We start from the raw sequence: 59,035 nt of genomic DNA on the forward strand, positions 1-59,035 counted from the left end.
TAACAGTTAGCTTGGTTGCCGTCACCGGCAGTTGTCCAAAGTAATTTAACGTTAATATTATACCATTATACCATTCACAGCATTATTCATAGCTTTCTCGTCTTTTTTTAGACCTTTTCACTGACGTAATGACGCAATGACGTGCACTTGCTAGTCTGTTCCATTTACGTGTTCTCCGAATGCTAAAGAGGAGCCTCGCCTAGCCTCTGAAGGAAGTGACTTGAAAGGACCAGTCCTGCCAAGGAAGTATCCTTGACATTGAGAAACGCCTCGGGTCACTGTTTAGAATGGGAATTTTCTCATGATTTACAAGTAGTTGAAAACATTAGAGATACTGTTAGTAATCAGCTGGACAAAATATATAACACTAGCCTAGTGGTTTTTGGATATTTTACTGCAAAAATTTTACATATTGTACCTTTAACATCTGTATTTTAAAATCAACTCGGCCTTGATGTTTCGTAGAAGCAGGGAGGCTGCACATTCAAGCAACTCTTTCTGAATTTCTGCACTAGTTGGGCGTTTTTGGGTAACTCCTGGAGACGATTTTGTACGTTTGGGTCATGCTTTGGGCCATGCAATTAAGCTAAACAGTTCCAAAAAAGTGCCCTTATTTAAGGCCTCTTCATTCACTCTGTGGCCACATAAAGCAATGCCTTGTTTTGCACAAAACATAACAATGTCAATGACCACTTTCATGTGTTCACGGTTTTTCTCCACAAATGTTTGGTCACCCCGAAAGAGCTGCTTTAAAACAGTCCCTTGGGTACGGGTCGCTTTACAGGCCTCATATTTACAAAGAGAAAGGGAATGTGATTTGCTGGCTTGGTGTCTGATACATGACCTGCGGAGGTGTTTCCAGTCTTTGAACCCATTGCAGATGAATGATTTGTCTGCACACGGGTTGGGATAATGGCGACATGCTTTGCAAAACACAGCATTATTTGTTGAACTTTATTCAAGCCGTGTGAATTCATTGTACCATTTTTGGGAAAAGCAACGATTCTTTACGGCAAATTTAGTGTAAGGAAATGCGGTCATCTCATGTTGTGAGGGTGGTTCATCAATTGCAGACAAGTCTTTTGGCATTGTGCTGATTTGTGTTGTGGAAGTCTCACCGCTACACTCCTGTGATGAAATATTTGTGTCGGTGTCCTGGAAAAGGGAAGCCTCTTGAAGTGAAGTTGCCGCTTCACTCGCTGTCTCCTTGTGGAAAGCTGAAGCAGGCTCAGATGTAGCTGGTTGGGGCAAAGATGTGATGCTGGGGCAGAATATTTTATGTTGTTGTTTGGTATATTGTACTGCACAGTGCATTAAGGAATAAAAATGTGCAAATGTATACACGTGTTCATCATGTGAAAAGTTCCTTGAGGGGGAGAACCACAACACAACTTAGGCTATTACTGGTTTTGGTTTTGTAGCAATATTTTGAATTTATCTCACCAGTGTGTAAGATGTTGTAGTGTGTGTGTGTTTTTGAGGGCTTTTGTGTGATGTCTGAGGGCAAAGTTTGGTTTTTCAGCAAGAGTGAATGGTTTTGAGTGGAGCTGGGATATTGGGTGAGAGACGTTATTTGTGTTTACGAGGCATAGTTTCAAGAAACTAATCTCTTATTTGCCTGTATAGCTTGAGCCATGGAACAAAGAAAACACGCCCTGATAATAGAACTCGTATTACACTTAATATTTAATCTTATTAGATGTTTAGTTAATTGCATTTAATAGATTTTAGTTTCAATAAAACTTTTGCAATAGATTTGTAAAGGGTGTTTTTATGCATGTTTGGCCTGAGTTTTGTTGCATTTACACTGTTCTGGCCACTAGGGGTCACAGTGGAGACGGGTCAGATTGTTACGAAGCCTCGACACATTAAGGCACATTTGCTTTTAACTGTTTCAGTGTTTAGCAAAGCCTCAATCTGTCCATCACTTGCAAAACATAGGAATTTTTGTTTGTCATAGGATTCTTATATAGAAAACCTCTCCCTGTCCTCCAGCCGCATTTCGCGCTGCAGCAGTGACGCCATGTGTTTCTGCTCATTCGCTTTTTTTGCTCATCTTCATCATTTTGATCATCATCATCATCATCAATCATCATCATCATCATCATCAATCATCATCAATCATCATCATTCTTAATAAGCTTATCTAAATGTGTTAAAATGTGTAAACCTTTATCCTACAGTGTCCAGTCCTGATGATGCAGTTCCTATGTGTTTTATAATGTTTTAAATGAAATCCAAATGAAATTGTTGCTTAATTCATAAACTAGGCTTGTTTTAAATGGTTAAAATGGTGCTTTGCAGGTTGCTAGCACATCTAAGAGTGCCCACCTGTGCATATTATATATATATATATATATATATATATATATATATATATATATATATATATATATATATATATATATATAAAATCTCTATCTATCATATCAATCACCATAAGGATGACATTTTGTGTGGAATTCCCCAGGGCTACTCGCCATGCAGTTGTCCTTTGAGCCTTACAGCGTTTTTATTGCCCGTGCAATTAGGCGCAAAGTGAATGCGATCATTTAATTTTAAAATTTCTAAATTCATGTAGGCCTAGCCTATAGAAAATCAAGTCTCCTAGTGTGTCAGGAACTGGGTGAAGGCAAGAACTGACGGCTCTACATTATATTCTCCATAAAACGATTAGTAAGTTCATTGCATTAAATATCAGAATATCAATCCAATCCTACAATCAGTTTGTTTTAAACAGTACAACTCTACGATGCTGGTGAAAAAGATAAACTGGATCACTTGTAAATACCTCCAACATCACATGCAATTCAGTATTTTCAATTCAATGATTTCATTTTCTCTTTGTTTCTTTTTACAGTGCTGCTGTTGCTGTGTCAACATGGTAATTTGTGCCATTATAAAAGTACAATGTCATTTTAAAAAAAAACAACTTGAAGTAGCCTACAGGTCAAAGTCATTTCAAATAATTTTTCTGTATCTTCTCACCTACACAGCATACTTCATCTCTGCAAGTGCAATAACAACAGTGGCCTGTGAAGAAGGATCTGCAGATCTCAGCTGTGGTGAGTAATCCAGATTCATTCACAGTGTGTTTGAACTTGTTACTCAATCTCTTTCCTTTGTCAGACTGGGGATACATAACTGTCATTGAAGCCAACTATGGACGGACTGATGGCACAACATGCTCTACTGGAAGACCAGCTAATCAGATCTCAAATGTTCAATGCTCCCAAGAAACAACTCTCACTACTATGTCTGCTCAGTAGGATTAACAGAACTTGTTTGTTTGGTTGTTTGTTTGTTTTTTGTGCACTTCTGTGCAAGAAAAAAAATGCTTTTTGTAGGTTTCATTCTTAAGCACTTGTCTCTTATGTATCAGGTGTGATGGAAGAAAGAGCTGTTCCTGCAACTAATGACGTTTTCTCTGACCCTTGTGTTGGGACTTTTAAATACCTGGCTGTCTCTTATTATTGTAGCCCATTGAGTCAGTGACTTGATGCGCTTCGTTTACATCCTAAATTTGATCATAACATTCTTTGTAAATCCTGTTAATATTGACTCATTCCTATTCTGCAACATGACTGTAGTGAGAACCATAACCTGTCAAGTCAACAAATGTGTCATTGACTGTAAGAATTATTATTTTTTTATTTATTTATTTATTGCTGGCTAACCATCACTTATGAAATGATCATGAATGCCTGTTTGTGTTTCAGAGGATGATATTATTGCTGTTCAATATGCAAGTTATGGACGGCAGGATCGTGTCTGCCTTGATAACTCAGCAGCCACACCAGACTGTTACTTCCTTCAGACTAGTGGCCTGCGTTCCAGGTATAGCGCACATCTATAGAATGGTGTCATTTAAGAATCATTATGTGTGATATATAATGTGAGAATTTTTTTTTCTTTTCTTTTTAAAGGTGTAATGGAAAATCATCTTGTCATATAAATGATTCGTATTTGTCCTTCACTGATCATAGTCACATCGCTAATAAGTACATAGAAGTGACATTTTTCCCCCCTTTAATTACAAATGAGAGAAATGGGAATTGTAAAATGGATCTAGTGTTCTCTCTGATCTCAATGGAAAATTTTATAATGCAATACATTCTGTCCTCATGTCAGAGCACACGTTGTCAGTTGGTGAGGAAACATCTTTTGTAGAACACCTCAAAACGGCCTGGAAGAGCAGAAGGGGCGCATCCTCTTTAGCATTTCTATTTTCTTGTTTATTGTAAATGCACTACACAAATTGCAGTTGACTTAATCTGCCTCCCTTTCACAATCACTGATGGCTAATTTATTATTACAATATCTGCAGAATGTTCTCCATTTGATTAGACATGGATATCTGGAGGGGGGAGTTTAAATGCAGTATTACAGTATACAGATACCAATTAAACGCGCAGGTCTCCTCTCGCGCGTCCTCCAACTGTGTCGCGGTAGAGGCAATAACTTTAGTTTCGCATTTAGATATCTTTTATAGATGCCATCAATGCTTTTAACTTTCTAGATGTAATTACCGAAATCAAAACAGTCCATAAACTACAAATTCTCACGAAAACTAACCTAAGCTGAAAGATATATTGTGACTGATTTGAAGCAGCCCTTATCAAAAGTGTGGGGGTCCTGACATGCATAGGAGGGGAACGTCATCGGCGACAGGTGAAATAATTCTATGACATGGTTAAAAATAATGATTTTTTTTTTTTTTTTTGGTTTGTTTAGCATATGTTGTCGCCGATTATGACCCCCTCCAATGCATATAATATGAACCGTTGTGCTCTGTCTCACTGCCTGTATCCACTTTTGTGTCCTTAAACATTCGGGGTTTTTTTTTTTTTGGGATCGACAGCTTATAAAAACTTATTTCTGGGTTTTTTTAGCTTGTTAGCTGTACACCTTGTCACACAGCAGCTTTTAGGCATTGTTCTGTTTTTGTAATGAATCAGAAAAGACAAGAAGGCAGCCTCACGCAATACAAAGTCAATGGAGATGGTTGGATTGTTTTTCCCCCGGTGGGCGTGGTTTTCAGATTATAAGAAATGTGCTCCGTATCTATGCTTGATCTGTTCTGTTGCTATCTGCGTCTCCTGCCGATGACGTGTTTCGCAGGGGCGTGCCCCCGTTTATTGACTCCACCCCCACGTCAAACCAGTGCCATAAAGAGAACCGCACAGAACAGTGCAGCGCAAAGGAAAACCGGTATCGTGAGCGCACGCTTGACTGAAACGCAGAATAAAATGAGCGTTGCAAATGATTTAGTAGGTTTGAGCATGAAAAATGTGGCAAAGATAAAATAGGATTACAGCTGTCTTTGATTTTTGTAATTGATTATATTTTTATTTTTGCACTACGTTTTTATTTTGCAATTTATTATTTTCGTTTGCAAAACCATTTTTTTTTTTTTTGCAAAACTTTATTTTTTGTGCAAAACTTTAAGGCATTAATTTGACTCCATAGTTTCAACCATAATAGTTAATGTTTTAACTTAAGGCAACCAGATAATAGTTCATTGAAATTACAAATTTGAGTTAATACATTTTGATGGAGATTTATTTAATAAACTCAAAATACTACTACCTGAACCACATTGTTTATTTGACTAAAGAAAATTATCATGAATTTTTTTACAGTGTGCGTCTGTCTTCACAACAATTTGAATTGCTTTACTGGTAAATATGGATCCTAGGTTGTGGCTGCATCTGAATGCCTGGGATTGTTGCCTTGCTTGGGTAAGCTTGTTGCCTTGCTGTCCTATCAGACAATGACTTTATGGTTAATGTGCATGCAAATGATGCCTGCAAACTTGATTTTGGACAGACTTCTGAGGTAGCGTAAATTTTTAATGTACTGAAATACTTGAGTTTGATAAGCAGGTGTTTAATTACTGCACTGACTAATGACATCAAAAGAGGGACAAGTTGGCCAAAAACGTACATTTACACAAACTGACCACCACATGCAAATTTCAGATATTTTTATTGTTTTAGCCCAACTGTCACTGAATGAATTCACAGGATAGTGGGATATCATAGGCAGCTAAGGATACATTATTACAGCAAACTGAAAAAGCATATGAAATAGTGTTGCACGATATACCGGTACTAGAAAGGTATCGCGATACCCTGCTTTTAGAAACGGTACGGTTCTTCATTTTATTAGTACCGGTACTTTGAATGCCAGCTGTATTTCCTAATGTGCGACAGCAGGGAGCAGTGTGTGTGCAGCGCGCTGCTTCTGAGGCACATTGAGTGCGTGTTTATTCCTGTCAACTGCGCAACCGCAGATTCACAAAGCAAAATATGGCATTATTTTGCTTACATTGCCGACAGTCAGGGCAAGCCCACGGACACCACAAAGCCCGTCTGCAAAATACGTTACAAAATAACGCAAGCGAAGGGAGCATCCAACTTGCCAAACATCCCGATTTGTACAGAGAATTTAAAGAGCGACAGGTTAGTGAATGTGATACCAGCGTTATGTTTATGCTCTCAAAAATTAAATGAGTGTTATTTATATTACTCATGCAAGCAGACATCCGCAAAGAGGTGTATTATTGAGTCTAATAAGTGATATCTGGTTGCTAAAATAAAATTAATTTTAAAAAACAAATATGTGAAGGGACTATACAATTATATTAAACCAATTTATGCTTTAATAACATTGCTCTAATTATTTACAGTAATCAATATTCTCACTGTCAAAACACTTACATGCAGGGCTTGATGACAGCCACTCCCACTAGCCACTTTGGCGAGTTGAATATAATTTAAGTTTACAGCCAAATGGTCGTCGAAGATCGTCGTAGCACAAAATTACAATCCAATCACACAATTCGTTATTTACATGCAGTTAGTGAAGGAGGGATAGGCGGAATTGCGCTGAATGACACACAACAGAAGCGCTCTCGCTCTCTCTCTCTCTCTCTCTCTCTCTGTCTCTCGCGCGCGCGCGATCAGTTTTCCACGCGTCTGAATAGTCAAATACACGTGCACACAGATGTCTAAATGTCCATCATGTGGAGTATCTCGCGTGAATACAGTCGGTTATGGCTTAAGTGGACGTAAACAGGTGGGTAATAACTGGATATTTGTCAGTTACGTCCATGCATTCAGCAGCCCAATTAAATAGGCCTGTCCATCATTAATGTTAATCAAACAACAAAAGCTGTTAAATATGTTAAATAAACCTAGTGTATCTGAAAAAAGATTATTTTTAATTTACTACTGTTTTTGTAATTTGCTTCTTTGTTCTTTTATATAGCATAACACAAATAACTTGTTCTCATACTAGCTCATGCTCATACATTGTCCACCTCTTGCCCACCTGTACATACCAGCTGATATAAAATGTAATCTTGATTTGGGTGGTCAGTCTGCATTTAAAAGTTTGAAAGTGTTTTAAATCTTCTAAATCAAGTAAAATGACTCAAAGTAATTTAAGCATAAAAAAGTCAGCTTTAATCATATAAAATGTAATTTACCAACATCAAAATTGTGGCCAATAAAAATGCTGAGTGGCTAGTTACTTTGGGAAACCACTAGCCACAGTTCTGTCATATGTTATTTATTTACTTTTCCTACTGTTTTAGGTTTTTGCCATAGTATCGTTTAAGTATCGGTATCGTGATACTGAAGTTGGGTATCGTATCGAAGTCAAAATTTTGGTATCGTGACAACACTAATATGAAAAAGACTTCAGCTAATCCAAGAATTGGCACCGATGGGAAATTATCACTCCGGGTGTGATTAGGAAATGGATCAAAGCAATCAAGAGTACAGTATGAGGAATTGCTTAAAGGTGACCTATTATGACCCTTTTTACAAGATGTAATATACGTCTCAGGGGTCCCCAGACTGTTTAAGTTTCAGCTTAAAATGTCCCATGGATCTTTATTTATTTTTTTATTATACCTTGTTTTAACTGCTGTTGTTTTTTTTTATTCTGCCTTTAAATGCAACTGAGCTTGTGCTCCCCATCAGTGTAAAACAAGGTTATTCCCTAATGTGTGTTGTCTCAAGGACAGGCCCACAGGAGGATATCATGTAGCCGCTTTTCCACCGTCAGGCCGAGCCGAACGGTTGTCATTGAAGTGTCACCCAGTGGAACAATCTTTCAGGATTTTCACGTTTGCCGAGAAAGGCTAAAAAAAAGTTACTGGGTTGTCATCAAGACTGTACTTTAGGCCTGATTTCCCCTTACCTATGGGAATGACTGCAAATAAAGTCTTTGATATAATCCCTTTAAACAGGGAAACCGTGAAATGTTTCACAACAGCGACCCCGGTTTTGCCATTATAAAATTATATTGTTTCCATGGATACATAATTTGTTAATACAGACAGGGTATGCTACATATATAATTTGATCAGTGAGTAAATTTTTAAATTAAAATGTTTATCATATAAAGTGGCCAATCATGTCACATTAGACCTGGGGCCTGTACCGTGAAGCCGGATTAGCTGGCTAGCCAGGTAAGTTTCAGATTAGTTTGCGCCAATCCTGGGTTTTAGGTACCATGACAGTGACTTGGCTTTTAGCAGTGTTCATCACCATAGTAACTTACGCTCCACAGCTAACCTGCTCCGGGGCAGGTTATGTTCTGGATAAGAGATCTCAAACTGAAATTAGACCAATCTGATGAGAGCAAAGTGATAGTGACACATCCAACACAGTAAAGTCACTCTCCCAGTTTCACTTCCTCCAAATTAAAGGTCACTGTATAGTAAAAACAAATATTTAAAAGATGAAATTGTCTGGCTTTAATGATAATTAGAATTATTTTATGATAATTATGATCTATATTATTATTATTATTAATCCATTAGACACAAGCAATTTTAGTTTAACAGTTAAGCATTTAGTTTCAATTAATATTAATATGTACAAATAATATGTAATATAAATCAGCTGTATATAAACTTTAAATGTGACTATGTGACCTTACATGTCTCTATCACTATATATTATCTAAATAAACTAACTTTACGAGTTTCACTTGCACTGATAGAGTAAGATAATTTCTTTTATTTTCTTTAGTGTGAATTATTATAAATTCTTCATTTTCTTCAATCTCTTTATCTTCTTCAAAAGAGTTTTGAATAGCGCTGGCTCTCTCGCGAGAAGTGAATCATTGTTTATCTCTGTTGCAAGGCATGTGATTGGCTGTTTGCCACTGATGTCACACAATAATGTGCACATGCTCCACAGACTCAGGATCAAAGCCTGAGTTGACAGAGAAAGTTGATGATCAGCATCATGGTACCAACAAAGCTGGATTGGAGTGGTTTGGTTTTGTCAACTCGAAACTAATCCTATAACCCTGAGTTTGTTCAACTACCATCATGGTACAGGCCCCTGCTCTCTCCGTGTAACAGTTAAGGTGAAGTTTTTTCAAAACATGTTATAGCCTACTAATGAAAATTACACTTAAAGGGTTAGTTCACCCAAAAATGAAAATAATGTATTTTATTACTCACCCTGTCGTTCTCCACCCCTAAGGCCTTCATTCATCTTCGGAACACAAATTAAGATATTTTTTGATGAAATCCGATGGCTGAGTGAGGTCTGCATTCACAGCGATGGTAATTCCTCTCTCAAGATCCATTAATGTACTAAAAACATATTTAAAACAGTTCATGTGAGTACAGTGGTTCTACCTTAATATTATAAAGTGACGAGAATACTTTTTGTGTGCCAAAAAACAAAATAATGACTTTTCAACAATATAGTTATGGGCTGATTTCAAAACACTGCTTCAGAGCTTTAAAGACCAGAACACATCAAGCCAACGCCGATGAACTAGTGGTGACGAAAGTAGACTGCGGGGTTGGCTCACGTCGGCAGCGTCTGTGTCCAAAGTTGGCCTGACACACCAAACCAACGCTAAACAGCCGACGGCCAAGTAGCACATCCGTTCTTCGCCTGCGTGAGATGAAATTACTTTCTGTACCAGCAGGTGGCAGTATCTGAACAGCCAATCGGAACAATCAGATGGCCCGACAGACCGACGAGCTCCGACGCTGATTCAACATTTCGAATCGGCCGAAAACAAGCCGGCGAGGACCAACTTCAGCCGACGTTGTGGAACACACTGAGAAAACTTAGGCGGCCGACGAACAAAAACTGCCCGACGGCCGACCATTGGCTTGGTGTGTTACTGCCTTAAGAATCGAATCAGTGGTACTATATTGTTCAACAGTCTCATGAAAGTCTCTTTTTTTTTTTTTTTTTGGCGCACAAAAAGTATTCGTCACTTTATAATATTAAGGTGCAACCACTGAACTCACATGAACTGTTTTAATTGTTTTAGTACCTTTATGGATCTTGAGAGTGGAATTGTCATTGCTGTGAATGCAGACCTTGCTGAGCCATCAGATTTAATCGAAAATATCTTAATTTGTGTTCTGAAGATGAATGAAGGTCTTACGGGTGTAGAACGACATGGGTTAACTAAAGCCGAGTTCAGACTGCACGATTTTATCCCCGATTTGGCTCGCCGACAGGTTTTGAGAAATCGCCGACAAATGCCCGAAATCCACAGGCAAATCGGTGCTCGTTCACGCGAGTGACAATCACGCAGTGTGCATGAGCAAAGACGCGATATGAGAGAATCTCCGACGAGTCGCCGACACCCGTGAGATATTTGGCATGCTAAATATCTGGACCTGTCTGCGATTCAAAATCCTGCTGTGTGAAAAGTGTTCTGACTGAAAACTACATCGGCAATGACTGACAGCCAATGAGAGAGCAAGATACAGAGCAGCGGGGAGTTCGGGGAGGAGTTATAGACCACAATATCAGCAAGCATGGCTTCATTCACATAAACATTACAATTATATCAAACAAAAACAAAGCACAAACATTTGCTTGACCATCCGCAACAGCAGCACATTGAAAAGTTATTTATTTTCCTTCAACTCTCATTGCAGAACGCACAATCCACAGTCTCCCCAAACATTTCCTCCTCCAATTTTTCTTTTCTTTTTCTTATATTCGCTGCAAATCAGCGCACTGGCAATTTATATTGCAAGCTTCTTGCGGGCTACCGTTTTTAATAATAATAATAATAATAATAATAATAAAAACTCCGGTCTTGCACGCGTGATATCACATTGTTTCCTTGTCACATCTCGCGTGTGTTTGGTTGTGAAACAGTTTGCGTGCCAGACAGAGTTGTCGGCGATTCTTCCTATTGTAAAGTCATGCAGTGTGAAACCTTCTGTCGCCGATCCATCGTGTAGTTTGAACACAGCAGCGGCTGGCCGAGATAGTCATGCAGTATGAAAAGAACAGTGACCCGACTGCTTTGAAAATCGTGCAGTCTGAACTCGGCTTAACCCTTTAAGGTGCTTTATGCAACCGGGCACTGACATCCTTCTACTCCAGAAAACAAATGAAAGCATACAAAACTATGGAGACATACAGCTTTTTGTTAGTGGTTACATATGCAAGTTGTATTAACTTTTGACAAAGTGGTCACTGCACACACAAGCATTATCCAACTCGACTCCTCCTGACCACAGACGTGGTCCTGCGTTTTTCAGTCAATTTCTTGGATTCCCCCTCTCCCGATTAACAACAACTTTTGGTAAACAATAAAAGCTTCAATGAAAATTGGCTCTGGGCTAGCCATTATGTTTCCATATAGGTATGCACGTGACGTCACCGTCGACCGTTAAGACTAGGATAACGCCCACTGAGTGGCAAAAGACTGAGCGGCAGCACTGGTTTTCAGCGTGAATGTTTTGAAAAACGCACAAAACACATCCAAAACGAGAAAGAGCTTTGTGATTGACTGTACAAGTAGCTTGGACACAAAACCTGAGGTATTTATTTAAAAACTGCTGAAAGCTACAGAAAAAAAGTAAATGGATCGGTGCAATTCACAGAAACAGATGGACTCATGGCAGAGAAACATGGGTTTTTCAGTTATCATTTTGTGTCAAATTGTTGGATTTTGAGGTAAAATCATACCGTATTGTATTGTTATATATTATGTTGACAACTCATCAGTTAAATATTTTCCATCTTATATTCTGCATAATTGGGTGTTTTTAAATAAAAAAAACACTGACAAAAACTATGTTTTAAGGCTGGACAATATGACGATATAACATGTCGGTATCCATGGATTAGGTTTATTTGACAAGTTGTAAGGAACACATTCAATTCCAACCTTTAGTATAATTCGTTAGTTTTACTCGCGTTTTCGCAGTTTCCCCTATTAAATCCAGTCCAGCTGAGGGAGCGTGTTCCGGCGGGAAAGAGACGTCGATGCATAGTCTTTTATCATGCTTTGTTCTCTGTATTTGCTGCTTGGTGAGTCTCATGTTCCTGACACTCAGGTTACAGTCATAATAAAATCTACGTCTTTTGTTTATTTTCAGTAAATTGTCCTTGGGTTTAGCCTAACTGTGTTAATCTTTAGTGGGCTAAATGCTATAATATGTAATGCAGTTGTTCAGTGATAATTTGAGAGGGATAAACTTAGTTGTTTTGTCTAGTTTGATTCAGAACTTCTAATTTCTGCATTTGTGAGTCTGTGCTTGTAAATACGACGTGCACATGTGCCTCCTTAATATTCAACAATGTTACTGCTCTGCCTGCACTGACAGCTTTGTATGAGTACTGAACTGAGCTGGACGATGACATCACTGTTTTCTCCAGAGCTGCTGTACAGCCAAAACAAACTTTGTTGCATTATTTCCCTGTTATCACTGTAAATCTGCTTTGAAACACTGTATTGTAAAACGTGCTATATAAATAAAGGTGACTTGACTGGGTTTGATATTTCAAGGTCAAATAAGTGTGACATCCAGAACAGTATATTCATCTCACCACAAGAGGTCTCTCTCACCCGCTTATCGTATTGTCTGAATTTCTGTACATTGTGACATGTGATGTGTCTCCTCCTGTTCTTTATCATTAGTGTATCCTCAACCTTAATATCAGTAGTTACATCTGTGCATTTCCGAATGTATCTGCATTTTATAGGCTGAGTTTCTTTTTGAAAGTTTTTTGTTGAGTTATTTGGAGGTAAAATCTGGATAATGTTTTTTTTTTTTTTTTTTTTTCTGCTTGCCTTCATATTACTGAACTAAACATAATAAAAATTCATTTAAATTTTCTTCATCATAGCTAGACACTCATACAGATATAATACTTGATTAAATATATAATAATTCATTCATATTCTTCAGAATTTGTGTCTGACTGATGTTTGACCCGCTTTCACAAGCAGTGATGATAAAGGAGGAGGTTCCTGCGCTCATGTTGGAGGATGAAAACAGGAGGCTCAGTTTGTGCTCCAGCAGCTCAGGAGAGAGATGTGACGACACGTGCTGTGATTTCAGGTGAGAATGAGCACTGAATGCATGACACAGATATAATACATCAGCCAGATCACTAAACTAGTGTCCTGTTAGCAATTATTGCATGCTGGCTTTTATACCAGGTATTATATTTTAGTTGAATTGGTGCAATGTTAAGGAAACTGACCTGTTCAGATCAAAACTTCCTTTTTTCCATTAGCTGTTTCAAAATCTATTTGATTCAGAAATGTCCATGGCAGATATCTAGGATGGTGTGCATTTCTGTAGTTCTGAATATCAACTATCTGTATCAGAACTAATCTACAAAGCTTCAGGATATATTTTCACTTGATTGAATGATTGAATCACTCTCGACAAAGTGACTTTCCGGTTCATCTGTGAGCGTGAGCTGCTGTTCATAGTGCTGAACGCAGTACACACTCAATTCACTGACTTTAATCTACTGGCATGAATTATAAAAGAACAAACCATGACAGTTTATTTCATCTGTATGCTGCTGCTAAAATATGATATGAAGTGATTCATTCTCATCTTTTTTATGCAGAGAAGCTGTTTTTGGATGATCATGGCTGGACTGGAATGCAACAAATATCTGTGTCTCTTACCAGCAAGATGGAGCTGATTTGAAGTGAAGACATCTGACACCATGAGGATGATGCTGAGAATAAATATCATCATTATTTTGTGTCTTTCAGTCTTATTGTTTTGTACCCGTCCCAACTCATCAGCTGATGTTCATCAGAGGTCAGTGATACCCAGGGCAGTATCCCGCTCGGTGGCAAGGATGGATGGCGATATCATCATCGGCGCTCTGTTTTCTGTCCATCATCAACCGTCGGCTGAGAAGGTCTCGGAGAGAAAGTGCGGCGAGATCAGAGAACAGTACGGGATCCAAAGAGTGGAAGCGATGTTCCACACACTGGATAGAATTAACGCTGATCCCAACCTTCTTCCCAACATCACTCTGGGTTGCGAAATAAGGGACTCCTGCTGGCACTCATCAGTGGCTTTGGAACAGAGCATTGAGTTCATAAGAGATTCTCTCATTTCCATCCGTGATGAAAGAGACGGGCTGAAATGGTGCGTTGAGGGAAATCCTTCCGCTCAGCCACCGGCCACCAAAAAGCCCATCGCTGGTGTGATTGGACCTGGATCCAGCTCAGTGGCCATTCAAGTTCAGAACCTGCTGCAACTGTTCAACATCCCTCAGATTGCGTACTCAGCAACAAGCATTGATCTGAGTGATAAAACCCTCTTTAAGTACTTCCTTAGGGTCGTGCCCTCTGACACTCTTCAGGCCAGAGCTCTCTTGGACATTGTTAAACGCTACAACTGGACGTATGTGTCAGCAGTTCACACTGAGGGTGAGTTATAGCTCTTCTGTAGCTCAGGATGCTGTATGTACTGGAGTTCTGAAGTATCAAGATGCTTCTCCTGAGAAACACAAATTTGGATGTTTGGGTGTACAACAAGAGTTTAGAACTATAAAATGAATGTTGTAAAGTAGCTTAGATCATTTGATTTTGGAGGAATTTCATAAGAAATCTTTAAATTTGATTGCAGAATCAGAGCATGGTTTAACACTTTAAGATCTATTATGAAACTTTATGAGAAGAAATGGAATTTTCTATTTGCTTTCCATTGAGTATCATTGGTGTCCAGGAGAAACATCTAAATTGCATGAAATGAAAGAATCTTCAACCATGCAGGGTCAAAACTGTCAATGTACGAGACATTTTTAATCACCATATCATTATCAAGAGATTGATATTGGTCTCATGTCAAGCACAACACATTATTCCAAATACGACCCAATCTGTGATTAAAAAGTAACCGTAATCTTCTTAACAGCATTTGAAAGCACAATCAGGGTCACAAGCTGAGCTCTCAAATCATTCAATGAAATAAATGTTTGTGTCATCATCTGTAGTCTTCAGTTCATTCATTCATTTGCTTATTTCATTGTCAGTATTTTGTTACTTTGTTCATTCATTCATTTTGTTGTTTTGTTTTTTCTTTTCTTTCAGTTGTTCATTCTTCATTCATTCACTCAAGTCAGTTGTTCATTATTTTGTTCACTATTTGTGTTGTGTGTGTTGGTTCATTCATTCATTTGTTTATTCTTCATTCTTTTAATCATTCATTATTATTTTTTTCACTCACCCAGTTGACATGAAATTGTACATTTTAAGTAACAGTAATGCTTTTTCAATTGAATTGTGAATTGTGAATATAGATGTTGTGTTGTACTAAATTGCTAATCAGAAAATAAACATATTTTGTCTAGAGATGATGCACTGATATATTGGCCAATAATCTGTATTGGCTGGTAAAAGATTAATTGCGCTAGTTTAAAAACGGCCGTTAGTCAGGGCCGATATATCCTGTCAATCAAAAGAGGGCAGGAAAACAAACTGAATTTATAAAGAAAGTGCTAAGAAACCTGTTTGATTTTCAAAATTAATAGTAATTATATGAATTAATGACATTTCAGAAAGTTAAATATTAATTTAATCTTCAGAATTAAGTGAATGCGTGTTTAATATCAATTTGAGTAATGTATTTGTTGGTAACTGATATCAGTTACTCTGAAACAAATTGTTGAAATGGAGAAAATAAAGTTTTTAAATAAAAATGACCCACCTTAAAAAAAAAAAAAAAAAAACTCTCCACCTTCCCCAGCTCCACCTGTATAGACTGCAGCAGCATGTCTTACTTGCTCACAGCAGCATGTTGTGTATGCATTGGCAGTAACAAATCCCGTACTTGCTCTGCAGCAGCGTAACAGATCTATTCCACCAAGACCAAACATATCAACATTGTCATACTCATTACCATGCCAAACACAAGAGTTGTCATGACAGAACTGCATTTCTTTCAAAATATAATAAATAAAAATATAATGATTAGGCATTAATTATAATGAAATTATCATTAATTTAAAAAAAGGTATAAAAGGCAGAACCCCCAAACTATTGGTATGAATAATCCTCTACTGGTATCAGTGGAGAAATTTAGAATTGGTGCATCTCTAATTTTGTCATTCCCAATTCAATATCCTGAACTGAAAAGCCAATTCTTGCATTTTGAAAACTAATAGACAACTCTGCCTATTTAGTTTATAAAATGGGCTAAAATGTCAACAGGTCTGTGTAATATTATTAAGAAAGGACATGACACTTTTAATGTAAGTCAGGTTAAAGTCAGTTTGCAGTGTTCATCTGCTTAGAAGACCTTTGAAGAAGCTGTTAAGCTATCCACCTAATTGCATTTGCACTGCAGTCTCTGGTGAGTTGGATCGAGGTAATGCGAATGCTCTTGTGTTTTAATGTCGTTCCTCAGGAAACTATGGCGAGAGTGGGATGGAGGCCTTCAAGGAACTGGCATCTCAAGAGGGTCTGTGTATCGCACACTCTGACAAGATCTACAGCAATGCTGGGGAGAAACACTTCGACCGGCTGCTGAGGAAACTGCGAGAACGTCTGCCCAAAGCTCGCGTGGTGGTCTGTTTCTGCGAGGGTATGACTGTTCGTGGTCTCCTCATGGCCATGAGACGCCTTGGTGTAGCTGGAGAATTCCTCCTCATTGGCAGGTGACTATAAGCTTAGTTTTCAATTTAATGAAATGTGGCACTTCAGGGACACATTAAAGCATAATCCTTGATAGTTTCATAAAGCACCAGATCTATCAGAGAGATTTTAGAAATTATCATGATATCCTGATGCTGCAGGTTTCTATTAATGAGATATTAAAATGATGTATGACTGTCCCTTGGGAATTTTTTTTTTTTTTACTCGGCACAACCCTCTTGTTGGTGTAAAGTATTTCAAACCTCTATCTTAATGCCAGTGCAGTCTCTATGGAGTGAAAGAGGAACATCAGTTGGCCAAGGCTTCTTTATTCTAGGTCAAGGAGACAGTTTAAAGGAGGCTAATTCAAAGCCATATACTTCAGTAATTAACTGAAAGATATACTAGTCGCACCAGGCTGATTTGACCAGTTAAAATGTTTACACAGAATAAGTTAAAACTATTCTGTTTTAATGTTATGTATTTGAGATGAATGATGAATTTGAGACACTTATTACAAAAACATTTAAATTTAGTAAATTATAATTTGAGACATATGGCATGTAACAAACTAGGTCAAAGGTCAAGCCTCTGCGTTCCACAGGAAAAAGTAGTGGTTTTCAGAAGAGTTGAACTTTGCATCATTTGGCTCTGCAGTGAGCACCACCTGAACCACTTTGGTATCTTTATTTTAATCAGAATATTTTTTATTTTGGGAAAACTTTTTTTTTTACCTCTTTACATTCCAAAGAGAGAAAAAAATAATTTTTTTATTCCACTAGATTTCATTAAAACATGTTATTTCTCAACTGAAAAAATAGATACCCATGTCGACACTATAGCAATGTCTGCTTCGTGAGCAAATGATTCTTTTGAACAGATTCTTACGAAGAACTTATTGAATCGGTTCACAAATCACACAAACGACTCAAGCTTTATTAACACTTTTGTGTTTAACTTTATCATGAACACTTCTTACTTTTTTAACTTGGTTATTTATAAGTAATAAATTATGAATGTAATTTTTAATGTTCCCTCCAAAATTGTTGGTGGTCATTTGTCCTACATGCATTGGGGCTTTTTGTTTGCATAATGTATCCATTCTGCCACGGTGAATGTATGAAGGATAAAGGCTCCTATATGAATGTAGGACAAATAAATGGACCACCAATTCTAATTTAGTAAATTTACAAGGCAGCGAGAACAAGCTTCTCTCCCAATGTTGCCACATACGATCATAATGAAAGTTCATTACGACAGCCCTTTTCAAGACTCAAGTCAACAGCTAACTGATTCAATGAACCACTTAGAGCGAGTCTCAATAACAGTTTGGTCATGTCTGATTCAAATGAGCCAAGAAGTGGGCTAGAGCTTGGGTGCACAGATGATCTGACTGCGGCACATGCATTAAGTTACTAATGATGAATTTTAGTGTTGTTTTTTGGAAATGAATATGCTTGAATGTCGACATGTGTTTATCACCTGTGGGGTTTAGAATACTTAAGATAATTTTACTTTATATAATAATACTTTAGATACTTTAGAAAACTTAAAGGGTTAGTTCACCCAAAAATGAAAATTCTGTCATTAATTACTCACCCTCATGTCGTTCCAAACCCGTAAGACTTTTGTTCATCTTCAGAACACAAATGAAGATCTTTTTGATGAAATCTGAGAGCTTTCTGTCCCTCCATAGACAGCTACTGAACTACCACTTTGACGCTTCAAAAAGTTCACAAAGAGGTTAATTATTTTACTCTACAACGTGTTAAATATGGATATTTTTCTTACACAAAACGCATCTCTTTACTTCAGAAGGCCTTTATTAATGGATTTTGCAGAAGTACATTGTTTTGGTTGTGCTTTGGCTCTGTGCTTGACTGTGCTGATGAATAAGGTTTTCCTGCTGTTCATTAAATATTCACTGCTACTAGGCTTAAGAGATATAACCAATTTAGATTGAAAGGATCTTAAGCTGACTAGCTGAAGACTTTACTGTAGCTATACCCATTAATAGACACGGTACATCCTTGAAAATAAATTACACAACGCTACAACAACCATACCTTTTACAATAGAAAGCTTTACAGTGAACTCTGTTAGAGAGCTACATATGGCAATTTATCTGTTCAATAAAATACCTTACTCACATGTTGAGTAATAAATATGCCATCTTTGTGTCACTTTTACAACATTCCAAATCCCTCAGATCCTGTCATCTCTGAAAAACCAAGCCCATGTTGATTCTCCTTTTATTACAAGCTCTGTAGCGTTCTCTTTTTGCCAGCATCCTCTGTAACGTTGCATGGTGTAGGAACACTCACAACAAGGAGATTTGCAGGAATGCAGACTTTAATGACAAAATACACAGGAGCCAGGAGTTAACCCAGACTCTTGAGCAGACTCGGGGACTGGAGCGGAGTCTGGAGCTGACTCGGGGACTGGAGCAAGCTCAGGGACTGGAGCCATCTCTGGGCTCTCAACGAGGCAGGGAGTCGCATCTGGACTCGGGACGAGGAAGGGATTTGCCTCGGGACAAGGAAGGGAGTTGCCTCTGAGGCCATCATTGGACACTGGTCAGGGGCTGAAGCCATCACTGGATGATGGTCATGGGCTGAAGCCATTATTGGATTCTGGTCACAGGCTGAGGAGACTGGAGCAGGTTCAGGGGCTGGCGAAGACACTGGAGTGAACTCAGGGGCTAGAGAAGACACTGGAGCAGACTCAGGGGCTGAAACCATCTCTGGGCTCCAGGACATCCCCTCATACTCCACTTAAAGGCCTAAAGGCACAAGTGAGGTGGCCAACTTGACTGAGGGTTCAGGCGTGGCGGCAGCCATCTTGACCGAGGACTCAGGCGTGGCGGCGGCCATCTTGACTGAGGGCTCAGGTGTCAAGGTGGCCATCTTGACCAAGGGCTCAGGTCTGGCGGCGGCCATCTTAGGATGAGGCTCGGGAGTGGCGGCCATCTTAGGACGAGGCTCAGGAGTGGCGGCCTTCTTGCGACGAGGCTCTGGAGTGGTGGCCATCTTGCAACAAGGCTCTGGAATGGCGGCCATCTTACGACGAGGCTCTGGAATGGCGGCCATCTTGCAACGAGGCTCTGGAATGGCGGCCATCTTGCAATGAGGCTCTGGAATGGCGGCCATCTTGCAACGAGGCTCAGGAGTGGCGGCCATCTTGTGACAAGGCTCTGGAATGGACTCTGGGGCTGTAGTGAACTCTGGAGTGGCCATGATGGTCCCGATGTTAAAGGACGTGCAGGAATTGGTTGCAGGATTGGGATGAGTTGGAGTGGCCAAACTCTTTCGGAATAGGACTGGATACGTGCTATTGCCCTTTTTAACTTCAACCATGAAATCAGATTTATATAGCCAGAGGACAAAATTAATGAAATTGACTAGAGGCAAATTATAATGACCAGGAAACAAGAACTGATATAATTCACTATCCAGTCTTATCCAAAAGTAGGCCTTGAGTGAGGACTCGCTCCAACTCACCAGATGGGAATAATCCAAAAATTCCTCCACGTACCACTCCAGAGGACGTCCATTCTGCCGTAGGGAGGCCAGGTAATCCTCAGCTGGGATCATCCTTTTGTGGTTGGTTCTTCTGCAACGTTGCATGGTGTAGGAACACTCACAACGAGGAGATTTGCAGGAATGCAGACTTTAATTACGAAATACACAGGAACCAGGAGTTAAACAGGAGACAACCACATTCACAATAAACGAGAACCGACAGAGAGAGAGAGGGAGAACCCAGGGAACAAGGCAAACAAAGGGAACTTAATATATATGAGAGATTTGACTGTACACTCACTTACAAAATGTTTTTATTGGGCACAAAGCCTTTGTCAAGGTATACCTTGAAACAAAATAATGGCGGGAAAAACTGAACAAAGGAGGAGATGTGACAAAAGACAAACAAAACAGAACAGAACAGTCCAAAACAGATGTAACCCTGACACTCTCCTCTGTTCGCCGTTTATTTAAAACAAATGATTACCATGAGTTCGAGGTTCAAGATTTAGCTACTCTATGTCTTTCTCACTTGTTGTGACAACTAACATAAACTGTAAAAAGTGGTTACCTGAAATTGTCACCATAAAGAGTTATTTTGTACTCGATTTAAAACCATACATTGACTTTTGTTAGTATAAACTAATGAATTTAGGTTGATTTCAGCAATATTAAGTCTTATTTTCAACTTGAATAAAATCAGTTAATTTAAATGTTATCATTTTAGGTTACCTTTTTCTTTTTTTCAGTGTATGCCACTCCCACACCACGAGACACGCATGGGCGAGTGATGTATGCAATTTCCCACGAAAACCATCCTGACAGATCTAAAATATAAACACGTATCATAGTGAATCAGGATAAAATCAGTGAATCAGGGTCAAAATTTTGTTAATTTTGAACAAAAAAGTTACATAGTGTACCCTTAAAATAACACAAATGAGTGTCTAATCCATCTTTCATGTCATTTCAAATGATATATAAAATTGAGTTTTTCACACGACATGGCAAAAACTTTCCAAGACGGATTTAATTTAACCTAAAAAAAAAATCTGAAATCTTTTGGTTTTAATTAAAATCAACCCCTGGGAAATAAAAGTGCCTGAAGTTGAAGAACATTTGATAATGGCATTTCTTTGGTAATACAAAGTTGTAATCGCAATGAGAAGACACAACGCTTGTCAGCTGCTCATGGTAAATTGTTGTCATCTGTGAAATATGAAGTGTCAACTAATAATAGTCAGTTTTTGGTGTGCTGCCAGGAAGATGCTGAGAGGCAGATGGTGCTGATGATGCCATGACCACATAAAGATACCTTCATTATGAGCTCAAGGAATGGACTGGGACTAATAAAACCTGGGACCAATGCTGGCCTAATATAGACTACTGCCTGCTATATTATAGTTCATATAAATGTGTTCATGCTATTTTGATATGCCAGCAGTTTATGCATTGCAGAGACAGCCAGTTGCACACTGTTTAACTTTGGATGTTGCAGCTAAAAGCATTGTTTTAGCAAAAGAATTGTTTCAGAAAAGAATATATCAATCTGCTGGCAGTCATAATCTCATCACTTATGCTCTAATGATGAAAGTTGTAACACAGAGTAAGTATTGTGCATGCTGAGTCTGTGCTAAAGTAGGTCAGTGTTTTTTAGGCATTGCAGGTGAGAGATTGATAAGGAAGCTGGTGGTAATTAGGTGACTTATTAGACACTTTGTGACCCGTTTCCTTCAGTGATGGCTGGGCAGACAGGGATGAGGTCGTGGAGGGCTATGAACAGGAAGCTGCTGGTGGCATCACTATGAAGCTACAGTCGGAGGAGGTCACGTCCTTCGATGAGTACTATCTGAAGTTACGGCTCAACACCAACAATAGAAACCCCTGGTTTGCTGAATTCTGGCAGCATCGTTTCCAGTGTCGCCTCCCGGGACACCCACAAGAAAACACGAATTATAAGAAGAACTGCTCAGGTACGAGGAGAGAGAGAGAGGCTGTATATGGGTCATTCCTAGTATGCAGTACATTTTCATGTCCCCATCATACTATATATGATACCCCATCCTAATATATTAGATAAAATGTTAATTCATTAATATGAGTAAGTTTTATTTAAAGTATCACAATTTTAAGGAATATTCACTACTTTGTTTGGGTGAATGTTATGTACTAAAACCCTGCAATTTATATACAAATACTTGAGGTATTTCTTCATATTTTCCTTTCTCTAATTGAACTGTCAAGCTTCTTGGGATTGTTTTAATTTTTATTCAATTAGTGTGTTTTTTTCAATATTACTCTTTATCCTTTATGGACAGAAAATACTACCTCTGGATTTTTAGGCTGAATGGTGATAAACAATATATATTTGAATTAAAAAAAGCTCTCTTTTTCTGTATTTATTTAAAAAAAAATGTTATTTCACATCCTGCCCAGTGTTGTTGAACAAACAATGTTCATATTGAAAGCTATGAAAACAATAATGTGCAAAAAATGTTGACATCGTACTAACATTGTAACAACATAATCTAAAAACAAAAATAATGTGTTTTTTTTTTAAGCACAAGTTAAAACCATTATTTTAAGAATGCAAATAAATGGGGCAAATTAGCGTGAGAGTGCAAGTTTTGCTGACGCGCAAATTAAAGAACACAGATGCAGTCAAATAATTTACATAATGTCCATAATGACCAATCTATGATATGTTCGGATAACGACAACAGCAACAATTTCAGCCATGTCACAAAATGGGTTAAGACATGCTTTTTTGGGCTTTAAATAATGGTGCAAACACCAGTATATTGACTAGCGCCAACATTAGTAAATCGCGTTGCGTGATTCATTTAAATACTGTCCTCCCATAAATTTTACATCTGAAAGGGAAACTCCTACAAATGCATATGCAATAAGGTCAGCCGCAAAAACAACTCAGCCCATGTCTTTTTAGCGCTAATTTTGTACAGCGTGTCTTTAGTAAATCCCGACAGTAGTTTTTTAACACCAAAAGAGGGTTTGCGTTGACGCAAGCTGTTAGTAAATCTGGCCCTACATGTTATCTGCGCTGTAAACCCTAATGCTCAAAATAATTAATTGGTTTGAGTAGGACAAACTAAACTAAACTAAACTTGAACAAATTAGTTCAGATAAATGGTTATAAGTATTTAGAACTTTCTTTTTCTTTTGTGTTCACAGCACTGAGATATTTCAAGTAAACTGAACTATTTCATTGTTTTGAGTTGTATGAACTCATTTCTTTTAATTTAGACGCACTTAAGTTTAACTGAAACTGGGCTGGGATTTCTATTTCCCAGCATGCTTTGCCCATGGCACTCGAAAGGGAGAGTAAATGCTAAAATAAAGTGTTATATAACGCAAGATTAGTGTTAAGTGGGAGATTTAGTAGTGATTAATGTTTTGTTATGCTAATTTAGAAGAGTTTGGTATGGGTTTTTGGAGAGTTACCATAATGGTGACAAGTAGCGCATGTGGCTTGGTATGAGAGCAGGTAAGTTACATGTTTTAAGTTGTTGTTCTCATTTTTTTGTATCTTCTTAAGGTGATGATACACGGGGCAACTTTTTGAGCAATGTTGCTGGGCAATGTTACCGTCAACGGGCAACCTGATGAGACACAGGGCAACTAATTAGGGCAATAGACAGTTGGCAGCAACTAATCAGAGAGGAGCAAATCTATTGCCAACTCAATAAATACTTTATTTTAAACACTTGTTAGGCACTTTATTTCAACTTTTCAAATATTTTCTTCATTTTTATTAAAAATATATGCCTTCTGATCTGATTTGTGACAGGAAAAGGGAGAAGAGTGAGTTCTGCAAAAGGCGGATTCGAACCCGCTTCGATCGCATCAAAAGCTATTTAAATGTCAAACGCCCTACAGCCTACGCTACTACAGACGTTGAAAAATCCCGTCTTTTTAGTATTTAACTGAAATCATTCAATAGCTTCATTACAGCATACACACATTACTTTCGGACAGTTGTTGGTATTTTAAGCATTATATGAGGTAAATTCCCTGTTTTGGGTTGACGCATGACAACTTACTAGCGTAAAAAGATAAAAGTTCACACTCCTTTTCTCTGCTCCACTGCCGCTGAGAGGCCACCATCTTGTTTGAATTTTTTCTGAAATCTCCGAACCGGTCACGTGATCAGCTGCTAACATTCTGATTGGAGGATCTCAAAAAATTGCCCACGAGCGATCTAACGTATCCAGATATATATTTGTTGCTCATTCTCAGTGGGAAAGTGCCCAAGCAACGTTGCTCGGCAACATTGCTCAAAAAGTTGCCCCGTGTATCATCACCTTTAGGGTTTACACTTAAGTAAATATCTCAATTGATTTGCAAGAACTCAAAATAAAAAAGTTAATGAACTAAATATTTTATGTTAATTGCTATCAAAATGTATGAGTTAGCTAATGCAGTACTTCAAGTTAGGAACAATTAACATGCTTGATTACTACAAACTGATAGTTCTGCTTACTTAAAATTGAGAACATCATAACTTAAAAAGTTTGATGTAACTGATTACATTCACTCATATGCGCTTAGTAATTATATTAGCCTATATATTTGATTACCCCCATAGTCACTTTGCAGTTACTTCTAGAATGAAAATACACTTACTTGTAGGTTTAAAAATTGACATGCGGCACATTTGCCCTAAACAGGGCAAATTAGCACGAGAGCACAGCTCCAAAAAAGCGCCGATGGGAGTGGAAAGTTCTGCGCATGATCTACTGACGATGCACACAAACACCAGTAAATTGAGTGCAAACATTAGTAAATCACCTTGCGTGATTCATTTAAATACTCTCCTCCCATAAATTTGGCATCTGAAAGGAAACTCTTACAAATGCATATTCAAAAAGGTCAGCCGCAAAACTGTGCGTGTCTCTAGTAATTCCTGACACCTTTTTTTTTTTTTAAAGCCAAAAGTGGATTTGCACTTGTGTAAGCCGTTAGTAAATCTGGCCCTTAATGTCCAACAACAAATACTTATCAAAATGTATCTTTTACTCAGAATTATTGTGCTATTCTATTGCACTCTGTCTGTTTGGTGCATTCTCTGAAGCCTGTGAAGTTTAGTGGAGTGCTGTCAGGAGTGGAAGTGAGGATTCATCCACTCCTGAATTCATCCACAAAACTGAAATGTTTGCATGACTTTCTAACATTAACAGGGAGAATATACATAACTGTAAAATGTAAGTTATGCACAAGGAAAACATTGCATTAAACAGTGCAAGTATCTGTCAGAGCAGCTGACAAGGACAGGGCATGTCACGTTAAATAGGCTACAAATTAACTATTTACTTACCAGTTATTTTAAAGCTCTTAATAATTTAGCATGTCTCATGTTTAGGACAAATTGGACTATGCACTTTCCCTGCAGCAGCTCACTCTGTGTCCTCCGCTAGGCTATTTACTATTTTTAAGATGCGCTAATAATATTAAACTACTGTATATCGATATCAACAGTATTGCCTTATTCTGTATTCTATCATTTATAAAATGTATCGATATATTGCACAAACTCAATATACCACCCAGACCTAACCCTCTTAAATGGCCTTACTCTTTGCACCCATATTTCTTCAATATCACTATTGTTTTTCTTTTGTAAAATCATTTTTATTACCAAAAGCCATTGAAATCATCCTCCAGGATGGGACATCATTTTAGAGGGAGGAAAACAGACACACATTTGTAAGTGTGAGCAATGGATTTGATTTTTTTTTTTTTGATGTTTTGTGGTGATAGTTGGTTGTCCTGTAAAAACATTTCATCCCGTTTGATGAAATTACAGTAATTACTGTATATAAATAAGTTGACATGCTCACTCATCATCCTTCACTGACCATTAAAGATCTGTTAACATCATCATAGCCATGCTGCTAATATTTTAGTTATAGAAGTGTCTGAGCAGAGTATGTTTTAGACATATAAGAGTACCAGAGTACATATCTTCTTATATCTTACAATTGCAACACAAGCATATAGATTGTAAGGAAAAGTTACAGTGGTACTGCAGAACAGGAATGACCCATTTTGCATGCTATAGCTGTTATTTTCCAAAACAGAAGAAAATGCTGTAAAATACTTTATTATTAGGTTTATACTAATTTAAAGGCATATTTTTGTGTTGTGTTTTTTGCTCTTTTTGTATCTTTGAAACATTCTCTGCTGACTGAAAAAGGTGATCTAGGTAAATTGACTCTTTTTATGCCACATTTCTATCTGGCTGGGTTGATATTTAACATCAGCTGAAGCACTATTTCGAGACAACACTCAATAATCATGCTGTCAAAATAACACCTGACTTTCTTTTCTGCATTTGCAGTGCTACATCTTGTTTCACAGTGCAATCTATTTTATGTTTTAGTGTGATAGATATTTAATTGTTTTAACCCTTATACAATAGACTTATTTAAGTGCAAGTATAAATACAGGGAAGCATGCCACTCACTTTATTATCTGATCTGATTTTATGCAATTTTCATGTTAGTTGTCCATATATTTTTTTTTTAATTTACAGCATTGCTTTGCAACATCATTCTTATTGATTTATTCGTTTTCTTTTTTAGTTGTTTTAGATAAGAGGTGAGCTTTCATTCATATAGGTCAAATGATTTTGATGCTAAATGTTAATTTTAACTCTATATGCAACATGAACATAAAGGCAAAATGAAAACTGTTACAAATAATCAAACAGAGAAATAGTCATAGTGTGCTGTTCTGTTATTATTTCTTTGTCTAGAACTCCAAGATGGTAAGTGAATATTTTTCTGAAGAGCTAACGTGGAGACACTTCACTTCAGAAATATAGATAGAGGTCGACTGATATTGTACAACCATATGAATTTAAAGGAAATTATGTTCTATGATTCTGTGTCTGTCATTTTTGGTAAAGGTTAAGTAGAAAAGACAGTCCTTGACAATAAGGTCACAAAGCAGCACTGTATATCGGTTGACCTCTAATATATGAAGTTATTGGGATGTTTTATCCCCAAAATATTGGCATCTGTAAGGGCACTTTGGTTTGAACTTTATATCCCAATAACATTAACTAGATCTATCATGCCAGTTGGCTATGCTGCATGTTCCTTTGGGGAACTTTTTTAAGCTCCAAACATTTTTAGTTGCTTGTGCTAATATGAATTTAGAGCCTTCAGAGAGAAGAAATAAAGAGGTCACGCTTCTTATTTCTATAGATTTGGCTCCACTTATAACACGCATCTGCTAAACATGCACAACTAAAAATAAAAAATAAAAAAAAAAACACTGTATCGATGTCATACTGTGACTGTGGTGGAAAATGTTTAAGTGCTTGGTGTTTTGTTTTGTTGACACATTATCATCCAGGAAAATTTACACAGAAACATGGTAAATGGGGCCATATATGCTGACTTCTTATTTATTTACTTAATTTAAAAATTAGTTAGAAAGTCAAAATTAAACAGCACATTTTTCCTCCCCTTTTTTGTTCTTAAAAAAAAAAAAAAAACTTAATTTGATTATTGGAATCATTTTGATGTGATTTTTGATAAGATTTAATGATAAATCTTATGTAATGAGATGATATTTAGGTTAAAATATCATAGCACAGTATCATATCTTTACTGAGGCCTTCTGTCGTAAATATTTCTCTTTGCATGTAAACAAACTTTTGATATACCATAGAAAATATGTTGTTTTTGAACAGAAATGATCTAATAAAGAGCCAGAGCATAAGAAACACTGAGAAACCCTTCTCGCAATCTGCCTCTATCATTAATAAAACATGGATTTAATGTTTCAGTTTGTCCTCAAAGTGTCACTGCTTTATTATGGTTTGTGCCCATTAAAAATGATGGCTCAACCAAGACAGCAAAGCATGCCTAGGTTTTAGCTTTGCCGTTGCTTGCTGCAATGCCCTTTTATTTACAGATATGTAATGTGAGAGCCATGTTATGATGAGAGTTTTCTTTGAAAATGTGTTCTTAATCTTTGAATTCATCATATTTATAAGCTACGGTGCCTGTTACTGCTTCCTGCTGGCTTGTTACAGATCACCAGATAATGATCCGATAGGGTGTCCTTTGACATTGCCAGTTCCTTTGAATTAATACAGCGAACATTTTAATTTTTTTATTTATTTTTTTGTCTTCAATTGTCAGCCACATTTATCTGATTCATGAGGGAGACTGGCAAGACTGAGAACACGGATGAATAATTAATTTCCTGGCTCAATTAATAATAATGTCACCATCATGTCCATTAATAATTCAATTCTGAGTTGGGTTACATAAATGTTTGCTTTGCCATGGCGACAACAAGCATTTCCTTTGATCTTCTGTTTTAACGCTGCTGTCTTTTGATTCACTGTCCAATGGAAATAGAAAGAACTTACTGTCATGTCGCCTGTGGCTTTGGAATAATAATGTCTTTGGACACCCTATCGTTCCCTTTCAAGTGCTCAAAAATTACATTTCTATAAAATGGGGTCTGAAAATATGGCTCAACTGTTACAGTGTTTTGGGTTTTTTTGTAACAGTGATTTTCATTTTGATAAAAGTGGAATAATTATTTTGCAGAATTTGCAGGTATTGATAATTGATTTACTGTAGTCAATATGAAATCAAAATCGACCCTATTTACTTTCTTAATGCACGTTTTTGGTTTTACTGTGCACGTTATTCCAAAGAAAAAGCATTTGTCTTCATTATCTGTATAAAAAGTCTTTTCTTTTCAGCTAACATCACTTAGGCAATGTAGGCTGTTGGATAATGTTAACCAGTAGTCAAATAGCTGTTTAGATAAGGAAGTAAATTGGGTTGCAGATGTTGTTTCATGTTGACTAAGACACTCAAGTTGTCGCAGTGGTACTCTAATAATTGCTGTTTGGTTTGCTGATTCTTGCAGGTTATGAAAGCCTTGAGGACAACTATGTCCAGGACAGTAAGATGGGGTTCGTCATTAATGCCATCTATGCCATGGCTCACGGCCTTCATGATATGCATGAGTACTTGTGCCCGGGTCACGTGGGAATTTGTGAGGCGATGGACCCCATTGATGGCAGCAAACTGCTGGACTTTCTCCTCAAGACCTCCTTTACTGGCGTGTCTGGAGAAGATGTGTGGTTTGATGAAAACGGGGACTCGCCAGGCAGGTCAGTCTTACTTACTGGCCTAAATAAAGCTACATTTTATGCACTAAATGAATAACACCACAAAAATAGCTATTAATTAATTTTTAAACCACTGTGGAGTGTGCATCCAATGAGTCCAATGGCCTGGCTTCAGCAAACACTCACAGCAGCTTGAGATACACAATGTCTGTGCCAAAAATGCATTACAAATGTTCTGTTATCGGATGTACCAACGAACATAAGAGTCTCCAGAGACTCTCTGCATCCGAGCCACTGAGGACACTGTGGTTGAATTATAATTATGAAGGAAATGTGCAGAAGAAAGTCGGTAAAGTGATATATATTTGCGCAAATCATTTTACGCTGGACTGTTTCACAAACGAAGGACAGTTCAACTCTGGATTTGCACAAAAGATTAACATGACGGCACATGCTAGTCAATGAGTTGAATCAACTCCACAACAACTACATAAATGTATCCACTAACCATTCAGAAATGTCCAGATGCATTCTAAAAGTTGTATGAGTCTCTCCATCAGTGTCCAAATCCAATTTAAACAATGTAAGGCTGAACACCGTTACTGACGATCCTCATTTTGGATTTTTGTTGTTGTTGAGTAGTATCTGAAGAGCGAGCTGTTAAAGCTCCGCCCTCTTCTGAAAAGGGGCCGGGAGCAGCAGCTCATTTGCATTTAAAGGGACACACACCCAAATAGGGGCAAATATGACAAGCTATAATAAATGATCTGTGGGGGATTTAGAGCTGAAACTTAACAGACACATTCTGGGGACACTAGAGACTTATATTACATCTTGTGAGAAGGGGTATAATTGGTCCCCTTTAATGTTAAAGTAACACTCCACCTTTTTTGAAAATAGGCTCATTTTCCAACTCCCCTAGAGTTAAACAGTTGAGTTTTACCGTTTTCGAATCCATTCAGCTGATCTCCAGGTTTGGCGGTACCACTTTTAGCATAGCATAGCATAGTTCATTGTACTAAGACTGACGGAAAATGAAAAGTTGCGGTTTTCTAGGCCGATATGGCTAGGAACTATAATCTTATTCCGGCGAAATAATCAGGGAACTTTGCTGCCGTACCATGGCTGCAGCAGGCCCAATGATATTATGCAGTGGCTGTGACCCCATGTTTGCACAGGGAGTGTGCCTTGCAATCATTGAGACATTTGTGAGAGGCGCTGCGTAATATCATTGCACTGCTGCAGCCATGGTACGGCAGCAAAGTTCCCTGATTATTACGCCGGAATGAGAGTATATTTCCTAGCCATACCGGCCTAGAAAAATCGCAACTTTTCATTTTCCGTCGGTCTTAGTACACGATGTAACTACAGAAGAGTCAAGTTTTAAATAGAAAAAATATCAAAACTCTTTGGTCATTTTTGAGCGCAATGCTAACGGTCTAATCAGATTCAATGAACTATGCTAAGCTATGCTAAAAGTGGTACCGCTAGACCCGGAGATCGGCTGAATGGATTCGAAAATGGTAAAACTTAACTGTTGGAAAATGAGCCTATTTTCAAAAAAAGTGGAGTGTTCCTTTAAACTTTCTTACTTAAACTTAACTTATATCTTAAATGCAGTGCAATTTCCCGTTTGGATAAAAGCATCTGTCGAGTGCATAAAATGCATAAATGTAACCATGAGCAACAATAATAATTATGCTTGCATTGACTGTAAAAGATCTTCTGTTTTTTTCTTCTGTTCTCACTTTCTTGAAGGTATGACATTATGAACCTGCAGTATGTAGAGCCTGGAGTCTACGACTATATAAACGTCGGCTCGTGGCATGAAGGAATTCTGAGTATTGATGATGATCTGATCCAGATGAACCGCAGTGAGATGGTTCGATCTGTCTGCAGTGAGCCCTGCTCCAAAGGAGAAATCAAGGTAAGTTTGTATATTTATTAGCAAAAACTGTTATGCAAAAGGAATTTGCATTGTTGCCTTTTTTTTATTTTGCATCATCTTGTCCTTAAAATAAAAAAAGACACTGTAGTGCACTGGTAAAATGTGTGAAATGTGCGGTTATGTGTCCTCACAGGTGATCAGGAAAGGGGAGGTGAGCTGTTGTTGGATCTGTACAGCCTGCAAGGACAATGAATATGTCCAGGATGAGTTCACCTGCAAAGCCTGTGAGCTGGGATGGTGGCCAGACGAAGAACTGCAAGGTACTTCCTTTGCAATAGTCGTCATTTTATTGCAATAGTCATTTTGTTGAATGTACTTCTTAGGAGAAGTAAAAAAAAAAAAAAAAAATAGACTAAAATAGAGACTATAGTTGACAAAGTAGAAGGGGTTTGAGGTTGAATTGAAGACTCAGATTACAAGCTTAGGTATCTTGGTTTCTTGTTGAGGTTGAGATCTCTTTTTAAGATGTAGAAGAAACATATTATTTTTCTAAGCAATCAGACTTACTGTGGTGACTTTTGCATGGATAAGCACAATCTGTTTTCTTTAGAAAATGTCAAAATACAGTAATTAGTGATTTACCTGGTGCTTTTGCCCAGAGTTTTGGTAATACACTTTAATTGTTTTTGAGCTTTGAAGTCAAAAGAAAAAGTATGTGTCTGAATCAAAACATCACAATTGCGTCATCAAACATCCATGCAGAAGACCATTCTCCAAGTCTTGCATTATAACTGATTTGGCTCTTTAAAAGTCCTTCACTGTCCTATTTTCAAAAGGTTTCCCATGACACTTGAAGGCCATTTATCATTTTTACAGATTGCTTGCGCCGTACAACTTATCGCCTGTGACAGCCCTACTTCACTGCCTACTTCTCTGGCCTATTTTCATACACTATGATGGTCAATGTCAATGCAGCAGCTTAGAATGTCCTAGCAATGTATTTTTCATTAGTTCACTCTATAGTTCCATTCTATGTTACTGCCGTAATGCACAGATTCACCATATCTCACGAAAAAACTTGTGCGCCAATGGTCAGGAATGCTAAAAAATATGAATTTGATTTTTTTTTTAAGAGGTTATGCGTATCCTGCTAGATGTAAATGGCTGTGTCCTTAAGCTCTCCTTGAGTTTTATCTTATGCAAAAGGGTGTTTCGTAAAACTGGTGTTGGTTATGAGGAAGCATTCATTTCCTCTCTCCTGCTGCAGTCTCTGAAGTCTCCTTTGGCTTGGTTCTTTCTTATGGCCGGTCCCTTAGTGGAGGTGCTGTTTATTTTTAGGTGAGCTGGAAACCTACTTTAGCACTTGGTGCATAAGCGAGCTGGTCACACTCAGATGGCCAGTCCTACAAAGACATGCAGCAATGCGAAGTGTACGCTTTTGCCATTTTTATTTCATATTCAACAATGTATGCTTTGATCTCAAGCCCCTGTTGGCCTCTTAGAGTGTTTGCATATTGGTGGAAGCATAAATCCATAATGTGTCACATCCTATGAATAATAGACATTTGAGTCCACAGTAAAATGGGGAAAAAGCTCTGCAGGTGTGTTGTGATTATGTTATGCACTGTATATTGGCCCAAGTCATAAGAACCCAGCCCCAGCAAAAAGTGGTTGCTAGGTGGTTACTTACTGAACCAAATTAACAGAACCCATCCCAAATTTTGTGTCTGGTTGCCAATGCATTGCTTTGTGTTTGCTTAAAGGATTAGTTCACTTTTAAATAAAATTTTCCTGATAATTTACTCACCCCCATGTCATCAATGATGTTCATGTCTTCCTTTCTTCGGTCGAAAAGAAATTAAGGTTTTTGATGAAAACATTCCAGGATTATTCTCCTTATAGTGGACTTCAATGGAGCCCAAACAGTTGAAGGTCAAAATTACAGTTTCAGTGCAGCTTCAAAGAGCTCTACATGAGAAATAAGGGTCTTATCTAGCGAAACCATTGCTCTTTTTTTCTTTCTTTTTTTAAAATGAAAAATATATACGTTTTAACCATAAATGCTCATCTTGAACTATAGCTCTCTTCTTCTCTATTAAAATTCCGGAAGTGTAAAAACTGCTTAGTGTATTACTGCCCTCCACAGGTCAAAGTTTGAACTAATTGTTATATACTTGCACTAGCATATTGTATTACAATTTAGTTCAAACTTTATGCAGTTGCTAGGGTGTTCAAATTAGTTGCTAGAGCATTGCTGGGTAGTTGCGTACTTGTCCAAATCAACAGAACTCATCCCAAAATTTGGTGGGCAATTGCCAGGATGTTGCTACTGTATGTGTTTGTGTTTTTTTGTGCACTGCCATGTGGTTTCTAGGGTGTTGCTAAGTGATTACTTACTGGCCCAAGTTTTAGGAAAAGCTCCAACTTTTGTGTTTTAGCAAATTAGCAGAACTGATCCCAGAATTCTGTGACTGAATGCCAAGACATTAAGTATTTTTTTGTGTGTTGTTATGCAGTTGCTAAGGTGTTTAAAGTGTTTACTTACTGTACTGTCCTCATTATCTGTGTGGTTTTTGGTGTGTTGTGATACAGTTGCTTTGGTATTCTGAGTAGTTGCCTATGACATTGCTAGGTGGTTACTAACTGGTTCAAATCAACAAAACTCATTCCAAAAATCTGTGGCTGGTTGCCAAAATGTTGTTTTGACGTTGCTAATGTGTTCTGAGTATTTTTGTGTTTTGCTATAGTGTTCAAAGTGGTTGCCAAAGAGGGTTTCCTATGATATTATGTTTTGTATTTTTGGCTCGGCTCGGCTCTGCCCTTCAGTGTAAAACTGTTGGATTTGTCTTTTTCTTTATTACACACCTGACAAAATGGAAAGTCTGATGCTTAAAAAAATAATTGCACACAGTATAGTGTTGTAGTCAAGACCAAGACCAAGACTTGAGTGATTGAGACCAAGACCAGATCAGCACTCCTCAAATTCATCTGAAAGATACACATTTACTGCCTGAGAAATGTCTTATATTTAATCAATAAATACAGTTAAAATAATAAGACACTATATAGAGCATGTTAACAAATAAATCAGACAATGCACGGGCAATTTAGATATTCCTGTAGTTGTGGTCTCTGTAGTTGTGGTCTTTAAATATAATCTCTAGTCTTTTAAGTCAATTACCGAGACAAGACTGAGTACAAATGCAGTCGATACCTCGACAAGACCAAGACCTTCAAAAAGTGGTCTTGAGTACTACGACAGTACAGCAATAATAATAGTGATTCTTGCCTTAGCAAATGCTATTAATAATAATGTCATGCATTGCGTTCATAGTCTCACATTGAAATAATCATTTTGTCTCCTTTCTTCAGTCTGTGAGCCACTTCCCCTTCGCTACCTGGAGTGGAGTCATCCTGAATCCATTGCGGCTGTCGTCTTTTCATGTCTGGGCATCCTAGTGACCAGTTTTGTCACCTTCATCTTCATACTGTACCGAGACACGCCAGTCGTCAAGTCCTCCAGCCGTGAACTTTGCTATATCATCCTGGCTGGCATCTTCCTGGGTTACATTTGCCCATTCACTCTCATCGCCCGTCCCACCCTAGCCTCATGCTACCTGCAGCGCCTCCTCGTTGGCCTCTCTGCCTCCATGTGCTACTCAGCTCTCGTGACCAAGACCAACCGCATTGCTCGCATTCTGGCCGGCAGCAAGAAGAAGATATGCACGCGCAAACCGCGCTTCATGAGTGCCTGGGCGCAAGTAGTGATCGCGTTCATCCTCATCAGTGTGCAACTGACTTTGGAGGTCACATTGATTATCCTGGAGCCTCCGGAGCCAATCAAGTCCTATCCCAGTATTCGAGAAGTGTTTCTAATATGCAATACCAGTAATTTGGGCATGGTGGCACCACTGGGCTACAATGGCCTGCTCATTCTCAGCTGCACCTATTATGCGTTTAAAACTCGCAACGTCCCTGCCAACTTCAACGAGGCCAAGTACATTGCCTTCACCATGTACACTACCTGTATTATCTGGTTGGCCTTTGTGCCGATTTACTTCGGCTCCAACTACAAGATCATCACCACATCCTTCTCCGTGAGTCTCAGTGTGACAGTGGCTCTCGGCTGCATGTTCACGCCAAAAATGTACATAATCATCGCCAAGCCCGAGAGGAACGTACGCAGCGCGTTCACTACCTCCGATGTGGTGCGTATGCACGTGGGCGATGGAAAAATTGCTTGCAGGAGCAACAGCCTGCTAAACATGTTCAAACGTAAGAAGAACACATCTGGAAATGCCAAGTAAGTAACTCAGCGACACTAGCGCAGTCTTTCTAAGTCCTGTTGCATTAGAGCCCATGGGTCCAGTCCTGTAATTCTGGCTTCTCTCCAGACCTCAGGATCAAGCCATTTCCAAGAGCTTCCTCAATTAACGGCTCTCTCAGACTTCTTGTGATTGCAGGTCAACTACAATTAAAACCTGCGCACCCAGGGGCGTCTAAGCAGCAGGGCTGAGAGAGACTGTGTGACTGTAGATTTAGATGTAGCGCAAGAGTGCAAGATTTATTATTCTTCTACAACTAACTATTGAGTTGCTGGCGGTTTGATGGTGTATATCAGTTAATGGAAGGAGTGTTTCAGCCGGAAGAGATTTTACTATAATTTTTATTCCACAGTAGATATATTCATGGTATCTACACATGAAAGTAGTGAGTAAAAAAACAAAAAACAAAAAAAAAACATGAGTAATGAAAAATACTGAGCAGGACGTGTCCCAAACAAGGCAAGATGTGGATGACCTTTGCACCTAGTTGTTTACAGTTGCAAATTGTTGCATTTAATATAGATCATATTATGTATATCTGCTGTTTTGCAACAGATGTGGTCAGAATTTAGAGTTGCAACTAATTGTTTTATATTATTAGTTTTACTGTTTTCAGTATTTTTTCAATTTAAATTTTCCATAATGCGAAGCTGTTTGTGCACTGATGCCAGACTGATTAATTTGTTAGGAATAATCAGGTATTTTGTTCTGAGTCAAGTAAAATGTGAAAATAATAAAATAAGCTGAAGTTCCTTTTATTTGTAATGTATTTTGTGTTATAAAGTGGGGAACAAAAGTCTGAGAGCACTAGTAGAAATGCTGCTATTTAACTATTTTCAATGTAATATTTTCTATTTAAATATTTTATTATATTATATTAAATATTTTAATATTTAGATTAATATATATATATATATATATATATATATATATATATATATATATATATATATATATATATATATATATATATATATATATATATATATATATATATATATATATACCGCGTTCCAAATTATTATGCAAGTGACATATTGGTAAGATTTCAGTAGAATAAACATTCAGATTTTAGTTTTTCTAAGAAAATGTTTGTTTGTTTATTTATCCATGTCTTTTTAGGTATCAATCTCAGACAAAATAATTTGCCAGGTCTATGGAAACCCTACTTAGAGGTTGTTCCACATTATTAAGCAAGTCACAGTTCTCATGAAATATGGGGAGGAAGAAAGATCTTTCTGAAGATGAAAAGAATGAAATGGTGAAAAGGCATGAAAACAACTAATATTGTGTGAAACTGAATGGAGATTATCGAATTATCATAAGATTTGTGAGTGATTAAAAGCACAGCAGAACTAGAAGGTTCAGATAAAGGTATATTAATGAAAGTTCCTGTCAAAAAAATAATTGTATTAAAAGGGCAGCTATAAAAAAGCCAGTGTATTTGAGCCAAACAGGTATTTGAAGCTCCTGGTGTCTCTGGAGTCTCAAGATGCTCTCCATGCAGGCTGGCAGTTGTGTGTAAAGATGCATTTCAGCCACTCCAAACCAAACCTTACAAAGAGCAGGTTCTGCTGTGCTTTAAATCACTCACAAATCTTATGATAATTTGATAATCTCGATTCAGTTTCACACAATATTAGTTGTTTTCATGCCTTTTTCACAACATTGCACCATTTCATGCTTTTCATCTTCAAAAAGATCTTTCTTCCTCCCCATATTGCATGAGAACTGTGACATGCTTAATAATGTGGAACAACCTCTAAGTACGGTTTCCATAAACCTGGCAAATTATTTTGTCTGAGATTGATACCAGTTATCTAAAAAGACATGGATAAATAAACAAACAAACATTTTCTTAGAAAAACAAAAATCTGAATGTTTATTGTACTGAAACCTTACTGATATGTCACTTGCATAATAATTTGGAACGCGGCGTATTAGGACTGTCGCATTTAACGTGTTAATTTAATTGTCAGTGAAAATATTACCTATAAAGTCAGAGCAGAACTGTTGTTCTGTTTTGTTTTGAATTAATTCATGTTTTTTTAAGTGAAAAAAAGTTATTAAATTAATAAAATCATTAATAAAAAAGAGCAATTTACATAATTCCTGAATTAATCAGCGTTCCCATTCAGTGGATTCACTTGGTACAACATATGACTATGGGATATAGCGCTCTTGCGCCATTTGCTGAAGACACCTTTATTCACACCTGTAATGCCAATAACACATGACAGTGGGGGGGGGAGTGGGTTACCTGCCCATAGCATTTAAATGCAGTCATATGCATTATCACCATGCTGCTAGAATACTATCATGCCAAGGAAAGGCCACGTGGTGGTTCTTGTCAAAACTAAGGCAGAAAAGAGAAACTTTTTAGCATAAGTTTAGCTTCGCTAACAAAGGGCTAATAAGCTTTCCTCACACAAAACACAGCAAATCCTTTTAATTGAGCTGTATCAGTGAGCGTCAGGAAAGCTGTTGGTGGAGCGGCCTGCCCCTCATCTGATTCAGAAAAGCTCGTGCTTTGGCCGGTTTCTATTTGTCTCCCGTGCAAACAGTGGTAAGAGCATGCCTAAAGCTTTACCCAGATTGTGTGGCGGAGCTTACAACTTCATGGCTAAAAACCCATGTCTCCCCCTCCTCCAATGCCGGGGATGAATAAGTTCACCAAATTCGAAGGAGCGGGGGAACAGTTTAGCAGGATTTATAGTGATCAGGCCGGCACGGTTAGAGATTAGAGAACTATGTCCTTACTGCAGACTTACCAGGCTATTTGCTTGGGGGAAATGAGGCCAAGTCAAGGGGGAGGCCATGTGACAAGCTCATTGGGGAAGTACGATCCACAGCCAACTACATACTGCATGCAACGTGGATGGGCGCATACAGGTGGGGGTGGGAAAGAAGGGACCGCCCCCAAAGAAAGGGAGACATTTCTCCGCAGGAAAGAAGGGGTAGTCGGCTCCCTAGCTCGCAGATGGGGAAAGAATGTCGGCCCAGAGGCAGCTGCTTTCTTCTCTCAATGCAAAAAGGACCCTGCAAGAGAGCGGGTTCAGCTTTAAGTTCGTTATCAATAAAAACATTTTTTTGCCTTATGTGATGATTTGCCAAAGCAATCAAAATGTACTGAAACAATTAACTTCACAATTGGGCCGTGTGCCAACAGAGAAGGAAAATGCAGTAATATGCAATATCCAGCAACGTTCACAAAAAGATACGGGGGTTCTCCAGGTAATGACTGTCTTGAGCAGTGCCGCACATGTACTAACACCGTAGGTTCTTTGCACGATTCATTGGGGCTATCAGCTGCAGTTCCTTTCGCGCCCCCACCTGTTTCGGCAGAGTAATTACGACTACAGTGTCGGAAGAGGCTTCCCCAGTGTTGAGGGAAGAAATTTGTGTTCTCCTCAGTAAAGGGGCAATTCAGGTGGTTCCACAAGGGAAAATGGAGGAAGGGTTTTATAGTCGTTACTTCCTCCTCCCAATTTATGGCAGATGACCAAGCACATCAGACATTACAAGTTTGAAATACTTACAGTACGTCCATTGCTATTCTCTCTGCATCCCCGTGAATGGTATACATTGGTGGATTTGCACATTTTGCATATCACAATCCACCCAGGGCACAGAAAATTCCTGGGGTTCTCCTTCGAGGGGACTGCATTTAGGTCCTGCTGTTCAGGCTATCCCTTGCAATGCACATATTCACGAAATACACAGAGGCAACATTGGCTCCGCTGCGTCATCAGGGCATGAGAGTTTGTCTATTTAGATTACAGGCTTTGCGGGGTGTAAATATATGTCCCATATAGTCATGTGTTGTACCGAGTAAACTGACTGAATGGGAACATTGAGTTGTCATGTGGCATTGGCCTTTCAGGGGCGAATGTGTCTTTATCAAATCGAGCAAGAGCGTGATATTCCATAGTCATACCTCGTTTCCCTCCTTCTGGGAACAGTAGTTGTATACATAACTCAACGTTTTGAGCAAAACATTCGGATGATTCAATGATTCAATGGCCCATTTATAAAGAGAGCCATTTACTTAATTCCTGAATGAATCAGCCGTTTGAATGAACTGAATGAATGACTCAATAACTCATTTAGACATTTACCACCACCTACTTTTTTTTTGTTTTTTTTGTTTGTTTTTTTTTGTTTTGTCATTTCATTATAATTTCATGTTTTGGGGATACTTTGCCAAAAAATGAAAATTCTGTTTATTTACATTTACTCTCCCTTGGATCATTTCAAACCTCAATGAATTTTCTTTTGCGAAACATAAAAGAAGATATTTTGAAGAATGTTGGTAACCAAACTTTTGGTCTGTAAATATATTTAAATACCAATTCAGATGCAGCTGCTGAAAAAAAATTATGGCCGTTGTAACCTAAAAGTTTGTGTAAATTTATGTTGAATCAAATAAAATATTTCTTTCTAAAGCTACTTTTTGTAATGTCTATTTGATGCTTTTCTGATTTAACACAATTAATAATGACTTTAAATGATCTTTTGGGAGTAATTTTTCAGCTAAATTTGATGTGCGGCTAATTAGATGAATTAATCTGTACATGTAATTATGTAATTAGATTAAATGTATATATATATATATATATATATGTATATATATTGAACCTATTCTTTTGAGTGAAAAGTTTAGTTGAATTTTACACAATTTTCAAAATCTTAGTATTTAGTTTTACTTTTACTTTATGACAATGGGATTAGAGCTGATGTGAACAAAACCTGATGATCATATTCTCCATGTTCCAATGAGCATTCATTGGAAAAAAAATCTGACTGTCTGTACAGAGTCACATTATCCAGGTTTATGTGGAAAAGACCACATTTTAAGCTGGTTTTAGACTTTTGGACCCCACTGTAAACAGTTATGTGATTATATTTTGGTCATATAAGATTACCACCCACCTCTATTGACCTATAAATGTTTTGAGGATACACTAGATGTCTGAATAATAATAATATTCAGCATATTTTTTTGCTTGTTCAAACAATTTTTTTACACGAACGAGAAATGTTGTTCTTGTGTTCACCTTTCTCGGTTCCTGTGAAATAACAGTCGTCTTTATTTTGTTCATAGTTCTAATGGAAAGTCTGTGTCATGGTCTGAACCAGGTTCAAGACATCCTCCGAAAGGGGAACACATGTGGCACAGACTGTCTGTACATGTGAAGAGGCAGGAAGCCGGATCCAATCAGACGGCTGTCATCAAACCCCTAACTAATACCTACAATAACCCAGGCATGGAGTTTTCCGATTTAAGCACCAAGACTCTGTACAATGTTGCTGAGGAGGATGAGGGCGACCCGATCAGATACAATCCCTCGGGCAGCCCTCCTCTGATGGCTCTCAGGCAGTCGCCTGTCAGCAAGCCTATGAAGGAGGTGGGCGCCGATCGGACCTTTTACACCCCTGAGCAACACGTGCCACAAAAAAACAGTGTTCTCCCCCAACATGTTATCGCAGACCACCTTCAGCAAGAGGTGGTCAAGTTCAGTTCAAACATGCCCGATCTGGACGAGATCATAAGCCTGCCTGAGCCAGGCGACAGGGTGATGCTGCCGCTTCAACCCCAAATATTGCATCCGCATCCAATTTTGCCATTGCAACTGGGTGCTTACCCAGACGAGCCCATCTCCCCTTTGGAGGAGGTTGAAAATGAGCAGTTTGGACTTCTCCATGGCTACATGTATGACAATGCACAGATCCATGATGAGGAGGAGTTGGTGCAGATCAAAATGGCAATGGAGGACTCTCTGGATCTGATGCCACCTTCTCCGTTTCGTGATTCTCTCGGCTCGGGCAGCCCCATTGCCAACTCCCCGGTGTCCGAGTCCATTTTATGCACACCGCCGAGTTTGACGTACGCGTCCGTCATTCTCAGAGACTATAAGCAAAGCTCCTCGACCCTTTGAAACACATTTATTTTAGAAGATCATGTCAGCTAGCTTTGTGAAATAATAGCTACTAGTTTGTACAACAATGTGACTTTAAGTCGCCTGCACTGGAGAGCTTTAATATTATATTTGTTTGATAGCAGAGCATTTAAAGAGACTTTATGGAAGTGGATGTATGTTGAGCAGGGTCCAAAATTAACAAGTGTTAAATGCCAATTTGCCAGTATGTCTTTTAAAGTTAGTTTAAACTTAGTTTCACAGACACGGAGAAGCTTGTGTACAATATATTTATTTTCAATGAGCCAGTGTTTGTTATTTTAGTATCATTGGTACACTATTATAGTTTTATTAATATTTTGAATAAGTTTTTATTTTTAGTTTTAATTTTAGTTAAAGTTTTAGTAATTTTGTTCTGTGTTTTTGTCATTTCTATTATTTTATTTTATTTTTATTTTTTTTATCTCTATATAGTTTTGGTAACACTTTATTTTAGTGCCCTAATTACACGTTAAATTATGCATAATTATAAGTAACTAACCCTAAACCAAACCCTAACCCTAACTGTAACTCTATAGTAAGTACATGTATTTAATTAATAGTAGTCAGTACTTATTTGAGTAATTACAATGTAACTACAGCATTGTAAAATAAAGTGTAACCCTAGTTTTTATTGCTTTTCATTTCTGTTTTAGTTATTTAATACTTTAGGTTGAACTAAATGAAAATGAGAAATGTTGCCTTGGCAGCCAGCTGAAATAAAGTTTACATTTTTTATATTTTCAGTTAATGTTTTTTTATGGTTTTAGATTTAGTTAACAATTATAACCCAGAAATGAAAGGAAAAAAAAAAAAAAAAAGCAAAATACTGTTTAATAGCAGGTTCATTTTCTCAATTCATCCACAATTGGCAGATGTGGCACAAAAAAAAAAAAAAAAAAAAGTTAATTTTGGACCTTAATGTCAGTGCTAGATTGAGTAAAAGCAGAAACCCAAACATGCAAAAGCCCTTTGATTTCTGTCACTATCACTTGCTTTGGTATGGCAGCAGTAGTTGACATGAAACCAACACCAGTCATTGTAATGCTGTATATTCTGCGCTGATTATGCTTTTAATTATAGATCAAATCATCTAAAGGACTAGAAGGAAATAACCATTATAGCAGAAACTGAAGATTTAGAATTGTGCAGCAACTCTTATGAGTGTCAATTTAATGTGTTTTATACAATCAGTCTTGATGACTTTTATAAACTACATTTTAAAACTGAGATTATATTAAATAAACATGATCATCAAACAGGTCTAGTTAAAGCATCAAATCATGCAGCGTATGTATGCTGTAAACTAAGTGTAGATAACCAATGCCTACAAGTACAATGTAGCAATAAATGGATAATGTTTAAGTGCCAATGTCAATACCAACTGTGTTTTTCCATGCTGTGTTATTTTTAATGTAATTTTTGTATAGTTGTGTTTGAAGTACAATAGAAAGTGTATATATTAATTTTCTTCCATTTATGTGATTTTTGTAATGTGATGAAGTAATTGTGTATATATATAGCTTTGGATTTAAATGGTCATAACTTAAAGTCAGAGTTTGTATTATTACATAGACCTTTCCAATAGACATTATTGATTGTTGAGTTTCAATGCCTGTATTTAGTAACTGTTGGTTGAATGTTTTCATATCAGTTCCGAACACTTATGTGCTTCTTACAGTCAGTGTGTTAATGAAGATTCTAGAACCCTTGCTCAACAGGGCCACCGACGGCAGTTTCACCAGAATGTATCATGAGTCCTCATAGGTGTGGGGCATACCTGTAGAAAGTTATATCCTCTTATTGTTATGACCATTTAAGTCCTGTATGACATGATGGTTACTAAATTATTATAGAATTTTAACTTTTTAAGCAATTGTAGAGAAATGTATTGTAACTTTTTTAGAAATTATCTAAAATGATTGTGCTGTAAGTTTTCTTTTTTCTATGTGTTTGTTTCTGAGTTTGTCAGATTGCATAGTCTTGAAAGTATACTTTAGCTTTAAGGGAACATTTGTGCTATTCTATTTTTGAAAAGAATCATCGCTGTCCTGTTGCATACCGTATATAGCCTAGATGTAGATAAACTACATGTTTCTACAGATTAATATAGTTCTGCCATGTTTGTCAGAAATTGCTTATACCTTATCATTTTATTGAGCATGTTTTATTGGGTTTATGATAAATATTGTACATATTGTAAATAAGCTCTCAGGGTTGTTGCTGATGTAGGTGTTTAGTTACTAATTTCCCAAAATGTGACTAGTTATTGCTTTCATATGACAATGTTAAAGAACTGTCTACAACACTCGTCTGTCTCACTGTCACTTTATGCATGCTTCTTGCATTTGAAATACTCAAAATGGCCTTTTATAACTTTTATGTAACTTCTTTGTTTTATGTAACTTCTTTGTTTTATCATTTTGATGCTGGAAACTGTCTGTGTTAGGTAGTTGGAAACAAAACAAGGATTTCAACGGCAGAAAAATTCTGAACTAGGTCATTTGTTGCAGATGAGATATAACAAGAAAAATGTCAGGAGACTCAGAATTAAGATTCACTGAACATTTATTTAAAATTTTAGTGATTGGAGACCATAAAGTTGGGAAAACCAGCTTTGTTAAACGATATGTGAGAAATCAATTCTACGAGGAGTTGAAAACGACTATAGGTGTGGATTTTTCTATGAAGGTGATGGATTGGGACAGTCACACACGGGTGAGATTGCAGCTTTGGGATATAGCAGGTAAGTCGTATTACCTTGTTTAAACATGAAATTACTTTAATGCAATTATGTAACTTTTGTCTTAATTTGATTTGTCATAATAGATCATCAATGCATAAAACAGCAACACTTTAATATGGTCTCATTTGTTAACATTGTATTAGCAATACATTTGTTACAGTGTTTATTAAAGGTGCCATCAAACGTTTTTTTACAAGATGTAATATAAGTCTAAGGTGTCCCCTGAATGTGTCTGTGAAGTTGAAGCTCAAAATACCCCATAGATTTTTTTACATTTTTTTAACTGCCTATTTTGAGGCATAATTAGAAATGCGCCTACACTGTAAACCCAGATTTTGATTCAACTCAAAGAGATTGAGTACATATTACTTAAATGTGTCTAATTTATTGACATTACTTGTTAATTCTGATTAAGCTGAACTTTTTCTTGTCCTTTCTTATTGTAATTGAGTTTTTAAGTCCAATCAGTAGTGTCTACTCAAACAAATTGAGTTTGTATTACTTAAACATGTGTCATTTCTTTACATTAATTATGAATTCTGAGTAAACTGTACTTTTTAATGGCCTATCTTATTGTAATTATGTGTTTGAGCTAAAACAACTTAATATCATCAAGTTTTGCCTGTCCAACGGTAAATTTAGAGGGTCAAAAACAAAATACGAAATCACAAATTTTTTTCCAGATGGAGTCACTGGTAAGTTCGTGATTACTCTTAGCCCGGAATTTTATATTTACTTAAAAATATAATTACAATATACTTAAAATATTTAAGTTTGGTTGCATTACTTATAAAATATAAATATGTTCTACTAATTTGTGGGTGTATTTGAATGTGTTCATAAATGTAAGTTAAATGCACTTAAATTATTAAGTTTCTCCTGACCACGCCTCCTACACACTGGTTTGCGGCAGGTAATGATGCCATTTTCTTGTGGTGTGTGTGAATTCAAGGAGCTGTTGATGAGCAGTTGGAACATTTGTTTTGGCTGTTCTACAGACATTTTTTCCAAACATTTACCTTTTTTTATCATTTTTCACCAAAGGAGAAAATCACAATTTTTAAGTTACCATCATCGAGGTCAAGGTTTGTTTTAGTTGAGCTCTTGACCCTTGACTTTTTAACATTAAATTTTGTTTGGACAGTTTTAACTGCAATAAAACCAACTAGACAAACAAAGTCAAAAAATGATCAGGTGGTGTTGGTTATGTTTTCACATAATCATAATTTGTCCTGAATCACTGAACTCATCTAGAGTCCAATCTCTGAGTTAGATTTACATTGATTACAGCAGCACTGTGATTCTACAGCACAAGATCAGCTTTTACAATACAATTTTTTTTTTTTTTTAAAGTCCTTATCACAAAAAAAAAAATATATATATATTTTAGGCACACACAGACATCAAGAATCAGCATATGAATCTCAACAATGGTGACAAGCAACATATTCTGATAAACAGATCAACTCTGAACATTAGAAAACAAGCTACTAAAAAGTCAGAAAAAGCCAAATTTAAATAGTTAGAATAAAGAAAATTACTGAGACAATTCAGCTGATAATTTATTCATGCAGCAATGCATGATGGGAGCCATGGATGAATTTTGATTGGTGGCAAGTTAACTTGCTTAGTACAGTACATTGAACTTAAATATACTAGGTGTAATAACTACAAAGTAATTAATACTACAGAACATTTTAAATTAAACGAACTCGAATTATTAAGTTCACATTACTTAATTTTTTAGGGCAACCAGTTTCCTCAATTTTTTTTAAGTAAATTCAACTTAAATGTTCTATTCCATTCCATTATGGGCTTAAGTACATTGAACGTAGTCCACTTCACTTATTCAACTAATGCTTCATTACTTAAAAATTTTAAGGCACGGAGTTACCTCGGTTTTTTTAAGTAGATTCTACTTATCCGGGTTTACAGTGTATTCAGGCTGCGGCCCCTTTAAATCGTGCGTTCTCCGCCCCCTCCCGAGCTCTCGAATCTATCATTGCATAAACAAAGTTCACACAGCTAATATAACCCTCAAAATGGATCTTTACAAAGTGTTTGTCATGCAGCATGTCTAATCGTGTAAGTATGGTATTTATTTGGATGTTTACATTTGATTCTGAATGAGTTTGAGGCTGTGCTCTGTGGCTAACGGCTAATGCTACACTGTTGGAGAGATTTACAAAGAATGAAGTTGTGTTTATGAATTATACAGACTGCAAGTGTTTAAAAAATGAAAATAACGACAGTCTTGTCTCTGTGAATACAGTAAGAAACGATGGTAACTTTAACCACATTTAACAGTACATAAGCAACATGCTAACGAAACATTTAGAAAGACAATTTACAAATATCACTAAAAATATCATGTTATCATGGATCATGTCAGTTATTATTGCTCCATCTGCCATTTTTCACTGTTGTTCTTGCTTGCTTATCTAGTCTGATGATTCAGCTGTGCACAGATCCAGACGTTAATACTGGCTGCCCTTGTCTAATGCCTTGATCATGAGCTAGCATATGCAAATATTGGGGGCGTACATATTAATGATCCCGACTGTTACGTAACAGTCAGTGTTATGTTGAGATTCGCCTGTTCTTTGGAGGTCTTTTAAACAAATGAGATTTATATAAGAAGGAGGAAACAATGGAGTTTGAGACTCACTGTATGTCATTTCCATGTACTGAACTCTTGTTATTCAACTATGCCAAGGTAAAAAATTTAATTTTCAATTCGATGGCACATTTAATCTTTGTTAATATTAGTTAATAAAGATAAAGTCATTTGTTGTTTGTTCATGATAGTTCACAGAGCATTAACTAGTTAACAAATACAACTTTTGATTTTAATAATGTATGAGTAAATGTTGAAATAAACTGAGATTAATAAATGCTGTATGATGTTGTTAATTCTTAATTCATGTTAACTAATGAAACCCTATTGTAAAGTGTTACCCATAAAACTAATCATGTTGATGTGCATCATGAGAAAAAATGGTATAGAGCAGAACAAGACAGGCAAGAAATACATGTCATGACATGACATCCGAAATGCATGTAAGAGCTGATTAGTTTCTGTTTTTCTAAGAAACTGGAGAATTCAGATCATCATTTGCTTTTTTAAATTAAAATATAAAAAAGGTAGGATGATTCTAAGGGCCCACACACTTTTGGGGCCCCCAGAGATCGGTTTCATTAGTAGTAACAGTCAGTGCTCGAAGTGGGCCGGTACGCAGTATGCAGTATGCGATGCTGATGATAAAATGTGCAACCCATTTGGATTCTATTGAGGATATAAAACGCTACGGAGAAAGTTGAACATGATCTAAAACAGCCACTAAAATGATGAAAAGAGAGGAAAACATCATCCTGCAAGCTTTTTAAACTTCTCATGATGGCCACATTTACTAGAATGTATTTTATTGTATTTATTGCAGCAAATTTTGACTAGTTGTAGAATTTATAAAAGATATTAAGGGAATCATTTTTCACTAAAGATTTATATTACAACTGCGGCATGTTGTAGCTATAGTTTCTAACTGTGTTGCTATTTTCCATAACAAATGCTATAAAAAGAAAGAAAGAAAAAATGGTCTTTCCTGTAATTATATCCTTATTGCCTTCCCTCATTACCTGCCTTATTTGCTCTCCTATTTATTCTCCATGTTTGCAGTCCTGTGCAGGATCTTTGTTGAATGTCACCTAGTGTTTGTTTCCCTGTCAAGTCAAGTCCAGTCAAGTCCAAGTCTAAAGCCTGGGATACACTGCACGATTTTAGCAATCCTATAAAATCATTACTTTATCACACTGTGTGACATGGATCTATTAAACTTGGGTACGACATGCATGTAGACTCTACGATGATGACACCCATTGACTCATAGGCTACGATGCAAGTTTCTATAGAAGAATAAAACGTCATCAGAATGCACTAGTGGTCAACAAAAACCATGTTGAATCACACTTTGGCAGTTGTAGTTTTTGTGTGCACTGGGACAAAAAGGAAGTGGCGAAAGAAGAAGGGGAAAGAGCTTGAGGTAAGCAGTTTTAAATTTTAGCGCCATGTGATGATTTCATGTCACATTTTTATTGGATGGTCAGAAGACCTAGGCTGTAGCAGCAAACACGCTCTGCATTGATCAAGCTGAATTTCTGACGCTGTCAGAAAATTGTCGTAGGCTATCTTTGGTCTCAAGACCGGGAAAACAGCCATCTTTCAACCTCTCTCACTGTACGACATAGGACCACCGATTAAGAGCCACGATCACAGATCGCCACAATGGCAATCTTTCGTCTGGGACAGCCAAAAATCATGCAGTGTATCCCGGGCTTAAGTCAAGTCTTGTTTTCCTCCTTGGGGTAGTTTTTGTTTGTTTTGTTTCATTTTATTATTAATAAAAGCCTATTTCTCCTGCAATTGAGTCCTCGCTCATCCTTCCCTTCAACATCAAACCTGACAGATTTCTGAATGATCATGTGACACTGAAGACTGGAGTAATAATGCTTAAAATTTAGCTTTGACCACAGGAATAAATGACATTGTATAAGAGGAAAAAAAAAGTTATTTTAAATTGTAATATTTCACAATATTACTGTTTTTACTGTATTTTTTATCAAATAAATGCAGTACTGGTGAAAGAAATGTAATTATTATTTGTATCAATATATTTTTATAGTTTTATAAGAAATCATATGTTTTATCTATATTATTTTTATAATATCGCCTATAAAATGAATAAAGAAAAATATGAAATGTGATCAAAAATGTACAGGAATGTCACTACTTGTCCAGCTTTAAAATAAGATTTAACAGAGTTTTGTGTTTTATGTCTGCTGTGTTTGTTTCAGGAGAATATCAATGTGGATGAAGCTGCTAAATTCCTTGTGAAGCACATTCTCCAGACCAAAGAGGAGTCAGTGAAAGAAGAAGAGCGGCACATGCAGATACACTTGAAACAGCAGACAAAGATCAGTTCTGCCTGCTGCTGATTTTACAATCCAACTCTAGTATATCATTCTTTTTTGTATAGTATATCTTTGAAATTTGTATGTTTTATGTATTTTATTTCATTGTCAATGATTAATACTTGTCTAAACAATTTTGGGGCCATGACCAAGTACCATGGTGAGTATCTAATAAATACCCCTGTGGCAATGTGTCTCATTTCCACTGCTAATCCACTACATGCTCACTTGCTATTAAATACATGAGCATGGAACTGAGATCCACCGTACACACTTCAGAATAAAACATTTCATCAAGTGAACAGAAACACTGTCAAGATGCCAGATTCATTATTTTTCTCTCTTCAGAAAGGACTGTGAACAGGGACATGGCCTATATTTTTCATATATAACTGTCGGTTTGTTTTCTTTGGAAAATAGCAATAAGAGAGAATAGGTTTGAGATAAATAAATAAATAAATAAATAAAGATAGATAGATAGATAGATAGATAGATAGATAGATAGATAGATAGATAGATAGATAGATAGATAGATAGATAGATAGATAGATAGATAGATAGATAGATAGATAGATAGATAGATAGATAGATAGATAGATAGATAGATAGATAGATAGATAGATAACAAATAAATGTAACTTTTTAACAGGGTAAATACAAATATTTCATCAGGGCTTAGAGCCTCTGCTACAAAATGAATTTCCTGTCAAGCGTAAATGCCTCCAAATATAGTCTAATGGCATTCTAATGATCTTAAAGCTCTTTTTACATTATTTGACAAATAAGTCAGAATTTCCATTTCAGTGCATTATTTTCATACATTTCTGCAATCTTAATAGAGAAGTTATAAAACAGACTCCAATATAGCCCAATGCCCTGCCCTATTTTATTTATCCAGTTTATTAAATTATCAAATATAAAATATAGAAGTGAAATGTCCCTTCCATGCACAGCTTCCATACACTATGGCTGACATCACAGAAATAGGAAACCGTTCCGAGCATGACCCATTTTTGCCGTGCATTTTTGAGGGAATGTTAAGAACTCTGGCGTTCTGATTCTCCCCCCAGAGATCTGTACTATATTGAGCAAACAATACTGTGTTCAAGCCTCCGTTCCAGCCTGAACTGACTGTATTCATCAGCTGCCAGCAGATTCTATATTCCGTGGATGGAGGAGTAGGTTTCAATGCATTTATTTGCTCGTACACAGCCGTGGATCTGGTAGTACAGGTCTGATGGTGCACTGTGTTCCCCCAGAGGCACGAGAAGTGTTCCCGTCTAGGCCATAAGCGCTTCCCATCTGTTAGCTTTGCCAAACAGGTTGCACAGGTGTAGCGCTTTTTATATTTTCTGGCAGATTTCCATGTGAGTATTGTGAGCAAATGAGAAGGCACTGTTGTGTTCTGTGTTTTGATGAAGATGAGCTGTGACTCATTGAAAAATTTAGTACAAAGTGGATTGTTTATTAATTAGCTCGATAATGAGAGCAGGTAAATTATAAATAACTTATGTCATTATATTTTCCCAGAGTTTTAGTTAATGAATATGCAAATTCTGAAAATGAACATACACTTTTAATAAAATGGTAAAAAATGGTTAAATCACTGTTGATTTATGGTTAAAAATGAAAAATGCTGTGGTTGCCAGAACGTTATAAATATGTGGCAATGATTGTAGGACTGTGTATTTATTTGACTGTACATTAAAACACAGTGAAATGTGACATTAAAACATTACATGCACATGCACTCAGATATTCTAAAATGTGTTAAAGAGGGCAATTTGAGATACTTTACGATTTTCCAATGCTTTTCCAGATATTTGTGACTGCTGGATAATAAATTATAAAATTATTTTATGGAGATTACTGACAAAAAAAGTAGTTTTAGTCAATTAAAATTTTGACTTTTTAGGATTTCATTAATTTCTTCCATGATTTCCAGGCTTGGAAATCACAGTTTTCAATGTATTCATATAGATTTTCTTCTAAAATTACCAATTTCCATCCCCTGTCACTCACTCACTCACTCATTACTGTGCTGGTCTCATTCTGGTCTCACTCATTACTGCTCTGGTCTCATTCTGGTCTCACTCATTACTGTGCTGGTCTCATTCTGGTCTCACTCATTACTGTGCTGGTCTCATTCTGGTCTCACTCATTACTGTGCTGGTCTCATTCAGGTCTCACTCATTACTGCTCTGGTCTCATTCAGGTCTCACTCATTACTGTGCTGGTCTCATTCTGGTCTCACTCATTACTGTGCTGGTCTCATTCTGGTCTCACTCATTACTGTGCTGGTCTCATTCTGGTCTCACTCATTACTGTGCTGGTCTCATTCTGGTCTCATTCATTACTGTGCTGGTCTCATTCAGGTCTCACTCATTACTGCTCTGGTCTCATTCAGGTCTCACTCATTACTGTGCTGGTCTCATTCAGGTCTCACTCATTACTGTGCTGGTCTCATTCAGGTCTCACTCATTACTGCTCTGGTCTCATTCTGGTCTCACTCATTACTGTGCTGGTCTCATTCTGGTCTCACTCATTACTGTGCTGGTCTCATTCTGGTCTCACTCATTACTGCTCTGGTCTCATTCTGGTCTCACTCATTACTGTGCTGGTCTCATTCTGGTCTCACTCATTACTGTGCTGGTCTCATTCTGGTCTCACTCATCACTGTGCTGGTCTCATTCTGGTCTCACTCATTACTGTGCTGGTCTCATTCTGGTCTCACTCATTACTGTGCTGGTCTCATTCTGGTCTCACTCATTACTGTGCTGGTCTCATTCTGGTCTCACTCATTACTGTGCTGGTCTCATTCAGGTCTCACTCATTACTGCTCTGGTCTCATTCAGGTCTCACTCATTACTGTGCTGGTCTCATTCTGGTCTCACTCATTACTGTGCTGGTCTCATTCAGGTCTTGTTACTGTGCTGGTCTCATTCTGGTCTCACTCATTACTGTGCTGGTCTCATTCTGGTCTCACTCATTACTGTGCTGGTCTCATTCTGGTCTCATTCATTACTGTGCTGGTCTCATTCAGGTCTCACTCATTACTGCTCTGGTCTCATTCAGGTCTCACTCATTACTGTGCTGGTCTCATTCAGGTCTCACTCATTACTGTGCTGGTCTCATTCAGGTCTCACTCATTACTGCTCTGGTCTCATTCTGGTCTCACTCATTACTGTGCTGGTCTCATTCAGGTCTCACTCATTACTGCTCTGGTCTCATTCTGGTCTCACTCATTACTGTGCTGGTCTCATTCTGGTCTCACTCATTAATGCTCTGGTCTCATTCTGGTTTCACTCATTACTGTGCTGGTCTCATTCAGGTCTCACTCATTACTGCTCTGGTCTCATTCTGGTCTCACTCATTACAGTGCTGGTCTCATTCTGGTCTCACTCATTACTGCTCTGGTTTCATTCTGGTCTCACTCATTACTGCTCTGGTCTCATTCAGGTCTCACTCATTACTGCTCTGGTCTCATTCTGGTCTCACTCATTACTGTGCTGGTCTCATTCAGGTCTCACTCATTACTGTGCTGGTCTCATTCAGGTCTCACTCATTACTGTGCTGGTCTCATTCTGGTCTCACTCATTACTGTGCTGGTCTCATTCAGGTCTCACTCATTACTGTGCTGGTCTCATTCTGGTCTCACTCATTACTGTGCTGGTCTCACTCATTACTGTGCTGGTCTCATTCAGGTCTCACTCATTACTGCTCTGGTCTCATTCTGGTCTCACTCATTACTGTGCTGGTCTCATTCAGGTCTCACTCATTACTGTGCTGGTCTCATTCAGGTCTCACTCATTACTGTGCTGGTCTCATTCTGGTCTCACTCATTACTGTGCTGGTCTCATTCAGGTCTCACTCATTACTGTGCTGGTCTCATTCTGGTCTCACTCATTACTGTGCTGGTCTCACTCATTACTGTGCTGGTCTCATTCAGGTCTCACTTATTACTGCTCTGGTCTCATTCAGGTCTCACTCATTACTGTGCTGGTCTCATTCTGGTCTCACTCATTACTGTGCTGCTCTCATTCAGGTCTCACTCATTACTGTGCTGGTCTCATTCAGGTCTCACTCATTACTGTGCTGGTCTCATTCAGGTCTCACTCATTACTGCTCTGGTCTCATTCAGGTCTCACTCATTACTGCTCTGGTCTCATTCAGGTCTCACTCATTACTGCTCTGGTCTCATTCAGGTCTCACTCATTACTGCTCTGGTCTCATTCAGGTCTCACTCATTACTGCTCTGGTCTCATTCTGGTCTCACTCATTACTGTGCTGGTCTTATTCTGGTCTCATTCATTACTGTGCTGGTCTCATTCAGGTCTCACTCATTACTGTGCTGGTCTCATTCTGGTCTCACTCATTACTGTGCTGGTCTCATTCTGGTCTCATTCATTACTGTGCTGGTCTCATTCAGGTCTCACTCATTACTGCTCTGGTCTCATTCAGGTCTCACTCATTACTGTGCTGGTCTCATTCAGGTCTCACTCATTACTGTGCTGGTCTCATTCAGGTCTCACTCATTACTGCTCTGGTCTCATTCAGGTCTCACTCATTACTGTGCTGGTCTCATTCTGGTCTCACTCATTACTGTGCTGCTCTCATTCAGGTCTCACTCATTACTGCTCTGGTCTCATTCTGGTCTCACTCATTACTGTGCTGGTCTCATTCTGGTCTCATTCATTACTGTGCTGGTCTCATTCAGGTCTCACTCATTACTGCTCTGGTCTCATTCAGGTCTCACTCATTACTGTGCTGGTCTCATTCTGGTCTCATTCATTACTGTGCTGGTCTCATTCAGGTCTCACTCATTACTGCTCTGGTCTCATTCTGGTCTCACTCATTACTGTGCTGGTCTCATTCTGGTCTCATTCATGACTGTGCTGGTCTCATTCAGGTCTCACTCATTACTGTGCTGGTCTCATTCTGGTCTCACTCGTTACTGTGCTGGTCTCATTCAGGTCTCACTCATTACTGTGCTGGTCTCATTAAGGTCTCACTCATTACTGCTCTGGTCTCATTCAGGTCTCACTCATTACTGTGCTGGTCTCATTCTGGTCTCACTCATTACTGCTCTGGTCTCATTCAGGTCTCACTCATTACTGCTCTGGTCTCATTCTGGTCTCATTCATTACTGTGCTGGTCTCATTCTGGTCTCACTCATTACTGTGCTGGTCTCATTCTGGTCTCACTCATTACTGCTCTGGTCTCATTCAGGTCTCACTCATTACTGCTCTGGTCTCATTCAGGTCTCACTCATTACTGTGCTGGTCTCATTCAGGTCTCACTCATTACTGCTCTGGTCTCATTCTGGTCTCACTCATCACTGTGCTGGTCTCATTCTGGTCTCATTCATTACTGTGCTGGTCTCATTCAATACTGTGCTGTTCTCAATCTGGTCTCACTCATCACTGCTCTGGTCTCATTCAGGTCTCACTCATCACTGTGCTGGTCTCATTCTGGTCTCACTCATTACTGTGCTGGTCTCATTCAGGTCTCACTCATTACTGTGCTGGTCTCATTCTGGTCTCACTCATTACTGTGCTGGTCTCATTCTGGTCTCACTCATCACTGTGCTGGTCCCATTCTGGTTTCACTCATCACTGTGCTGGTCTCATTCTGGTCTCACTCATTACTGTGCTGGTCTCATTCAGGTCTCACTCATTACTGTGCTGGTCTCATTCAGGTCTCACTCATTACTGTGCTGGTCTCATTCAGATCTTACTCATCACCGTGCTGGTCTCATTCTGGTCTCACTCATTACTGTGCTGGTCTCATTCAGGTCTCACTCATTACTGTGCTGGTCTCATTCAGGTCTCACTCATTACTGCGCTGGTCTCATTCAGGTCTCACTCATTACTGTGCTGGTCTCATTCAGGTCTCACTCATTACTGCGCTGGTCTCATTCAGGTCTCACTCATCACTGTGCTGGTCTCATTCTGGTCTCACTCATTACTGTGCTGGTCTCATTCTGGTCTCACTCCTCACTGTGCTGGTCTCATTCTGGTCTCACTCATTACTGTGCTGGTCTCATTCAGGTCTCACTCTTTACTGTGCTGGTCTCATTCTGGTCTCACTCATTACTGTGCTGGTCTCATTCTGGTCTCACTCATTACTGCTCTGGTCTCATTCAGGTCTCATTACTGTGCTGGTCTCATTCTGGTCTCACTCATTACTGTGCTGGTCTCATTCAGGTCTCACTCATTACTGTGCTGGTCTAATTCAGGTCTCACTCATTACTGTGCTGGTCTCATTCTGGTCTCACTCATTACTGTGCTGGTCTTATTCAGATCTCACTCATTACTGTGCTGGTCTCATTCAGATCTCACTCATTACTGTGCTGGTCTCATTCAGATCTCACTCATTACTGTGCTGGTCTCATTCAGATCTCACTCATTACTGTGCTGGTCTCATTCAGATCTCAGTCATTACTGCTCTGGTCTCATTCAGGTCTCACTCATTACTGTGCTGGTCTCATTCAGGTCTCACTCATTACTGCTCTGGTCTCATTCAGGTCTCACTCATTACTGTGCTGGTCTCATTCAGGTCTCACTCATTACTGTGCTGGTCTCATTCAGGTCTCACTCATTACTGTGCTGGTCTCATTCAGATCTCACTCATTACTGCTCTGGTCTCATTCAGGTCTCACTCATTACTGTGCTGGTCTCATTCAGATCTCACTCATTACTGTGCTGGTCTCATTCTGGTCTCACTCATTACTGTGCTGGTCTCATTCAGATCTCACTCATTACTGCTCTGGTCTCATTCAGGTCTCACTCATTACTGTGCTGGTCTCATTCAGATCTCACTCATTACTGCTCTGGTTTCATTCAGGTCTCACTCATTACTGTGCTGGTCTCATTCTGGTCTCACTCATTACTGTGCTGGTCTCATTCAGATCTCACTCATTACTGCTCTGGTCTCATTCTGGTCTCACTCATTACTGTGCTGGTCTCATTCAGGTCTCACTCATTACTGCTCTGGGACTGCATTGCTGGTCTCATTCAGATCTCATCTCCATTACTGCTCCTGGTCTCATTCAGGTCTCACTCATTACTGTGCTGTCTCATTCAGATCTCACTCATTACTGTACTGGTCTCATTCTGGTCTCACTCATTACTGTGCTGGTCTCATTCCAGATCTCACTCATTACTGCTCTGGTCTCTCAGGTCTCACTCATTAGTCTCCATTCTGGTCTCACTCATTACTGTGCTGGTCTCATTGCTCATTACTGCTCTGGTCTCATTCAGGTCTCACTCATTACTGCTCTGGTCTCAGGTCTCCACTCATTACTGTGCTGGTCTCATTCTGATCTCACTCATTACTGTGCTGGTCTCATTCTGGTCTCACTCATTACTGTGCTGCTCTCATTCAGGTCTCACTCATTACTGCTCTGGTCTCATTCTGGTCTCACTCATTACTGTGCTGGTCTCATTCAGGTCTCACTCATTACTGTGCTGGTCTCATTCAGGTCTCACTCATTACTGTGCTGGTCTCATTCTGGTCTCACTCATTACTGTGCTGGTCTCATTCTGGTCTCACTCATTACTGTGCTGGTCTCATTCAGGTCTCACTCATTACTGCTCTGGTCTCATTCAGGTCTCACTCATTACTGTGCTGGTCTCATTCTGGTCTCACTCATTACTGTGCTGGTCTCATTCTGGTCTCATTCATTACTGTGCTGGTCTCATTCAGGTCTCACTCATTACTGTGCTGGTCTCATTCTGGTCTCACTCATTACTGTGCTGGTCTCATTCAGGTCTCACTCATTACTGCTCTGGTCTCATTCTGGTCTCACTCATTACTGTGCTGGTCTCATTCTGGTCTCACTCATTACTGTGCTGGTCTCATTCAGGTCTCACTCATTACTGTGCTCTGGTCTCATTCTGGTCTCACTAATTTCTGTTCGGGTCTCATTCTGGTCTCATTCATTACTGTGCTGGTCTCATTCAGGTCTCACTCATTACTGTGCTGGTCTCATTCTGGTCTCACTCATTACTGTGCTGGTCTCATTCAGGTCTCACTCATTACTGCTCTGGTCTCATTCTGGTCTCACTCATTACTGTGCTGGTCTCATTCAGGTCTCACTCATTACTGTGCTGGTCTCATTCAGGTCTCACTCATTACTGTGCTGGTCTCATTCTGGTCTCACTCATTACTGTGCTGGTCTCATTCAGGTCTCACTCATTACTGCTGCTGGTCTCACTCATTACTGTGCTGCTCTCATTCAGGTCTCACTCATTACTGTGCTGGTCTCATTCAGGTCTCACTCATTACTGCTCTGGTCTCATTCAGGTCTCACTCATTACTGTGCTGGTCTCATTCTGGTCTCACTCATTACTGTGCTGGTCTCATTCAGGTCTCACTCATTACTGCTCTGGTCTCATTCTGGTCTCACTCATTACTGTGCTGGTCTCATTCAGGTCTCACTCATTACTGTGCTGGTCTCATTCTGGTCTCACTCATTACTGTGCTGGTCTCATTCTGGTCTCACTCATTACTGCTCTGGTCTCATTCTGGTTTCACTCATTACTGTGCTGGTCTCATTCAGGTCTCACTCATTACTGTGCTGGTCTCATTCAGGTCTCACTCATTACTGCTGCTGGTCTCATTCTGGTCTCACTCATTACTGTGCTGGTCTCATTCAGGTCTCACTCATTACTGTGCTGGTCTCATTCAGGTCTCACTCATTACTGCTGCTGGTCTCATTCAGGTCTCACTCATTACTGCTGCTGGTCTCATTCAGGTCTCACTCATTACTGTGCTGGTCTCATTCAGGTCTCACTCATTACTGTGCTGGTCTCATTCAGGTCTCACTCATTACTGTGCTGGTCTCATTCAGGTCTCACTCATTACTGTGCTGGTCTCATTCTGATCTCACTCATTACTGTGCTGGTCTCATTCTGGTCTCACTCATTACTGTGCTGGTCTCACTCATTAGGTCTGACTCATTACTGTGCTGGTCTCGTTCTGGTCTGACTCATTACTGTGCTGGTCTCGCTCTGGTCTCTCTCATTACTGTGCTGGTCTCGTTCTGGTCTCTCTCATTACTGTGCTGGTCTCATTCTGGTCTCATTCTGGTCTCTCTCATTACTGTGCTGGTCTCATTCTTGTCTGACTCGTTACTGTGTTGGTCTCGTTCTGGTCTCACTCATTACTGTGCTGGTCTCATTCTGGTCTCACTCATTACTGTGCTGGTCTCATTCAGGTCTCACTCATTACTGCTCTGGTCTCATTCAGGTCTCACTCATTACTGTGCTGGTCTCATTCTGGTCTCACTCATTACTGTGCTGGTCTCATTCAGGTCTCACTCATTACTGCTCTGGTCTCAATCTGGTCTCACTCATTACTGTGCTGGTCTCAATCAGGTCTCAGTCATTACTGCTGCTGGTCTCATTCAGGTCTCACTCATTACTGTGCTGGTCTCATTCTGGTCTCACTCATTACTGTGCTGCTCTCATTCAGGTCTCACTCATTACTGCTCTGGTCTCATTCTGGTCTCACTCATTACTGTGCTGGTCTCATTCTGGTCTCACTCATTACTGTGCTGGTCTCATTCAGGTCTCACTCATTACTGCTCTGG

General features: G+C 38.3%; 1 protein-coding gene across 1 annotated transcript; it reads left to right on the top strand.

Annotated features, from left to right (window-relative positions):
- Positions 1 to 13,988: 13,988 nt before the first annotated feature.
- Positions 13,989 to 41,708, top strand: grm1b (glutamate receptor, metabotropic 1b). The gene is made up of 8 exons (XM_067367228.1): positions 13,989 to 14,706; positions 16,685 to 16,934; positions 22,170 to 22,405; positions 29,352 to 29,598; positions 31,315 to 31,483; positions 31,638 to 31,764; positions 34,817 to 35,747; positions 40,874 to 41,708. The coding sequence occupies exons 1-8, from the start codon at positions 13,989 to 13,991 to the stop codon at positions 41,706 to 41,708; spliced, it is 3,513 nt and encodes a 1,170-aa protein (XP_067223329.1).
- The last annotated feature ends 17,327 nt before the right edge of the window (positions 41,709 to 59,035 follow it).

The sequence above is a fragment of the Chanodichthys erythropterus genome, chromosome 18 (assembly GCF_024489055.1).
Source record: "Chanodichthys erythropterus isolate Z2021 chromosome 18, ASM2448905v1, whole genome shotgun sequence".
In the NCBI taxonomy this organism is placed as follows: domain Eukaryota; kingdom Metazoa; phylum Chordata; class Actinopteri; order Cypriniformes; family Xenocyprididae; genus Chanodichthys; species Chanodichthys erythropterus.

Excerpts from the sequence above, each read along its gene's own strand:
- grm1b (XM_067367228.1), top strand. The coding sequence starts at position 13,989 with ATGAGGATGATGCTGAGAATAAATATCATCATTATTTTGTGTCTTTCA. Across the intron at positions 29,599-31,314 it reads AACGGGGACTCGCCAGGCAG|GTATGACATTATGAACCTGC; the intron begins GTCAGTCTTACT and ends ACTTTCTTGAAG. Across the intron at positions 31,484-31,637 it reads GCTCCAAAGGAGAAATCAAG|GTGATCAGGAAAGGGGAGGT; the intron begins GTAAGTTTGTAT and ends GTGTCCTCACAG.